A 71,820-nucleotide genomic window follows, 5' to 3' on the forward strand; every position below is an offset into this window, starting at 1 on the left:
CTTTCATTTCGTCAGCTACCCACAACGCCTTATCACCCCATGGCCAATGGACTTGTGGAGAGATTTAATGGCACTCTCAAACAAATGGTTCGCCGCATGTGTCAAGAACGGCCGCAACATTGGGACAGATACTTGGCTCCCCTGCTCTTTGCATACCGTGAAGTTCCCCAGACGAGCCTTGGATTCGCGCCGTTCGATCTCCTCTACGGCAGATTTGTACGCGGGTCAATGTCGATCCTTAAGGAACTGTGGACAGGGGCCAACATCGATCCTGAAACGAAAACAACATACGAGTATGTTATAGATCTCCGGGAGCGACTGCAAGACACCTGCAAGGTAGCGCACGAAGAACTCCTGAAGGCGAAAATGACACAGAAGAAATATTACGATAGGAAAGCAAGAGTTCGACACCTATCACCCGGCGACAAAGTATTGCTGTTGCTACCATCAGATAAGAATAAATTGGTCTTGACATGGAAGGGACCCTTCACAGTGCTTGAAAAACGCAGTGACTATGACTACGAGATAGATCTCGGAACTCGGAGAAGTCTTTTTCACATTAACCTTCTCAAGAAATACCACGAAAGGGAGCCCGAAAGTGAAGCACAACAAGCTGCCGTTTCTGTGCAGTCAGACACTGTTGACGAGCGAGAAATTCCCTTTGTTGCCCTGCACCAAAGGGAAACATATAAAAATGTGTTAGTAGCGCCTGACTTGAACAGCCCGCAGACAGACCAAATTAATGAACTCCTGAGAGAGTTCCATGATGTATTTTCTGACGTGCCAGGGAAGACGGACCTCGTCGAGTGCAAGTTACGCCTTACCACTGAAACACCGGTAAAGGTACGCCCATACCCCATACCATTCGCCATCCACGAAACTGTAGAAAAAGAACTACAGGACATGCTATCCCAAGGTATCATTGAGCCCTCGGAGTCCCCGTATCAAGCTCCCATCGTCGTGGTCAAGAAGAAAGACGGGAACACCCGACTTTGCATTGATTTCAGACAGCTGAATCGAGTCGTCGTTACAGACAACCAACCGATACCTCGAGTGGACATGATATTTGCCAAACTAGGTCAGAGCCGCTACTTTTCGAAGTTCGACTTCACCAAAGGGTACTGGCAGGTGCCGATGCACGAAGCATCGAAGGTCCTCACCGCTTTTCAGTCCTCTTCTGGCCTTTACCAATTCAGATTCATGCCGTTCGGCATCAAAACAGCGCCTGCTGTGTTCACCCGACTAATGAGACGAGTGGTAGATGGAATACCGAACATCTATCACTATTTTGACGATGTGCTCATAGCCACACAAACTTGGGACGAGCACATAACAACTCTCACCAAGTTTCTGCAACGTGTCAGGGCAGCTCATCTCACAATAAAGCCATCGAAAAGTGAGGTGGCTTTTGCCGAAGTGAAATTATTGGGACACATTCTCGGGAACAATCTTCTCCGACCCCAGATTGAGACATTGGAGAAGATTCAGGCCGCAAAGAGACCGAAGACGAAGAGAGAAGTTCGCTCCTTTCTAGGTTTAACCGGTTATTATCGGGATTTCTTGCCCAATTACTCCGCTGTAGTATCACCTCTAACGGAACTCACTAGGAAGCGAGGTCCAAATAAGGTCATCTGGGAAGAATGCCATGAACAAGCGTTTGTAACACTACAGCGTATACTATCATCTGGTCCGGTACTGCGATCACCGGACTTACAAGAGCCATTCATATTGCGCACGGATGCATCTTCATCCAGCATTGGAGCCGTTTTAATGCAGCGTCACGACGGCATGTTGCATCCAGTAGCCTACGCAAGCCGTAAACTGCTCGAACGGGAGTCACGGTACTCAACAATCGAAAGAGAGGCGCTGGCTCTTGTGTGGGCTATCCAAAAGTTTCATGTGTACCTCTTCGGAAACCGATTCGTGCTGCAAACTGACCACCAGCCTCTTGCTTACATAAATTCCGCAAAACACATCAACAGCCGAATACTCCGCTGGAGCCTATTGCTTACTGAGTATGACTTTGTGGTTGAGTACATTAAGGGCTCCGACAACGTAGGTGCCGACTACCTCAGCCGAATTTGACTTCTCCGCTGCTTAGCGTTTAGTGGTGGCACAATTTCTTTTCATGTTAATTCACCTTTTCCCTAACAGAATGAACTTCTGTAAATAATGTTTTTTTGCTATGTTTTCGCTTTTGGGTACTCCACCTCGCGCACTTGTGAAAAGTTGTTTTCCCTTAAACAACTTTCTTGGGCAGGGGGATATTTGTAAGGAAAGGACACAAAAGTGCTGTGTTTAGGTACGATTTGTGGCTAAAAGGACTTAAAAGCGCCGAGAATCGTCAAACCGAAACTGAAGAAGACGAGCGGAGGGCAGGTGGCACGAAGGCGATAACAAGAAAATGAAAAAGAAAAGGAGAAGAAGAAGGAACGTGCGAAAGCGAGCTCGAGCGTGGAGGCCACGAAGGCAGACGAAGCAGTGCGCCGCTCGAGAGGACGAGTTCCTGGGAGCGTTCCTGAGCCGGACGTGGGACCCGTACGGGTCGGCTAGGTCGAGCTCCGGCGTGTTCGCTCGGGGTCGAGTCCGCCGGCCGGTGCAAGGTGCAAGGACGGGGCCTGCTGAACGGCTCCTGCCTGGGTGCAGTGGCCGGGAGCAGGTTCGTGGGCGAGGCCTACCGGGCGTGGTCCTCGTGAGCCGGGGCCTGACCCTGAACCTCAGGAGTTGCGACCCTGACTGCTGGCCGCGACGTCTGACTAAACGGCGCTGCACACGGTAGCGCATCCGTGTGCCGTCAGCCGTTCCAGCCGCTCCAGCCATGCCACCTTTGTCCTCGCGCACGTCGACGATCGCATCATGTCGGGACGACGGGGACCCAAACTGTGAGGCAGCGTTTTCCTCTTGCGAACTGAGAACTCTACGCGCTGGATTCGGAGTAAGCGTAGCCGCGAGCTCTCCACATGCTAGAGGTCTGACTCTCGTACATGTTGCGTGACGCGTGGCGTGTAGGGTTGGACATATAGTTTTATTTTCACCTGCCACTTCGTTCTCTAGTGTATAATATAACGCTTCTTTTGTTCGCATTCATTGTTGATGTTAATCCGTTTTCGTCCGCTATCAACAAACACAGTGACGAACGTCCTTAACCATCACACCCACATATCAATCAATCAATCAACACATCTGTGTAGTGTCATTTATGCTATTTGGATGAAAATCCCTGAATTTCAACGAATTCAGTAACCTGTGGCAAAAGAGCCTTTTGAAATTTCAGTTTCGGTTTCTGCGCCGCCGACGACGAAAATTGGCCGCACGCCGCTGCCGATGAAAAAACCGGCGTGCGCCGACAACGCCGCCGCCGCCGACTGTGGACGACCGCCACGCCGTTGCCGGTCGAAATCGCCTCGGTGCACACCTCTAATCATTCCCATGGTCGCTGAACGATCGCAGCGCCAGAGTGCCCTCTAGTTAATTTTGAGAATCTCTATGGGTCTTCGTACTTGGCCTTTAAAATTAACCACAGAGGAAGGAAAAGGTTCCTCCGTGAAAATTGGGAAATCACCGTTTGTTACTAGTTTCAGAGGCTGATAAATGAGTGCAAAACGTCTATCATGTATATCGGCGTCACTTACGTAGGGTTAATTATAATGACGTTTGCGCTTTTTAAAAGCTTTTTTTACCATATTTTTGCTGCATATAAGCTTCAAAAACGTAAAAACTTAGTTGAATACACTTCTGTTTAGGTGGCGCTACTCTCATAGTTCCGACGACCACCGCTTTTTAAGTGACCGCATATAGTCCGGCAGGCAAGAGAAAACTAGGAGGCTATGTTCAAACTGACAAAAATTGTTTCACCATAACACGGAGGAAGGAAAGGAAAGAACCTTTCCTTCCTCCGTGCACCATAACGACGCTAGCAATAATTATACCATATGTTCAATCATTTACAATTCAGTTTCAATAATACCTGATGCAAATCTACAAATTACTGTGAAAAAATTGCAAACAAAACTTACGCAGTCGGGGGTTCTTTAAGGGGGTTCTCATGTACTCCGTTTATCTGTTCATATATATGTATGCTTACCCTTCAATAAACTTCAAAAGAAAGGCCACGAATGCTGTTATCATCATCAGCAGCTTCAACATAGAGAAATAAAGGTTAAGAGTGGACACTCCCGTAGACCCCAGCGGCCCAATCGACCCTAGCACACCTAGTGGTTGGTGAGAGCAAGTGGCGTGCGCTTCCGGTTTCACTGGCGCAAATTTTGAATTACTTTGCATAACCGACGTTTGGCTATGACAAAAGTTCATGATTTCAGACCACTATTCATCGCCCAAATGGATAGTTTTTGTAGGTCGTTTTGATTTAGCGATTCCCTGTTTTGTTTTGTTCAGTGGTTCGTGCGAATCGGTCGTGACGTAATTTTTATTTCGATTAAGTTATAATAAAAACAGATGCAGGTAATGATAATTCACTACGGTTTTATTCATCGCGCTTGTGTTTTTCTTTTCGAACAAGTGATCAATGTATATATCAGTCAAAGAAACAGAGCATCCGCAATGTTTTATTCAAAGGCAAGGTAGAGTATGAGAATATAAAAAGCACAATATGACAAAGGTAGACAACAAATGCATCTCGCCTTACAAATAAATTGTAACAAATACAGAGAGAACACAGACAACGCACACATCGCTAGAGTTGGCAGAAGCCGAGAAGCTGGTGAAGTATGACACACCTGGCCAGTGGGTAAGGATCTATGGCAAAAACACAGCGCACAATGCTGATGAAGAAGTGACATATACACAGCAATGAAGTCGCGAATCACGCCTGGGCTTAACCGAAATAATGCATAAAAAAAGAGCGCACAGAAACCACACGACACAATATAGCAGAAAGGCAAAGGTGTAGTGTGCTGGCTGTGCTTAAGAACAGCTAGTCCAAAATGAAAAAAAGCAGACTTGATGCCTGCTTGTCCTCAGAAAGGTAGGGCTTTGCAGCTTGCTCACTACGTGAAAGACAAACTTTATGCTACAACACTGGCAGGTCTTGTGGCTTTTGTTATGCGTCGCCTTCATCAAAAACTTAAGATCCCAAGTGATTTTTGTCTGGGTGTTGCTGTGACGCTTGCGAGCTAAAATAGATTGTAGTCATCACTTTATCCAGAATTGTGGACTTTAATTGGTGTTACGAGAGCAGTATTACAGGGCTAATAAATAGCAGAAGGAAACCACTTTGGCTCATTATTTTTCACAAAGGCTCTACATCGTACGTTATCACTCACAAGCTATATAAAAATAAAATGGCAGCGTCCGCAGCCCCATCAAACGCTACAAGTTTGGGTATTCTTTTGAAAATTTTGATGGGCGAGATGAGGAGGTTGATGAGAAGCTAAAATACGAAAAGCGTGATAACGTGAACCGTGCCCACTTCATACTGTGTTCCTTACCCGCTCGAAGACATTTCAACAAGCGGTTTTGTTATCGATATATTACTTGAGCTGGAGAGATAAAGCATACACAGTGACAGAGTGAGCCACAGTAAAGTGTAGTTTGCCCGCATTTGCTACAAAAATACAAACAGGATACCCAACATTCTTTTTAAGGTTATGCAAATCACTTCGAGCGAATGCACAGTGTCCCTACTCCTCATAGCGGGTAACCTAAACAATGTATGCAACGAAGGAGTGGCTAGTCCAGTTGAGCTGAATATAAGCATATAAGACCATAATGAAGTCTGCTGTAACGAAGTAATAACATAACAAAGCTGTTGCAGGATTCGGCTCAACTCGAATACTTTAGTGTAAACCCACCGCTAATTGCTAACCTTTGAACTTGTCAAGCTGTATGCCCGAGATTGAAGACTGGAACATAACCCTATCTAAGTTTCGGTTCACAAAACGCACATGCCAACATAAATGAACCCGGCAAAACATTTTCAGAAACTTCGCGCGACACCCAGCAGAGCAGAAATGAAAATCGCGAACACTTGACAGATGGCGATACAAAACATCGCACACTTTCAGGTGATGTGCAGTGGCCTCAATTATGGCAAGAAAGTGAGATTCAAGTTGTTGTACGTATGCAAAAGCTGCTTCTGATGGCACAGTGAGATTCCCAAAAAGTTTGCTGGGGACGTGGTATGCTTTGAGCATTGTGAAATACTGGTGGGTACCCTTAAGCGTCTCACTGTCGTCTTTCAGTAACTGTGGGCAACTGCAACTGTCACATGCATGCCGAAGGAAGTGTTTGATGAGAAGACCAGCTACATAATATGCAGCGGAGTCATCGATAATATGGGAGTGAATGTTTGCCGCAAGTTCAGAGAGATCGTCTAGAGCGGGAAAGTCGTCAGGCTGTGGCTGTGCACACTCCTCATTATCCACAAGAGATGCACTGGTGAGGGAGAATGGCAAGAGCTGCTCCTGGAGGAGGTCACATTCATCATCCTCGACATTTCCGTATTCTGACAGCTTGAAGAGTTTTCTTATGCAGATGTGCTTCAGGCCACAAATAAATTCTGCTACATTGGGGTTGGTGTTGCAACCCTGTTTTTGCCTAATGTGGCCAAATATGTTCTCCAGAGGATCCTGTTGAAGCCTGCGTGTTAACAGGTATTCAAAATTGTAATTTTTGGAGAGGTCGTCCCATAGTTGACAAATTGCCTGAATTGTAATTTGCCAACCTACGATGGTTTGTGGTTGACGTCTGCCAGCAAACTGCCATGATGCAATCCAGGGAAGCTGGCCTCGGAGGAAGTCAATCAGCTCTGAATCATTTTTCATGATTGCATGCCGCAGCTTTTGCAAAGTTCTTTTTTTACTCGAGCTGTTCAAAGCATCGAAAATCCTGTCCATACGATCACAAAATTGAGCTGTAGTGATGGCCGAGGCAGGCAGCACCTTGGCATACACCATTGCCGTGATAGCAATCGAAACTGATGCACTGAGGACCTGAGTTGCTCTGCTGACCTTCATATTAGAAAAAGGTTTCTGATGAACGTGCCATTCAGTCAACTTTGGAGCCAATCGCAACCGCAACTCATGTGAGGATTGGTAAAGGCTTACAATGTGCGACCAGTTAACGATGTCATCCCCAATGTATAACTTGTGTGCTTGGACATTATTGCGGGTTGTTTTAATTAAATGCGGAACATCAAAAATGTAATATACCCGCTCACCATTACCTTCAAAAAAAGGCTTTGCTACAGTCACTCTTAGTTGGTTAGCGAGACTTACATTTGAACTGCCCTGGTCACAAATGACTGCTTTCACTGCAATATTAATGCTCCTAAGCTCCAAAATGAGTGACACCAGCAAGTTATGCATAACAGATGATGGTGTTGATGTGTGCCCTATAGTAAAAGCAACCGGTTGAACCCACTTTCTCGAAACGCCAACAAGAAGAAAAACCAGTGCTCGATCAGCGATGGTTGAAGTGCGATGAGTGCCATCATCTGTAAAACCCTGGACAACGTCTCTTGCAGCATCATAGTACAAATTCTTTTTGAGTGCTATTTCGTCGAAAACTAAAGCGCACACTCGGTCCCGTTCATTCCAAGCTTGAGTATTTGTTGCAATGGAAGAAAGGATTCCTGGAATTATGCCTGGAGTCATCTTTACATTAGCTAGCCACCTCCTTAATGAACGCCGGGAGGGCAAAGAAAAATATGGAGCCAGAAATCGGTATGCTCGCGGACCTCGGAAGTTTAAGTGAAGAGCGAATTTCTTGAACCACACGGGAAGCCGCTTGCCCTTGCGTTTGGGCCTCAAGCGAACATGTGCAGAAAGAAGTTTAAAAACCTCCTCGGTGACGTGCGGTCGGATAACTTCAAGGGCCTTCGAAGTCGATGACGGTGCTTGGTGAGGCTGTCTCTGCAGTCTTTTGATAGTTTTCCGCTGTGCTGCTACTTTGGCTTGCAGATGTTTAATGGTTTGCTTGTACTTCATTGATGGAGACATTGTCGCTGGCACACAGGAACGCACTGCAATAAACAAAAAAATTGATGTAAAAGCGAAGAACAACTAACCCCATACGAGCACTTTCCTCGCTCTTTCAAACACAAGGTGCACAACTTTCTGTGGTACAAAGTTTTCGATTCTACTACCTAAAAACAAACCATTCACAATGTTGATAATGCACAAAAAAAATGAAAATCACTGAGAGCCCACCGTTACATTTTGTAAGTTCACACGTAGTGTCCTTTTGAGGATAGTTTCCTCAGAATGTCCTAAACATAAAATTGCACATTAAAAACTGCTGCAATAAAAGCATAGTCACCATTTTCTCTAGGGCACTCAGGCGTGGAGCTGCTGGCGGAGACGTCTTCTGGAGGGTCTTGTGAAGCTTGTTCAGTGCCTCGGACAGTGCTGTCGGAACAATCTTGCAAGCGGCCTGCGGAAGTCTCTATATCAATCCACTCTGGTGTTGAAGTGAACATACAACTTACCGGTCCCACAAGTTCCTTTTGTGACAGCTGAACGACTGGTTAAGGTTTTCTCCGGCAAGACGAAATCAGCAGAAATTCTTTCACCAGCTACAACGGAGCTGCCACCTGCAGAGGTTTGGTCAACAGTCAATTTGGGTAAAAAAAAAGAAATCGCGACACTGAACGCACCCTGTTCATCGGGGCACCTCAATGTGTGGGAGCCGGTTTTTGAAGCCTCTACCGCAGGTCTTGAAGAAATGAAATAACGACAATGTGTCAGTAAGAGGCTTAAAATAACACAAACTGAAGCTCATCCGCCCCTTGCAGTGCAGCTTCTGCAGCCATGTCACAGTCACTACTTGAAGCGACGCTCAGAGAACCTGCATATATATGTGCAGTTGGTACAAGTTACAAAGCTTGTAGCATGGGGAAACTTAAACAGCTCTTTCAAACGCATAAATTGGTCGAACGTGGAAGAAAAGAGAAGGCACGAACTAGGAAACAAGTAATTTGTGATTTTTGGAATTATCAACAGTGGCAGCTTTCACTGATGAAAGGTATACGTACATGTGCACTCAGGCTTGAAGACAACGTAAAATAGCCCTTTAAAGTCTTTCAAAACAAGTTGCACAGGTCCAGAGCATCAAAAAATGACAGAAATGTAAAGCTGCTGTTAGGAAGGTAATAGCCCACAATTCACAGAATTTAAGACTTTCCAAGTGTTACTTCTGTAGTGAGGTTTCTCCATCGGCTACAAAGATCTTCACGGTTAACTGTCGCCACTGATTCAATACAAGTGGCTGCTATGCACATATTTGAGTTTCAGTCAATCACTTACATGGTGCAGCTGGTTGCACACTGGGAACAGCCATTCTTGTAAGCCTTGTGTGCCCAGGGTCCATGAAACTTTGAGCAGTAAAATGGTCGCTACAAACCCTGTACGTTGCGTACAATAGGCTGGCCGGCTTACTCAGGAGATCATCGCGTCCAGCATACTGCATCCATGCTTTCATCCTGCATTGGCAATGAACTATCAGCTGAAAGGGGAAGTGCTTGAATAGTGATTTTTTATTGTTACCCTCACTTAGCAAGTACGAACAGTAAGCCTACAGACATGCAAACCATACAAAAGCTTTAGCCCACCTGCCGTCCCGTGGTACGCGGAAGAAACTCATCCCAGGCTTCTTGTGGGTTCTGCCATTGTTGAAGCACCACGATACACAGCAGTAGCTGCCGTAGCTTGGACCGCCGGACGGCATGGCGTCAGCGCGGTCTGAAAATGTTAGTAAGTGGATGCTTCGCTGTCAAATTACGAAAAAGATATGTGCACGTCATAAGTGTACCAACAAACCCCTTTGAATGATTAGCTAATCGATGCAAAATACAAAACCAGTGATACATCTCTGACCCATAGAACTCTGACTTACAAAGATATACGTCAAGACCACGTACAAAGATCTTCAGAAGTTTCCACGCCGCTATCCCTTGTAATGCAATGGTATCGTGGCCTGGAAACTTTAGAACACCTTCGTGCGTACGCCGTATCAGCACAGTACATTGGGAAGAAAAATCGTAGTTGAAATTTGTGCGGTAAAATTATATTGGAAACGTCAAAAAAATTTGTGGGCAGCTAGCACTAGTGGCACAAGGCTAGCGAAAAAACGAAGATAATGGCCACTTGGCTAGTCCAGATTTGCCTCCGGCACACCAAGAATTATTCGTGTTCCGAGCCTTCGGGAAACGCGTCGTGAAGCATGCGAGGTCCAGCGAACGATTCTCAATATTTTGCACCGAGCCACCGAGCCTATGACCTAGCTGCCCAGCTATGCTCAGCGCACAGACACTCGCGTCCGTGGCAGACGCAGCACGCGTCGCCTCGGCTTGACGCCGTGCCGCCTTTGCTATACTGCATACGTTGCACAATGTTCCCGTCTAGGCGCCGCATAGAGCCGCAAACTTTCTTTTAGCGAACCTCCCCGTCCTTACAAGCTTCAGAAAAAGGTTACAACTGCGTGATTGAGACGCCACGTAAGAAACAAACTCGCACACACGAAGCGCAACGTGTGTGTGTGCATCTTTCTATGTTTGTTGCATGGTGTCTTATTCGCGCAAGTGTAACCATTTTCTGAAAAAATGACCCAACAAGCCCAACAACATGTCATTCAACAAGCTTCGCTTGAAAACGTGCCTCACCTGTTATCTCACGCACGAACACGCCGACGCAGCCGACGTTCACGAAAGCGACGAAAGCGTCTCGCTGTCAGTCATGCATGGGCTTGTCCATAGCCTCCTCTATAACTATAGAGGAGGCTATGGAAAAATATAGGAATCTTCGATTTGGCTTGCACTAGTTCAGAAAAGTGCAGGTGCAGAAAAAGCGGTGCCAAGCGGTGCAGTGAGCGTGCAGCGCCGGTCGAGCAAGTGCAGGTGCAGCCTCAACCACGCCTCGGCACTAGCCGACACTAGCGCGCGACGGCTACAGCCAAAACGAAGGCGTGAGTTGACGTGAGTGCAGGCCGGAGAACACCTTGTAGTGTAAGCCTAAAATAGCCGCCTCCGCCGCCTTGTCCGATCAATACACGGCCGTGATGGCACTTCTTGTGACTGCGATGGAATTGCTGGACTCGAGCAGCGACGACGATTCCGTCAGCGGTGCCGTTTGCAGTGACTGCGACGATGAGTACGACGATGCGTGCATCTTGGTCGCGTGCGCGTTGGTGCGCGACGATGCCAACCGTGTACCCGGGTACGAAAGCATTATCGGCAGGTACCATGAGTATGAATTCAAGCGCCTCTTCAGGCTGTCCAGGGAGACTTTTGATAGTTTCAGGGCCAAGTTCAAGACTTCAGCCTTCTACCCAAGGGCAGTGCAAGGCCGCCAACAAATCAGTGCCGAAAAAACATGCCTCATAGCGCTTGTGTACCTAGGCTCACAAATATCTATGTACGCCATAGGCGACAAATTCGATGTTACCGAGTCGTCTGTTCATGTTTGTGTGACACGGGTCGTTCACTTCTTACACGCTATTAGCGATGAGATAATTTGCTGGCCTAGTAGCGCGGAAGTGACCCGCATAAAGAACGGCTTCCTCGCCAAAAGTAAAGGCAAGGGCCCAAGAAACACCATCGGCTGTATCGATGGATCACACATCGGGATACTCACTCCAAGCGAATCTACGCAGTCTTACTTCAACCGGAAAAAGTGGCCTTCGATAATCCTGCAAGGAATCTGCGACGACAGGAACAAGTTGCTGAACGTGTTTATTGGGTTTCCAGGTTCGGTTCACGACGCCCGTGTCCTGAGGGAGAGCCCCTTCTTTGCACGCGCAATTCAGGAATGTGAAGACAATTATATACTGGGTGACAGTGCATATCCACTGATGCCATGGCTCATGACCCCATTCAAGGACAATGGAAGTTCTTTTCCTACGTGGAAAAAGAGCTTCAATAAACGACACAGTCAACAACGAGTGCTTATTGAGAACACCTTCGGCCTGCTTAAACAGCGTTTTAGGAGGCTCTACCTTGTTGATGCAAAAAGTGTGCAACAGTGCTGCTATATAGTTATGGCTGCGTGTGTGCTACACAACATGTGCAACGATGAAAGGGACTTCCTTGAGGAACTTGCAACGCTTCCCCAAGAAGAAGATGTGGGCAATGATGAAAGTGAAGGAGATTTTGATTGCAGTCTGCCAGGCTACAGTCAGTCTCTGCGAGAGTTCATTGCAAAGGAACAGTGCTAGAAGTTCATCTTTGCTTCGCGATTTATTCAGTGTGCAAATGTTTTGCGAAGTGGGGTGCCGCGTCTAGAAGCAATGTTTTTTTTTAACAAATTAGATGGAGTAGACACTGCTAGTGTTATAAAAGTTTATTGCCCATATTATAACCCGTCCTTATTTGAGAGTACGTCGATCAACCGATCGAATCGCTGCATGCGCTCATCATGCCGCTTTGCCTTTGCCTCTTCCCATTTTTTTCTTTCCTCCAGTTGTTTCACTGCTGCCTCCTCTTGCTTAGCTCTCGAAGCTTGCATTTTTTCTAATGCCTCCAAGAGCGGCGTGACTTGGGACCTACTCTGGCGCTTCCTTTTTGGCGTTGTGCTGCTCCGAACTTTGGATGCTGTGTTGCACTCGACTGGGACTGCTGCATCTTGAGGTGCTTCAGTGATGCTGGTGCTGTTGAAAGTAATTGTACAGGTGCCATGTCATTTCCAGGCTACAGCACAAATTAAGTAATTTTTACTTACTCTGGACTTGCACTAGGCAGGATTGTTTTTCCAGGCTCCAAGAGCAGCCTTGGATTTACACTATGTTCTTTTTCCAAGACTTCTGCCAGCTCTCTGTAATAGACACTATGAGAATCACTGAAGATATGAAGACACAATCGTAACTTACTCTTCATATTCACAGTTCACACGGTGGTGACCTGAAGAATTGTTGTCTTTTTTTGACTTTTTATATGCTCTGTCCAGCGACTTCCATTTGTTTTCCACTTGTGTGGCAGTCACGTTGCACAAGAACTCCGTATTGATGGCCTCAGCCAACTTCTTCCACAGAAGCCTTCTTGTGCTAAACAAAAAAGCAAAGCACAGTTAGTAGGAAAGAAGGAAGCGACGTAACGTGACCCAAGTCTTGCAGTAGCACATGAACCTTTCCTTAGTACTTCATATGTGTAGCTTTCAGGGATAATTGCTAGGGATGTTCGATTATTCGAAAATTTTGGATAATGAATCAAACAGCACTGTATTCGGTTCCTAAGTCGAATCGAATTGCACATATTCTAAGTAACAAATATTCTTTTAATAATCGGCACTGGCGGGAGAACCCCAAAACAACGAAACAGCTACAAGTCATTCTTTCAATCCCTAATGTGACCTGTACGCAGCCCAAGCTTTTGCAAGACTACCTACACTATATTGATTGTCGAATGAATGCGCTTCTGAAAGCTCCATTCTTGCTCAATTTTTACTGCACTTTAGCTGTATCGCATTTATCAGCTCCTGTCTTCGTCTTGTAATAACCAAAGGTGGGAACTACGAGTGCTTGCAGCTTCACGACTAGCAACAGATACAAGTTTTGCGTTTGCGTAAATTGTTCTTGCAGATGTAAATTTCAACGCCCATTGTTATCCGCTTTTAGTGCGCAGGCCATGTTGTGATGACGGGTTGATCTGCTCCGTTACATATTTAGTTGTATCTGCAATGTTTGGTTGTAAATTGTTTTGTTTTTGTGTCCCAATTTTATTTAAAGTGAGGTGACAAAGTCTCACGTTGATAACGCTAGTCAATGCCGTAGTTGAACCTACAATTACAAAATGTTACGAATATTCTAGTTCCTGCTGCATACGAGATTACCTTAGTTTTCGTAATTGTGGTATTTTGAGTAGATTCAAACTGACTGTAATGGCCTTTGTCGAAAGTTTGTGACTATTTGTTTCAAATAAAATGTTCTGTTCTAAGGCTGTTTTGAAAATGGTCTACTTACTATTCAAACAGTATTCAATTACTATTTGTATTCTATTTGGTGCCATTACTATTTGACTCTTACTTGATTAGGTTCCGAAATTCACTATTCACACACTTCTGATAACTGCGAACGTTCTTTTTGTGCGGGAAGCATTATGTTGGAGAAGTTGAACATTGTGTAAATCACTCTTTTGGATCATAAAGCTTCACTAAGGAGACAGCCATATTCTAACCTGTCTTTGCATTGTAAAACATGCAGCTGCGCAACCTTGTTTGCTGACACGACGGCGCAGTCTAGGTTCAAAGATAGGGTAGCACGTGTCAAGAAGCATATCTCTTTTAACAATGAGCTGCACCATCTTGAAAAGTGGCAGTGCGAGAGAAATGCGGACAGACAGTGAAGACACAAGGACTGCAGGGCGAGACTTGCTAGAGATGTGCCTCAGAATAACAACACGCAATTCCCTCTAGTGCAAATTCTCAAGGCAGCACTACACTTGCAACATGGCTTGAGCTTGGAGGTGCTGCACCTTTTCGGCAAGACAGCGGTTGTGCAATGCCCAACACAAAAGCACCGTCGCTGTTTTTGAAGATCACTTGACTTAATGAAACATTACGAATGCCTTCGTTGTGTATATATGTGCGTGACTATACATACTGTTTGTGTGTATATGTAAACGTATATGTCACAGTCAGGCGCATAGCCAAAATTTTTTTTCAGTGGGGGGGGGCAGTAAAATGTAAATTGCTGGCAGTAAAATGTAGGCAACAATAACCATCGCCATTGTGAACTTCATGCGCCCTTATCTTGTTGGTGCTTGCCTAGAGTGAAACGGAATAATAAAAAGCTGCAAATAATTTTGGACATAGGATGACATACCGAAGTGCCCTGGTTTTTCCCACCAAGTCCTTCATTTCCGAGTATTTGGCGATGAAGAACCTTGTTTTTCGGGCGCTCCAAAGCTCTTCCACATCTTCAGCCGACGCGGCTGCTGCTGGAAATGCGGCTAAAGCCCCATCGCTGTCAACGTCGCCGTCGCAGGCAGGAGAAGGCGTCGGCGGTTGTGCCGGAGGGGGGTCATTTTCACGATTCCCTGCCATGAACCGCAACGTAACGCGCTTGCCGTCTGCAAGGGCGAAAACCAAGATTAAAAATACCGACATAGCATAAGCAATGCTACGAGGCTGTTTGCTGACCGACTACGACTCCTGGCCGCTAACCACGTTTTTTGGCAATGCATGCAGCCTGACTTACCTGATGCCTCATAGACGTAACCGTTGGCGTCCGTCATAAATGACCCGTCGGGATTGTGAAGTGCCTTAACTTCCTTTTGAACGCCCTGAACAACTATTTGCAACGTCGTCTGCTCTGGCCTTGGGGGGACGCCCGCCATGCTGCACTACTCTGCACCTGCTTTGGAGTGCGTGCACGCCGGTACAGAACTCGTCAGGAACTAGGCTTACACCTAGACAAAACGAGGGAGCCAGTGCAGAGGGTGCGACAGAGGGCGCGCGCTGCTCCGGCAAAACGAGGACGAAGGTGCTGCACCCTTTGAACTGGTTCAGCCGGTGCAGCCAAAACGAAGAGACCATATATGGCTTGTCGCTGGGTAGATGGTGTTTATGACAGTACGGCTGAAGAAAAATAATCGCGTAAGGTGTGTTGAATAAATCGTTTTTATGTATAAAAAACATACCAAATTTGGGCGTATAATTATTAATTTGTGAAAACAATTCTGTTGCATTGATTATAACTGTGTTTTTTTTTTGCGCTTGCGTCCTCTGACGTTTGGTGGGAGCACTAGTTCGTTACGTAGTCGTGACGCACTTCCTGAGGCCAGGTTTTGCGGAGCATGACCTACTACACTCCTGACCTGCCCAGAGAGCACCTCTTCCAGCGCCCACGTTCTAGTTCATACCTTCTGCCGCTAGGGCCGTAACTTAGGAGCACTGTGGCGCTAGTCAGCACCTGTTCGCTGACGTCAGCTTGAGTGTTCGTGGTCATATTTCGGCCAACAGAGCACTCATATTGCGTAATTATTATGCACTAATGAAAAATAATTTTGAAACAAATATTTCAAAAGTCATTCACAAATTCTTTGCAATTAAATGGACGCAACATCACATATGCTGTCCTACACTATGTAAGTCTACGGATTCTCGCATTTGTCCACCAGTGTGCAATAAATTTTTCGTCACACTGAACAGCTTACTTGACCAGTCATCTAAGTGAAAAAATAGTCACATATATGCCGGCTGTTCATCACGGAATGCAGCCGTTCTTACTCTAGCGCCGTCCAAACAGCCGTAAAGTAGCAGACGAACAGGTTATAGGTAGCGCCACCTACGGCGAGCGATTGAACGAGAGCGGGGACACGCGCTCCCATAGGAACCCCGCTATCTGAACAGGTCAGGAGTGTAGTAGGTCATGTTGCGGAGTGTCCGCTCTTGTCTTCTTCTTTCTCTATGGCTTCAAGGCGGCGCGCGCAGGATCAGTTTGACTGTGCGGGTAGTTGGGCAGCGTCTGGTAGCGTTGTGGGCGTTGTTGCTTGTGTTGCGCTGCAACGGGCTAAACGGTATCGTCGACATGAGTGGAATGTCGGGGCTCGACCTCGTCAAGTGCCACGATGCCTCCATGCTGCTGGGCGCGTTCAACATGCACTGCATGCAGGAGGTTGGCGACGAAGACGGCGAGATCCGTGACTTGTTTTTCGCACCTGGAACAAAGCGTCTGGAGCTCCTTCGCTGGGTGCTTATCGCCATCGACCCGTCGGGAAAACACGCTCGTGAACTGAACACTGGCGACGACTGCACAGAGGAGAGCTTGACAAAAGTGCTGTCGTATTTGAATCCCCGTCGTGTGAAGGAATTTGCCGCTTTCGTCAGAGGCACTGCTCCCGTCCGCGAACAGAAGGTTATCTGGGAGCTGCTCCTGGGGACGGCAGATTTCGTTCAGAATCCCCCCGAAGACGAGTCTTCGGGGTTCTCTACAGCCTCATGGTCAACGACCATGACGTTCAAGCCGACGGTCGCCTCCACGCCCATGCCCCAGGTGGGTGGTTGTTACCGTTGGCCCACTTTACCTTCCAGCGAGCCGTCCTTCCGCGTCTTCCCTCTCATCTGTCCAACCCCTTTCCTCGTGTGTGTACCGTTTGAAGTGTCATCTTCGAGACGCTGTTATTGTGCCCACCAAACCCCCTTTCTTGTTTCTCTACACGTTGGTGGGCTAGTTGGTTTGAATCCATTAAGAGTGAGTAAGCGCAAAACAGACAAGGACGTAGAAGAGACAGACACATACAGAGCGCTACTTTCAACTGATCTTTTATTTTCGCACGAACCGATAAATATATACCGAGCGAGCGGAAATAACATAAACATAAAGAACATATCGCGGAATCACATCGTAGAACCAAGCACGTGTAAATTGCACTACATAGTAAAAGTACAAGTCACTGTGTCGAATCAAGGTAATGAAGTTCTTTTTGAGAAAGCGATACTGATGGTTGGCTAACGCACATGTCAGATAATTTCGCGATTTCATATGCCTCCATAATCTCCCTTGTCATTTTGCCAGGAGCCTTAGATAGAATTTTAGTTCTATCTAAGGCTCCTTTTAGTTCTATCTAAGGTGTATCGCATAATCTCAGAAGGATCGCGGGAAAGGCAGGAGTGGATGTGATCTTTTCAGCTCCCGAACGTCTACATAGGTTGTGTCGACGCGTTAATTCACAGTGTAACAGTGCAAACACCTGCCTTATTAATCATCGAACAATTTTTGTGAACTGCATTCGCAATGTTGTTTATGCTATTCTGCTTTCTTGTGGAAGAACCTATATTGGTCAAACTGGCCGATGTATCAATCAGAGATTGAAAGAACATCATTATAATGTCACGAAAGCAATCTCGGGCCATTTGGGCATCCATTGCCGAGATTGTGGATGTATACCCCTCTTCGAAAAAACTAAAATTCTATCTAAGGCTCCTGGCAAAATGACAAGGGAGATTATGGAGGCATATGAAATCGCGAAATTATCTGACATGTGCGTTAGCCAACCATCAGTATCGCTTTCTCAAAAAGAACTTCATTACCTTGATTCGACACAGTGACTTGTACTTTTACTATGTAGTGCAATTTACACGTGCTTGGTTCTACGATGTGATTCCGCGATATGTTCTTTATGTTTATGTTATTTCCGCTCGCTCGGTATATATTTATCGGTTCGTGCGAAAATAAAAGATCAGTTGAAAGTAGCGCTCTGTATGTGTCTGTCTCTTCTACGTCCTTGTCTGTTTTGCGCTTACTCACTCTTAATGTTTCTCTACAAAATCGCCGATATTTCGTTGGGGCAGACAGCGGATGAAGGGGGGGGGGGGGGAGGGGCTCACGCCTTCACCTCTTGAGAGTTTCAAATTCTACATGCGTACAGCCGCCCATGCTTTTGTCTTGAGCGTGTGAGCGTCGACAACCGAGCCAATAAGTGCCAGTTCCCGGAACAGCCTGGAAAACGACAGCTGCCCTGGACTGTTCATCTAATATATGCGCTTATTATTGTTAATATCGCAGCCAGAAAGCACCTGGCTACGCCTCTCGAGACTACAACATGTAAACTAATAACTGCGGGGCTTCACAAGCAGTTATCATCGCTGAACGCGAGAATACTACTTCCTGCCGAGTTACTGAACAGTCGGTCAGGAATATCTAATATAGGAATGACATTTCTTCTGTATTGACATGCTCTGTATATTTATCAGAACAGAAATTTTTGTGGTTCAGCCAGCATAAAAGAGCATAAAAAATTGATTTAATGATTATGATGCTGCCCCTTACTCGCTGTACTGAGTGATGGAAAAAAATACCACGTTGGCATAGAAAGAACCTGTCGGTATGCGCTTTGTACATGTTTCGCCAAGCCATTCTGCAGAGGCTGCATTAGTGCAGTTGTCATTGGTGGGTATGTGTCGATCATACACTACAAGTAGCCTAGGGATTGGTGTACTCCCGGTAAATGGCTACTATAGCCGAGGCAGCAGGGTGACCATTGGTATGGAGCAAAACCTGCGGTCTGTGAACCGGATGGTCGACACTAGCGATTACCGACAGCAAAGTCAGAGGGTATGCTAGGAGCATGATGTACAGTGAAAAATGAGTGCCTTTCTTCACAAAGACATGAAATTGTGAAGTGGTGAGAAATTTGTGCCCACAGGGTGTCACTGGAGCCGCTGTTTTGATCAGCAGGTTTGTCTTCAAAGCTACAACCTTGAAGATGTCAAGACAGCTTGTCCAAACAGAAGCTCCTTCGACACCCCATGCTAGAAAATTTATCATTGCTACCATTGTGCCCTGGACTTGCGACACATTCGAAATGAATGTTGCGTGCATTCAGCAGAAGAAAAAGAAAAAAAATGCTGTTGGCGTAGTAGTGTGAACACTGGGCAAGTTGGTAACGATTCATAGTTGGTCGCGGGAAACAGCCTGAAAAAACGAATACAGAGTAAAGGGAGTACACAACATGACCGCTGTGTCAATGTAGTGTTTCTGAAGGATAATTCAATCATTGTTTGCGCACACCGCAAGCAGGTAGATCTGCCTCTAGTACGTTGCGTGTGGCCATCTCCCCACGACATCACACTGCAATGGAATGCAACTAAGGAACCACCTTTTGATACCGGAACCAAAAGTGTTTCTTTTGAGGTAGTGGTGTAGAAGATATCGACATTGTATTCGCAGGCACCACAGTGATTTTTTTAGAGTTTAAAACAGTGTCATTTAGAATGCATCTCAGCGCTCCTTTAACTTTATTCTTTGCAGGTTGAGCAAGCCGGAGCTTCCTCTTCTAACGTGAAGCACGAAGGAACGGCTGCCAGATGTCTCTGGCAAACCGATGACCTGTCCGAAGCCGGAGAAAAGCGAGAGGCTGAGACAGAATATTTGGACAATTTGGTATGCTACTCAGACATTCATGCCTCATTCACACCTGCCACTAGTGCCAGTCACGTGAACATTTGAGACTGGCAACCAAAGAGCAACAACAAAGGGTCCTCATATTTGCACCTGCGGGCAACGTGCGCCCTCTGTCACCCAGAATTCATGTCTACTCGCCATAGGTTGGCAAAACCTGTGGAGCTCACTCAGACTCGCTCATGAAATACATTTCGCACTTTGGACTCATTCGGCCTCACAATCATGAAATTTTTTTCAGCCAAAATCACAAGCAGTCACTCTCCAAAATATTATTCACCCGAAATCACTCAAGCTGACGTCTCAATCTAGTGAGTCAAAGCATGAGTTTGTTTGCATAGAATCACCTTTTACGACCAATGGGTCAATGGTCTTTAAAGAGCCCTTGAAACACTTTCTCAAGTAAACATTTAATTGATTCACTAGAAGACCTTATTGCATCATGAATTCGATGCCGCAAAAATTTAAGAATCCGAGTAGTACGTGCGAAGTTGCAAACATTTTTCACACGCTGCAATCTCATCCGACGTCCAGATTCTCTCATCCGACGTCCAGATGAAAGTACTGGAAGCTAAGCAGGGAAGGATGGCAGGGGCAGAAAAAAATACATCAGGCGCACCTCGTGACCTTGAGCACTTTTTTTCTTCGAGTACGCAACTTTTCCGTGTGATCGCGCGTGCATGCGTACACAAGCCACAGCCTCCTGTGGTGATATCTCTAGTGACTGAGCACGCCATGTTCAAATCAGCCAATGCCTGATAGATAGCCTTCTACAAGTGACTTTTGAGTGTTTTCCATTATTTGTTAAAAAAAAAAGAAAGCAACCTTTAGCTATATTGAATGATTTATTGTGAATTTCAGGCCGGGAGCAGTGTGCGCTTTCTAAGGAGCCTCTACTACCGATCGGCAGCATTTTCTGACCATGCTCAAAAATTGTTGCAGGGCCCCTTTAACACCGATATCTTGCGTATTTGGTGCTCTTCTTGGCGCCGTTTGATATAGTACATTCGAATAAGTCAGGAGTGCTTGCATACTATTTAGATCACTTTCTTTAAAGGAATGACAACATAAGAAATGTTCATCGAGAATGTACCCGAAAGAGTAGGCAATGGAGGGGAAACAGGACGTCTAGGCACTCTGTTGCATAAATCACACCTCTGATCAATAAATAGTGGATTGGTGTATGAATGAGATCTCTTTGGTATAGGTGTGAATAGACATGAGTATAAACTTCAATCCATGTAAGGCTGATAGCAATGCTGAAGAGGAGTCGATGGGAGGATAAGCTGGCAAAAGAAAGTGCAACCTGCTCAAGAAATATTACTGCGCATTGGACTCATTTGGACTTAGACTCACAAAACTCTTCCTGGGACAAACTCGCTTGGACTGGCACTCACAAAAACGGTCTGCAACCGGACTCACTCGGACTCTCCAAAATATTCCTGTCCCGTACTCACTCAGACTCGTGGCTTGATCTGAGTCCGAGTTAGTCATCTCATGAGTGAGTTTGCCGACTTATGCTGCTCGCATTACCACAGCCCCACAAAATGAACTGACATCCTCTTCCTGCACATCTGATGGGTTCATTTTGTTGCCTAAGACGTGCGACAGCCATTTGCGGCCATTTGCAGCTAGTTGCTTAGCAGTTAGCGTGGCCACGTGACTGGCGCTTGTTGCTGGCGTGAAGGAGCCTATAGAATTGACCTTCAAATTGTTGAACGTTTCTGGAGCCATAGAATCTTGGTTTAGTGAGGAGTTGTAGACCTTGAGCTAAAGGTGTTACAAAACGTCTTGACCCTTTGTAGCGCCGCCTTTGTTTTTGAATCGGCGATATAAAAAACAGCTGTGGTATATTGATATAAACTACGAAGATGTAGTATGAAACAAATATCGTAAAAAGTCAAACCTGTAGTTCAGTGGAAAAATGTGGGACATATATTTCCCACTGACTCATGGGCGTGTTTTGAAAAAGTGGGAAAACACTGTCCCCCTGCCTCATAAAGGCACCATGACCTGATTGCTTCAATGAAACGGATGAAACGGCTGAAGTTGTGAAGAGGAAAAGTTGTGCGGTCCTTATTTTCAAAAGAGAACACCATTTGCAGTTGTGCCTCTTGTGAGCCTCCAGAGCGCTCTGTTCCGTTCATGTAAAGCTTACTTCACTGTAAGGCCATACTATGCTTTTGTGCTTATTTTACTGTCCTCATTTTTGCTATCGAAACAGTAGTACAGCTGTTGTGCCTGAATATGTGCCTACTTTTCGAACAGTATATGCTATAAAGGAAAATATTTCCATGAACTAATGTCTGCTGTTTCGCTAAGGGATGAGCGAGGCGATTCCGCAGGGAATCGTTCGTACGCATTTATCGGTTAAGTTATTGTGCGCATTTGCAAAAATATGTGATGACTTGAAGCTGAAATGACCTCTCAGAGAAATCTAGAAAAAGAGGCAATCATCCGGCATTATGATTGGCCAGTTCTATCTCAAAAGGTTTCCTAAAATTCAGAAGCTGTCATGAAAAAAATGACAGAACTTCAGCACCATTAAAACACTACTTCCACCATTCAAAGACGTGGTAAAAAAATTTTTCTTTGAGACTATGAAGACTCAAGTAATATATGAATGACTGAGTACTGCTCTAAATGCAATGGTTAATGTAAAATAAACTTTTTTTTTCTAGGCGGAAAAGTGGGACGTATGTGTCTCAGTGTTGCGCAACAGTTGAAGGAGGTATGGTCAGGCAGATCAACGAGAAAACTGATGTTATTATTTACTTACTAGAAAATAACACACACTTTGAGGAGCAGGATCGTGCATTGGCGAGCCCATTGGAGTGCTCCAAGCCTTTTAAAATAGCGTCGGAAACTGTGCTTCCTAATCGAATCTTCAAGTACTTCTTCATTGTTCCGGTCTATAGGCATTTTCTTTTTATAACTGAGAGCAGATAGGCTGAAAATATTGATTTCTTTCCTATCATTTTTGTACTTTCTGATCACAAGATTTCTCAACAAAATGCATATTTAACATAATTGTTACTGTACATTGTGAGCCCCTTCTGAATAATGTCTGAATAATGGTTAAACAATATATAAATTGAAAGTCTCCCTCTGGGCATGCGACAAGTGGGGACAATATTTTTTTTTCTACATTAAATATAGAAGCCTGTTTTTGAAGGTTCGGATTAATACCAATGTAATGTTGAATAAGTGTGCCAAGTATCACGCTCATACTATTATTAGTTTTCTAAGTTCATGCGGGTCAAAGTCCTTGAAAACTCTTAATTTTGAAAAGTTCATTTTCAAGGCCTGAAAGTGCTGGAATATTCACAAATCCTTGAATTTGCTTCTTTTTTGAATAAACATTGTTGCACATTTCACAGTGCAATATTTGTGAGGCCGTAATTGTAGAAGGTGGCATATGTAATGCGCGCATCCCAAAAGAATTAAGAGCATTAGTAGCTTCTGCTCGGAACCAACACTGTGCCTTTCTGGAAGCTCAGAAAAAGGCAGGAGGATAACATACAGAAAAACAACTGTTGTATTCAAGAGGAGGTGGAAATGCTTGCAAAACAGGAAAAGAAACTAGAAGTTGCTGTTAAGGTATTAGCAGCTACAGCAGACTCTTATGCAGAAGGAACAGAGACAATTAGCAACCTGGCAAGCATAATCACGTCAGACATTCTTAGGAAGACTGCCATGATCAAGCAGCTGGAGGCAGCAGATATGGATTTAAAGTTTGGAAGAAGCAACAACGTGTTGCGTAATAACTGTTTCTTAGATTTTTCTATCTCGATAAAACTTTGAATCTTGTGTCATGCTGAAAGTGATTACCTATGCAACTTTGAAAAACTATTATTGAGAGTTGTCTAGAAAGGAAATGTCATTGGAGCGACGTTTTTGACATCTGCTTCAGTGTTGATTCCCTTTTTTGATGAATTCAAGTATTTCGAGCCTTTATTTTCTTCTGAAGATGTCTTAATTGGTTTTCAACCATACAGTGGTGTCCTGGAAAATTTGAACTCTTGGCCTTGAAAGTGCTTGAATCTTTCTGATGCAAACGAGCATGAACCCTGCGTTTTCGAGAAAATTTTGTGCACCTTTGGGTAGTTTGGTACTTCACTAGAAGCAAGTAAGAAAAGCTACATGATTAAAATTTTGCAGACAGAAGGCCACTAGCTCTTTCGTTAAGCATTCAAAATTTCACAACAAACTATGGTACTGTTCCCGAGTATGAAGTGGAAACCGAGATAACCTTTTCACCTTACCATATTCCATGAAAGGGGCCCTGAAACACTTTTTTGAGTAACTATGGAATTAATTCACTAGAAAAGCGTATTACCTCAGAAATTGAACGCCGCAAAAATTCAAGAATCTTTCCAGTATGAGCGGAGTTACAAAAATTCGTCACACGCTGCAATCGCCTCGTCCCGACGAAAGCGTTGGAAGCTGAGCAGGGAAGGACGGGAGGCGCAAACAAAAAACGTCACTTGTGCTTCGTGACCTGGAGAAATTTTGTTTTTCTTCAAATAAGGTTTTTTTATTTTTTTAGTGCGATCGCGGGCAGCGGCGTGGACAAGTGACGGCCTCTCGCGGCGACCTGTGTGAGAACCAAGAGCGCCATGTTCAAATCAGTCAATGGCTGATAGATGGGCTTACTGGGCTTATTTTCCGTGATTTGTCGAGAGAAGAGAAAGCTATATTTAGCTGACTTTGATAATCGATTGGAATTCCGGGCCGCCTGCTGTGCTTTAATATTTGGCTCACGTGTTGACGGGAGCTTCTTCTACCAAACAGCAGCGTTTTCTGACCATGCTCAAAAAGTGTTGCAGGGCTCCTTTGAAAGAGTACTGACACCCTTTTTTTGGAGGCGAATTCTGACATACAAATCTACTGTATACAAAGATGGCTCTGAGCCAGCTTGACACTCTGCAAATGCTGATAAGATATTTTATTCTCATACTAGAGCTAATTTTCTCGCCCCGAACCTGATGAGATATATTGTTTTCATATTATAGTTAATTTTCTCCCGACGAACTTACCGACATCAGCACTAACTTGATACCGGGCTGTAGTATTAATCCTGGTGATTTCATGCAGCAGTCTGGCTAGTTGTGATGATGTCAAGCACCAAAACACAAAAAAATGGTAGCTTGCGCATCGACATCTCGGTCGCCTGCTTGCGCTGTGCGCTCGTGCCGTCACTGTCGTCCAGCGTAGTCATGAGTTGAGCTAGGGGAGTCTTGAACAGCGTAGGTGCAAGCAAATACAAGATATACCCTTATCAGAAGGCCGAGTAATCGTTTGATGTTGAATAAGTCACCGTGGCTCCAATACATTGCCCTGATAGTCTTGCGTTTCTCAAACTGGGGACAGTAGATGTAAGTTCTGCCGATTTTGATCTGGTGCTGAGACAAGCGTGGGGCCACTTCGTGCACCGCGTCCAAGGCGGAGAATGGATGCCATTTACTCAGTGCGCTGCAGTTCACTCCAGGCGCATACATGCGCATCCTGCAGTTGCTGACGGACTTTGGATTGTTGACGATGAACGTGCGCTTTAGGTGTAATGCCATCCCAACGTTGTGCCCGCCTGCTGCAGCAGTTGCCACACGTACGGCGCACAGCAGATACAGACGAAGATACATCCCGAAAACTTGCGTGTGCACATACTATCGCCTGGCGGTGCTGTTCATACCATGTCGTGACGTCGGGGTACAGTAGGAACCGAAACTAGTGTTTAAAAGAATGCTGTAAATAATTTTTCAGGGCACACTCATGCTTCTCTACTGGAGGCGGAAATGTTGTAGGCCCGTATGCTCAGATTTGGGTGCACGTTAAAGAACCCCAGGTGGCCAAAATTTTCGGAGCCCTCCGCTACGGCGTCTCTCATAATCATATCATGGTTTTTGGGACGTTAAACCCTACATATCAATCAATCAATACGTTTCTCTACAATCTTGGGGGCTTGGTCTACCATTTGATGCAAAAAAAAAAATGAGTGAAAAATTTCATGTGAGTACACCTTAAGATGTGCATTCACAAAGCACTTTTATATCGACATGCACACCTCTTACCTCATTACGGTCCACTGGTCGGCACAGGCATTGCCAAATGGTCTGGCAACTATCAATTTTGTCACATATATGGAAGGTTCTCTTCACAACCATGTTAGAATGTTTGCAGTTTTGCAAAACTGCCGCTGCAACGTTAAGTCTGGACTTGGAGCTTATGGCGTTTCGGTAAGCGATGGAGCGAGTTTTGCATTCCCAGCTATGGCAGCCGTATTGTCGCAGATACTTGAGGCATGTCCTTGTCATTAAATTTCGATGCGTGCTGGATGAATACCTTGTTGTCAGAATTTTCTTTATAGTCTGTGCCATGTCTTATAAACCTGTCGTGGCTTTGCCATTTCTAAAGTAATTGCTGTTGCAAAGCTGATCCCGTGAACTTCATATCCGACACAATGCAAATACAGATGCTCCGTTGAAATTTTTGCATGTCTTTTACACAAGGACGTTATGACCAATCACGCCCTCTTGGAAGCTACTTTGGAGCAAAGAAAAAAATATATTTATTGCTCGTCCAACTAAAAAGTAGGTATTTTTCTACTGTCGATTCTAGTTTTTCTGGTTTTTAGTTTTACAAAAATATATAGGGGGATAGCTGCCATAGTAGGGTAGTTGGTAGAGCGTCGGACGTTTTATTGGAAAGTCGCTACTTCGGTCCCTGCCCACGGCAAGTTATCTTTTTTGTCCACTCTTCTTTCTTAACCCCTGTGGCTGGTATCTTTTTTATACTTGGCTGTGCAACACGTCATCTTCCAGGCCATCATAGCTGGTCTGCTGAGTTATCTATGAGCCCTTGATTAATCATGTTATACAATTCCCATGCCATGCATGGGGATGGTAAATGTAGTCATTAAGTCAAAATTGTGTCACATGATAACTGTACTGAGCAACTGTCAAATTAAGTCGCATGATAACTGTACTGAGCAACTCTAATGTCACCTTAAAACATACTGGAGTTCTGTATAATATGGAAGACTGCACTCTGGTGGAGCCATGGAGTGATATAAGAAGCAATAGGCGCTACAAATGTGCGTTCTGCATTTCAGGATTGACTTACTTTATGCCTTCAGCTGTGTCTCAAGGAGAGCTTTCACGTGTCAACAACGATCAGCAACTGGGGTTCTTGCGGCCGGCCCTATTCATGTGGGTCAGAAGCCCTATTCGTTAAATGGGTGAATTTGCTTTGCCAGACATGCTTTCCAGTGGTCTGGTATGGAAAATTCACGCATACACTATGGTCCATCATGCGACAGTGAAAATATTCTTGCGTGACTATATTCCCCTCCTCAGAAGAAAGAGAGGCACCTAAGAAACGATTTCGGTGTGTTGTGCACGTGCTATCTGCCGCCTTCTCTTACACTTAGTGTAAAAACACTTTGCTCTCCTGTTAACAATATGTCTGTATTCTAAAGCATAGGTAGTTGTTGGACTATTCAACTAAAAAGGCAGCAACACCCACCTGTGGCGTAGCAAGATCAGTCGAGAGATATAAGACAAAAGACATTGTGCAGAGTGGACTATTCAACTAAAAAGGCAGTAACACCCACCTGTGACGTAGCAAGATCAGTTGAGAGATATAAGACAAAATACATCGTGCAGAGTATTTCCTGCACAAATGCGCACATTAGAAAACTGTTTCAGTTCAGTAGGTGTGTCTCATGAGAGGCAACATTTTTTTTTTGTGTGTGTGAAGCCCTGTCATTGGTCCCTGTCCTAGGTTATTTCTCTCGTTAGAGGACAGGTTCGAAATAGTAGTTCGCGTATGCTTAGGCTTTATGGGTTAGTCGCTGAAGTACGGATGACAGTCTAGCTAAAGAAAACGAAGGCTTGCAAGAGTACTCGTCTTGTTTGTTCACTGGAACTCAGCTTGCTTTGCCAGTTAAATATTGTATGCCCAGTTCTGCCTCTAAAGAGGGAGGTGCCGCTGCTCACTTCGGTTGCCGATATCTGCCACAGTGGAGCACTGATTGTGGTTCCCAGCCACTGGCTTGAACATTGTACGTTTGATTCCTGCTGGGGTGGTTACATTTAGATGGAGGTGAAATGCTATAGGGTTGTACACTGTGCAGTGCCAGTGCACATTATGAAACACCCGGTGGTTGAAATTTCCAGAGCCCTTTGCCATGGAGTCTCTCAATGATAAGGTGGTTTTGGGACATAAAACCTCATATTTTATCTATTTGGTTGCTAATGATGTAGACACACTGAGCCTTCTCTGTTAATTTTTTATGTGCAGATTAAGGTGCTGGAAAAGGGGGTCCAGTTCAGCAAGGAAAGGCTTGCTGCCTTGGAAGCATCCCAGGAGCCTGAAGAGCCACCACTGAACATGGCGCTTTGTGAATACTATGGTCAAACTGTCAAACAACTTATGAAGGCTCGCAAGGCCATGCTGGAGGTATGTTGTGTCAGATATATATTTGTTGAAGTCCATATTCAATATATGAATAACTCTCCAAAGCTACTTGAACACTATCAAGAGAAAAGACTATAACAGATGCATTTTGCCGGCACTTTCCTACAGAGCAAAAAGCTGCTGGCTTACACAAGCAGTTCTACTTGAAGGGGCACTGACACAAAAACTTTGGCCGTGCGTTTTTCTGCTGCAATGTGTTGCTGGGGACCTGTTAGCGATAACATAGCACATTGTTTTATGGACTGCGTGTCATATAATTAATTACAGGCTCGTTAATGCAGGCCAGTGTCAGTTTCAGTTCCAAATACAACAAGCCACAGGGTGCAACTATCATCACCTAACTTGGACAGCCCTCTGGGCCCGCATTAAGAAGTCCTTTCGAATAGGAAAGAAGTCCTTTCGCACAGTCCACATCAAGAAGTGCTTTCAAATGGGGAACGGTACTGCAGTGTCGCCAAACACGAAACTTTCAAAGTGTGCGCCGAGGCTACGCACTGGCAACCAACTGCCGAAAGGTGCAGACTGTAAGAACAAACGCGGCAAAAAAAAATAGCAGTCATACCTCAATATATCTAACACGAATATATCGAATTATTGCCTATATCGAACAATTCCTATATCACTCGGGAAATCGCATGCATTATTGATTTTTTATTTTGAAGAAAGTTTGACATATAATGGATATATCGAAATCAGCCACCCCAAACCGCCCGCGCTCCATTGACAGGCGGCGAGCTTTCCCGCAACTCTCGAAAGTAGCGGTAGAGCGGCGGGCGTTTACGAATGTTGCACACATCGATGGCGCCGAGAGCGCCACTTTTAAGGAAGCGGCGTACGCGCACCGCAGCCTTGCAGCTTGCAGTCGTTGCAGTCTCCATGGTGTCAACGGCACTCTGCGCACTTGTTGGGAGGATTCGCTCGCAGGATTTCGAGCTGGACAGTTGTGCCCTTGCCATCTCCGACGCCAGCGTAGCTCCCACCGACTGGTTCGCCCTCCGCGGTCTCCTGACGCCGTGCAGCTCTCGCATTGTGGCGCCCCGCCCTTGGACTGCTTCGACCGGATCCCCACTTTCCTATCTCCTTCTTTTTTCCGTGGCTTGCCTGTCTATTTCTTCATCTATTTCCTTCTATTCTTTTTATCCCTCCTTCCCCCCACCCCTATAAGGCACTGCACCGTGTCGCCTGATCGCAGACAGAAATTAGGTGCCTTTTTCCTCTTCCTTACAATCACTACCACCACTACTTGTCACAAGCTCCTCCCCCGTGCGCGACAGGCCTAACTCGGAACGGCGGAGCTCACGGATGTGGAGATTGTCGCCGAAGCTACTGCTGAGCAGCCAAACGAAGACTCTGCCGAGGTGGATCTCGCAAGTGCTGATGGTGTTCCGCTCCCGACATCAGCTGAGGTCGTAGCTGCCTTGGCCCTTGTGCGCTGCCACTGCGGCGCGATTGAAGGCACCGGCCTATCACTTATGGATCGCCTGGACTATATTGAGGACGTAGTCGTCAAACACGCCATGGCCAACAAAAAGCAGTCTACTCTTTTTCAATATTTTAAACCAACACAATAAATACTATGTTTGAATATTCAAGTGAGTATTTACTGCACCACACTTGAACGGTTCATTGGTTGTTTTCAGCAAGCTGTTGACGCATCTTTTTTCGTGATTTTTTATATCGAATTCTGGATATATCGAACTATTTCACGATCGCCGCGCCGTTCGATATATCGAGGTTCGACTGTATAACTTTATTGATTGCAGCGTGGTAGCGTGAGGGATGTAGGGGCCTTCTTCCTTTGAGGGTGTCAATGGCCCGATGGAGTCGAGTGCTCATGCAAACTTCAAAATTATTTTAAAATACCTTTCAAGCTATATTCACCATTGATATTTTGCAGATGATATACAAATGTTCACGAGAATCGACCCTGCAGGCTATCTCAGCCGCGAAATTTTGTGTCAGTACCCCTTTTAGTAGAGGGTGATGCAGTGTGCCATGGAACAGAAAACCATAGAGGTAATTGTAAGGGCAATATGCTATGCTGGGATAGTTGGTGCACCGTTCCTTGAAAGAAGGTCTCTTCTTCGTTTTGGCTTTAAAGATTGCCACAGCTTTCATGTAACCCTTAAGGACCTTAAGGTCCCTAGGGTTATATGTGTAAGATTATATGTGCAAGGTTATGGGGCTAGAAGAGAGCAGAGTGAGTCATGGAACGCTTGTAAGAATATATTAGCAGAAATCAGAAAAAAAGAAATGGACATGGAAAGGGTATTAGCTTAAAGACAGGATAACTGTTGGTCATGAAAAGTAACTTCTAAGAGATGACACAACGCGTGATGGGAGACTGAAAGTTGGTCACGCATATCAGATTGAGAAGTTCGCAGGTACAACGAGCTCACACCGAGCACAGGACTGAGTTGATTAACGGAACATGTAACAGGTGCTTCCCCTGCACTGGGCGAGATCAGGCTGCTGCCGCCGCTGATGATGATGATGATGACATTTATGGATATTTATTTATTTGATTTGCATACATGGATACACAAGAGCACAGAGGAAGAAGGGAGAAAGCAAGCTGGCAACTGCCACCTGGAGGGGCACAACGCCTGCTGACTTTTTAGGGAGTAGAGAAGAAACAGATTTAAAGTCGACCCCTCTTAAACGGAACTCGAAGGGTATCGATAAAACTTTTCCATTTATCAGAAGTTTTATTCAAGCAAAGTACATTTATTTAGTGAACCAAGATCGTTATTCAAATTGCAAAAACCTCAACTTACTCATGAGGATGAGTACAAGAAAAAAAAGGAGTGAGGAGTGCTTTGTCTGGCTTGCTTGAGTTCTTTCACAAGGTATGCACCCATGCCTGACAAATTACATAGAAATTCTGGACAAGCCTCATGCTCAAAATAGTGCTGCAAAAGTTCAATAGCCTCTTTAACTGATCGGTCTGGTGGCATCACTGCACTGGCAGTATTGCCATCACATTCATCGCTCGAAGGTTGATCCTCATCTTTCACGACAGGTACGAACAATTTCGTCGATTGATTCATTGTCCTGCAGCATGAAAGGGGCAGAGGGCACGACCTGACTGAATACTGCCACGTTCCATATCCCAAGTTTTTGTTATCGTTCCGAAACACCACACGATTCTCAGCGCAAACCGCGCCTACAGTTTTCGAGAAGGTTCCGGACTGTAGTAGATCATTTCGATAAGATCACGCCCACTGTGCGAACGGTACAGATTGTTCTGGAACCTACGCCACCGCCAGCGATAACGCTAGAACATTTGACTGCAAGGGTATAGATGCGGACGCGCTTCGCCGCTTGTCAGTTGTTGATCGAAGGCCGACGCTCCGTTCGCCGCTATCAGTCCGAGACTGCTATCTGTACGAGACTGCTGCTGTAATTGGACTTTCCGTTTACTGGGCACAGGTTCGCCCAAATAAACAGTTAAATCCCAACCCGAAGTCTCCTGTCTTCGGCCACGTCACGACCCCGTGACATTTGGTGGAGGTGCTGCTTCGTTCATGTACCGGACGCCCCCGTCAAGCCGTGAACCCAGCCCACGTCGCGGAGAAGACACCGACGCCAACCAAGAGCAGCGAACAAGCCGCCGACAGCAAGGGCTACCACCGGAGTACGGGCTTCTACAAGACAAGACGCAGAAGACCAAGGCCATGACCGCGACTGCAGCGACAATGACAACCGCAGCGTCCCAGCCCACGATGGTCATGCATCAACCCAGGGAACCACCAATTTTCCATGGGTCATCGTTCGAAGACCCGGAGTCCTGGCTAGAAATATACGACCGTGTGGCCGCCCTCAACCACTGGGATCATGACGAAAAGCTGCGTCGTGTGTTCTTCTATTTGGAAGACACCGCAAGGACCTGGCTCGAAAATCGAGAGTCCACGCTCCGAACGTGGGATGTTTTCTGCGGCGCATTCCTGCAAACGTTCGCGAGCGTCGCTCGCAAAGCGAGGGCCGCTGCTCTACTAGAGACCCGGGTTCAGCTACCAAATGAAAAGGTTGGAATTTTCACAGAGGAGATGACCCGCCTATTTCGTCACGCTGACCCGGACATGCCTGAGGAGAAGAAAGTTCGTTTCCTCATGCGAGGGGTCCAACAAGAGCTCTTCGCGGGACTAATGAGGAATCCCCCGAACACCGTCCAAGAATTTGTATCCGAGGCGACCACCATCGAAAAAAACCTTGACATGCGCACCAGACAGTATAATCGTCGCCTGACTCCAGAATGCGCTGCTGCTCAAACCAGTGACCCCGAAAACCTGCGTGAAACAATCCGAGCGATCGTGCGGGAAGAGCTGCGCAAACTGTTGCCTTCGGCGCACCCTCAAGTGGATTCGATCACCGACATTGTGCGAGAAGAAGTTCGGCAATCACTTCGAATTCCCCAAACACCGCTGCCCGAGCCAGAAACTATGAGCTACGCCGCTGCATTGCGCCACATTGCTCCTCCCCGTACACGCCAAAACGCCGCCCCGTCGCACTTCCGTCGCCAAACACCACCGCCGCCGCCACCCCCACCGACGACCTACCGTTCACTAGCGAGCCAGCGCAGTGCGCCGAGGAAAACCGACGTTTGGCGCACCCATGACCACCGCCCACTGTGCTACCACTGCGGCGAGGCCGGGCACACTTAGCGCCGTTGCCAGTACCGACAGATGGGACTGCGTGGCTTCGCCGTCGATGCACCACGTCCGCAGCCAGGGGAACGGCCACGTGACATCGCCGACTACCTGACAGGAACTGAATGGACACCCCGAAGTCCTTCCCGTTCGCCGTCGCCCAGCCGCCGCATGTCACCGCACCCCCGGCAGTACTCCGGCCCAACGCGGGGCCGGTCTCCTAGCCCGTATCCGGGAAACTAAGGGCAGCAACCGGTGGAGGTGCGGTTGCTGTGCGACGAACTACCGAAGATCCTCCTCCTCCGACGACGCCGCGACGGAGCTTTCCGAACACAATGCCAACCAGGCAAAGCCCTGACGGCGAAAGCTCACTTACCGAAGGTGGCCTGACGACGCAACACGGAAGCAGCGGAACAAGTCGACGCAGCCGTGACCCGACGCCACGCCCTAACTGTAATGCGAGACGGCGAACTAGCGACCTCGACGTTCTTATCGACAGCCACAGTGTGACCGCTCTCGTCGATACTGGAGCTGACTATTCCGTCATCAGTGGGTCGTTCGCCGCGAAGCTAAAGAAAGTTAGGACAGCTTGGAAAGGCCCTGAAATCCGCACAGCCGGAGATCATCTCATAACGCCTGCAGGAAACTGCACAGCGAGAGTCACCATTAACGGCCGTATTTATCCTACAGACTTCGTAGTCCTACAGCGTTGCTCGAGAGATGTCATCCTTGGCATGGACTTCTTATGCCTCCATGGTGCTGTCATCAACTTAAAAACAAAGTCGATAACGTTATCCACAGAAGAAGCACTACCGCCGCGCACGCCGTCAGGACACCATGCCTTGAATGTGCTGGAAGAACAAGTCACCATTCCGCCTCGCTCAAGCGTCATTATTTCAGTCGGCGCTCCTAAATCACCTGACTTGGAAGGCGTCATTGAAGGCAGTCAGCATCTGCTGGTCACCCGAAATATTTGCGTCGCAAGAGGAATTACAGAGCTGCGGGGAGGCAAAGTAATGGTTATGCTCACAAATTTCAGCAATGAGTACAAACATGTGAACAAAGGAACAACGGTCGCATACATCGAAGAAATTGTCGAAGCCACCAGTGCTTTCGCCCTCGCCGATTCTGCGGAACCTGCTCAGAGGAACCAAGCCCCTCCCATAGCTTTCAACGTCAATCCCAGACTTCCGAACGATAAGCAAGAACAGCTCAAGGCCCTGCTCCTGCAATACGAAGATTGCTTTTCGTCGTCATCGAAAATTCAGCAGACCCCAATCACGAAACATCGCATCATAACCGAAGAAAATGTCAGACCACTCCATCAGAGTCCGTACAGGGTTTCGACGCGAGAACGTGAGGCCATGAAGAGACAAGTTGATGAAATGCTGCGGGATGACATTATCCAGCCGTCCAAGAGTCCATGGGCATCCCCCGTGGTGTTAGTGAAGAAAAAGGATGGGACCCTACATTTCTGCGTCGATTATCGCTGCCTGTACAAAAGCACAAGAAAGGACGTGTATCCTCTCCCACGAATAGACGACGCACTTGATCGGCTCCATAACGCCAAGTACTTTTCGTCAATGGACCTCAAGACTGGCTATTGGCAAATCGAAGTCGATGAAAGAGACCGAGAGAAGACGGCGTTAATAACACCGGACGGCCTCTTCGAGTTTAAGGTGATGCCCTTCGGCCTTTGCTCAGCACCTGCAACTTTTCAACGCGTTATGGATACAGTACTGGCAGGATTGAAGTGGCAGACTTGCCTTGTGTACTTGGACGACGTAGTTGTGTTTTCCTCGAGTTTCGACGAGCATCTTCGGCGCCTTGAAGCTGTACTTCAAGCCATCAAGACTTCCGGACTCACACTGAAGCCAGAAAAGTGCAGATTTGCGTATGAGGAGCTCTTGTTTCTGGGGCACGTTATCAGCAAGTCTGGAGTTCGTCCCGATCCACGGAAAACAGCCGCCATCGCCGAATTCCCACCGCCCACTGACAAGAAAGCCGTGCGCCGATTTCTGGGCCTGTGTGCCTATTATAGGCGGTTTGTGAAAAACTTCACCCGCATCGCCGATCCTCTCACTAACCTTACCAAGGCCGACGTGGAGTTTAAGTGGGAAACGCCGCAGGAACACGCTTTCCAGGAGCTTAAACATCGCCTCCAGACGCCTCCGTTACTTGCCCATTTCGACGAATTCGCCGAGACAGAAATACATACTGACGCAAGCAGCGTAGGTCTTGGCGCCGTTCTTGTGCAGAGGGCTGACGGGCTTGAAAGGGTTATTAGTTACGCCAGCCGATCGCTATCCAAAGCAGAAGCAAATTATTCCACAACAGAAAAGGAGTGCCTCGCCATCATCTGGGCTACGTCGAAATTTCGCCCCTACCTCTACGGCAGGCCCTTCAAAGTTGTGAGCGACCACCACGCATTGTGTTGGCTAGCCACCTTGAAGGACCCTTCAGGTCGCCTCGCACGGTGGAGCCTGAGACTTCAAGAATATGACATTACTGTAATTTACAAGTCCGGCAAAAAACACTCCGACGCCGACTGTCTCTCTCGTGCGCCTGTCGACCAACCGCTACCCGACGACCCGGATGACGACTTTTTCTTAGGAACGATAACTACCGACGACTTCGCTGAACGACAGAGGGCCGACCCGGAACTTAAGGCCCTAATAGAATACCTCGAAGGCCGGACCGCCGAAGTCCCGAAGGTATTCAAGCGCGCACTTGCGTCGTTCTTTCTACGAAACGGTCTTCTACAAAAGAAAAACTTTTCACCGCTTCGAGCTAAGTACCTCCTTGTGGTGCCTTCAGCTCTGCGACCAGAACTCCTGCAGGCCCTGCACGACGATCCGACGGCAGGGCACCTCGGTGTGTCTCGCACGCTCGCGAGGATACAAGAAAGGTACTACTGGCCACGTCTTACCACCGACGTCACTCGTTATGTGAAAACATGCCGGGACTGTCAGCGACGCAAGACACCGCCGACAAGGCCAGCGGGACTCCTGCAGCCAATTGATCCACCTTGCCGACCTTTCCAGCAGATTGGTATGGACCTACTCGGGCCGTTCCCGACGTCGGCTTTCAGAAACAAGTGGATCGTGGTAGCTACCGACTACCTCACCCGCTACGCCGAGACCAAAGCCCTGACAAAAGGCAGTGCATCCGAGGTAGCTAAGTTCTTCGTCTAAAATATCGTCCTACGTCACAGCGCCCCGGAGGTCCTTATCACCGACAGAGGAACGGCATTCACTGCCGACTTAACTCAAGCGATCTTGGCATACAGCCAAACAAACCACCGCCGGACGACAGCGTACCACCCACAGACCAACGGCCTCACCGAGCGGCTTAACAAGACGATCGCCGACATGCTGTCAATGTACGTGGATGTCGAACACAAGACGTGGGACGCCATTCTTCTGTATGTGACCTTCGCATACAACACGGCGGTGCAGGAGACGACGCAGATATCTCCATACAAATTGGTCTACGGAAGGAGCCCGGCAACGACGCTCGATGCCATGTTACCCAACGTCACCGACGAAGAAAACCTTGATGTGAGCGAGTACCTTCAACGCGCCGAAGAAGCCCAACAACTTGCGCTTCTCCGTATCAAGAATCAACAGACGACCGACAGCCACCGTTACAACCTTCGACGACGCTTCGTGGAATACCAGCCCAGTGAACGTATTTGGGTGTGGACGCCGATACGCCGACGTGGACTAAGTGAAAAGCTTCTGCGACGGTACTTCGGACCGTACAAAGTGGTTCGACGTCTCGGCCCACTTGATTACGAGGTTGTCCCCGACGGCATCACGAACTCTCAACGACGCCGATCGCGACCTGAAGTCGTACATGTCGCGCACCTCAAGCCGTTTCATGCGCGTTAACAAACCGAAACAGTGTTTTTTGTATTATTGTTGTATCGTAATTTATTCACTGTACTTTCTTGCATTATTATTGTACGTTCATCTTTAGTTAAAGCATCGGGACGATGCCTTTTTTTAGAGGGGGGCAATGCCACGTTCCATTTTCCAAGTTTTTGTTATCATCCCAAAACACCACACGATTCTCAGCGCAAACCGCGCCTACAGTTTTCGAGAAAGTTCCGGACTGTAGTAGATCATTTCGATAAGATCACGCCCACTGTGCGAACGGTACAGATTGTTCTGGAACCTACGCCACCGCCAGCGATAACGCTAGAACATTCGACTGCAAGGGTATAAATGCCGACGCGCTTCGCCGCTTGTCAGTTGTTGATCGAAGGCCGACGCTCCGTTCGCCGCTATCAGTCCGAGACTGCTATCTGTACGAGACTGCTGCTGTAATTGGACTTTCCGTTTACCGGGCACAGGTTCGCCCAAATAAACAGTTAAATCCCAACCCGAAGTCTCCTGTCTTCGGCCATGTCACGACCCCGTGACAATACTGTCTCAATGTCGGCATCAGCAAGGCTTTCTTCTTCATCAGGTACTGCTTTCTTGCGCTTGAAAGCCAGCATGGTGAAAGCATCTGCGTATTGTTGTTGCCTTCACTTGCTCCCAGGCACAAACCAAAATGTGGATGGCTGCCAATAAATCTATGCTGTAGCATTTCCCGCTGCCTGCTCTAAGTATCATTTGATGGAGCAATTGTCTGTGGTAATGAACTTTAATGTTCTGAATAACCCCTTGATCCATCGGCTGGATCACTGCTGTTGCATTGGCTGGCGAAAACTCCAGAGTGATGGCTTGGAGTACTTGAACCTGACCGTGGGCTGGGCAATTATCCACGGTGAAGATAACCTTCCTGCCTTGCCTCGTAAAACTAGCGTCTTCCTCCCGAAGCCAGTTTTTGAAAATGGCCATGGTCACCCATGCTCTTCTGTTTCCATAGTACGCAACGGGCAGGTGTCGAATGCCTTTGAAACGTGGGTACCTTGATTTTTCTATTACCAATAGTTTCAATTTCTCATCTCCTGCCATGTTTGCACCTACCAGCACAGTGATGCAATCTTTACTGCGTTTTCTTCTACTACAGGCTTTGCCTTTGAAGATGAGAGTTTTTGATGGAAGTGCCTTATAAAAAAGACCCATTTCATCGACGGTGAAGATGTCTCGTGGTTCAAAGCTCATCAAAATTTCCATTGCCAGTCGGTGCAAGTGTACCACTCTCACCTGAGATTGCTTTGAAGACTAGGCCATAGAGTGTTTTGAAGCGGCTGAGCCATCCGTCGCTTAGGACAAAGTTCTTAACACCCATTTGCATGGCAATCTTTCGAGCTTTCTGCTCGAGGATCGGTCCGCTTATGGGCAAATTGGAACACCGTGCATGCTTGAACCACCGAAAAAACTTTTTCTGGTTGTTCATTAGGCATCGTCCACGTCCGTTGAGATGTAAAGATCCCGTTCTTAACAGTGCCTTCAACCTTTTCTCTGTCTTTCCAAATCCGCGACAGCGCAGATTTCGGGATGTATTTTTTGCCACCTCCGTCTTGGGCAGGCCGCTTCGATCAAGCTTCTGAAAAATTTGCGGCTTTTTTTCAAGCGAGAGTGCATGGTGCGGCCGCTTCCTTTCCATCGGCCTGAAATAGCACCGTGATCCACCGCACTTAGCCACACAAATAGGCCTAATGCACAATTGACTCGCCGACTCAGCTCCCTCAGCTACAAGCGAGAATTGCTTTTGGATTGGCTTGTCTAGATCTTGAGGTGTTGCCATGGTGTTGAGACTACCTTTGGCATGAGCGAGTCTATACTGTGTTTAGAGTTTGTGCTAATTAACCGCAGGTGACCAATAAGCCCTGTTTCGATCAACCGATGAATTTTACTGCACAACACATTGAAATCCAGCCATATGAGCCCATTTAGTTCCGTTAATGAGGCATCTTCATTTAATTGAGTTTTGTTTATTGAGAGTCCACTGTATAAGGATAGTACCGGATGAGAAAAAAACACAGCGGGTCTCCGTAGAGTGTACAGCATAGTCTCAACCTTAAGCAGGAAAAACGACCTTCATAGAAGTTTAAGTTGAAATTTATTTGCATCATCACAATGCGGGAATGCACAAGCTCAAAGTGAAAATTGATTTGCTGCACTGAAGCCCCCATGTACAGGGCACCCAAAAAGGGCTCCAATATACACGAAAAAGGAATTAGAACCGTTTAACATTGCAGTGCAATCTCTAATGCTATACATGATACAAGCAGCTTGACGGTAATTAAAATACACAAAAACACTAACATCATGAAAAAAAAACACATCGTGGAACTAAACACGCTGTATATCATGGATGCCGCATTTTTCCGTGTCAAGGCCTCGGAGAGTCAGTTTGTTCAGCAGAACTGCAATTCCTGTGGCAACATTTGCTGCCTGTGCAGAGTACAACAAAGTGGAACTACTCTCTTTGCTATGAAATGCACTATATACAGCAGTACTAATTTTCAGCAATCATATGCTAAGTAATACGTGCTCACAGTTATGTAAAGTTTTTTCGTAACGCATGCATAAAAAAAAAAAAAACTTGACGTTTGAGCATCGGCTGTCCCCTTTCAAAAGGATCTGTAAAGGTGTCCTTTCCCAGCAGCCCATGCTGCAGTATTTTGCGTATAGATCGGATGCTTTGCAGCTAGCATTTCATGTCATTAAGTAAACCCTTATTTGAATTCTTATTCGTGAAGTAGGAATAGTTTGCATTTAGGTATAGAGCCTATGTAATAATTAGCAATTTTTTATCTAACCAGTCTCGTCATGTGTGTTTTTTCAGAATGCTTTGGGCTTTCTCTCGCCTTTCTAAGCCCAACCTTACCATAGCACTTAGTGAGATTTGAAGGGGGTAACAAGTCCAAGGGTCTGTGATTTTATGTTAAGATGACTTGATGGCACATGCCATTGTATGTGCGCTAGTTTAACTCCCGTACCACTATTTTAACATCATTTTAAGTTGCTCAATCATCTGGTTATCTCTTGATTATTGTCAGTCTGTTACCTTAGGAGGCTGCCTGATTGCTCTCAATTATTTTTTAACCACTGTTAATTCCTGCTTCATTTTGTAGTGGTGTGACAACCGTGTGGCAACCTTATTCACTTTGATGGACAATAGGCATCTTGTGGGATGCATAGAGCTACAATGTGCACCTGTTGCTTTTTTGCTTTAGCTTTTCCTGACATCGTGTTAAGAACAGGCTAATGATTGCTTTTCCCTTTAGGCAAGTCATGTAAGGCTTTAGAAACATGTAAGCTAGCAACAGTGATGATGATATGAGACAATTTGTGGTGTTGCAGATGCCTCCACCCAGCGTGCCTCCTGTGGTGCTTGACGAGGAGGGTGAGAAGCTCATTGCAAAAGCTAAGGAATACCTCGAGGACTTCAGGACCCAAGTGTGCTGCACAACCATGCTGAAAGCCTTGGCGGGCAGTGCTGAGGCGCACAAGCCACGTGGCACGACGCGAGAAGTGAGTTGTTGGGTTAGAGCAACGCAAGCGAACCGTAATGCTCGCAATGTTCCTTACAAAGCCTACCTAAGTACTATACCACGACACCCTCAGAGAAGTGCATAGGCTTGTGTGAATATTCGAGTGCTTCAAATATTCCAACAAATGTTACAACGCTTGAATTCACTTCGACGTGGATTCAGATTGTTCGGAATGGTGAATAATTTGAAATGAACGAAATTGGCGTACGCTAGAGGACCCTTGACACCAAAATTTGGGAACCCGAGATCTTTGTGTTGTTTGATAGTCCTGCATGTAGGGCACCTCTGACTGATTATTAGACTGCGATGTGGAAGTGCGCGTTAAAAAAATGCGCGACCACATCAGCCTAAACTAAAGAGGATGAAGAAGATGACGCGCGGTTGCAGCACGTGTGGGCGTGAACATTTGAGACCAATAGGTGCCTCCTCTGAGATTTACAATGGCAGCCACAGAGGAACAGCGAATCGAGGCAGACATGGCTTGTCTGTTCGAGCGAAGGTTCCCAGGGCACGAGAGTGACGGCTGGCAGAATTCCTGCATCATGGTCGCTGCGGGTTCTCACCTGAACATGAAGCTCCTTCTCGTTGTCTGGCGTTGGCCAGACTAGCCCTACGTCTCCAGCGTCATGCCCGAGCGGCAGCTGCCGAAGGTCGCTGAACTTCACCGGCCCGACGCTTCCCTTCTTTAAGCCAACAATGCGACTGTCGTGATCGCATCTCCAGACATCCTCGGCTGCACGAATGCATCCACGTCTGGATTCTGTCGCCTCCTCTGCAATCGCTGCGTCTACTGAACAGTGATACAGCTCTTTCCTCCAAAATGGGCCTTCTCTGAACTGCTCGCATTCTTTGACTCTTTCGGGTTTTTGTTAACCTCTTTCTCTTTGCATGCTCTGTTCTTTTGTTAGTTATTTGTTATTGTTCTGGGTTTCTTGAATTAATGATGGGATTTCTTGGGCACAAATGGTCTCATCTCTGATTTCTTAATGACTTTTACGTCATAGTGCATGAACCTACATGAGAGCTTGCTCCATAAAAAGCCTTGTGACAAAGACGAGCATCACCTATAAGATATTTTAATTTGGTTAATTTGGTGAGTGCATGCTCATCCCAGTATTCAGGTGCAATCAACATTTTCTGTGAATTAACGTAGACAGGAGTGCCCCTCGTGACGTTGCAGAGGTCTCGCAAGTACCGTTGGTGTCAGAACATGCGGGGTGCGCCCAATAGCCCGATTGGCATATAGTGTGGACTATTGTTTTGATCGCCCCTATTTCTCGGTTGTTGGCTGCTTACGCGAGCAATGCTTTTATTTTTTCTGAAAGGACGCGCTCAAAGCACCCACATCGTTTTATTCTTCATCGCCTGTGGGTCCCCCTACTTGAAAATGGCGCGTTCAGCGTCACCAAAGCTTCAGTGCATGTAGTCTCAGGCGCTGCCCTGCTGTTGGGTGATAGTTTCTCGTGGTATTTAGGTGGGCATTTCGAACTGATGCAAAATCATTTTGAATTAACAATGCTTGCAATAATTATACGATGCAAAAGAGCAACTACAATTCAATAACGGCATTACCAGATGCAATGCTACAAATTACTGTAAAAACTGTAAAAAAGTGGCATTCAGAGCCTTCGCTGTGAGGGGTCCCTATAAAAAAAAAAAAACGCTTGAAATCTTTTGTAAAGCTGAGCTGGTTTCACTGCAGTGGAGGAATGCTGTGCCGTGGAAACACTTGTGCAAAAGAAATCTGGTGTGTCGTTAAGCTATACTTCAAAACTAAATGTACATACAATCCTAAATTTACAAGCCTATTATATGGACTTACATGCTCCAAGTATAGTAAATTTCAAAAGCTTAGCACTTTTGATCGTTTATATCACTTGAATCCCACTGAAATTTAAATCCTGCTTCTGTGCCAAGTTGCTTTTATTTTGCTTCAAACTAAAAAGGTGACGTTCACAAATGGCTTGTTCTGATTTTAAAATTATTGTGCTTGTTGTTTGAGTCATGACAGACACGCTCATTTTTCTTTACGATATGTGATGTATGCTGTCCAAACTGTTCGATTAGAAATCACTATACCAAATCACTATATGCGTGACCAAATCACTATATAACCAAATCACAATATGCGTGAAACATATTTACTATATATGCACATGCTTAGAAATGAATCATTCGGTGATGATGGGGAAAGATAGTATTTAGTACATAAGACTTTGAGAAGGCTACCTCATGCTAAATCATATAGGGGTAGGAAGTTTAGTAAAGCTCATTTGGGCCAGTTGGCAACAGTTTGTTCTTAGGCGTGAAGCAGCCCACGAAGACGAGACATAAAAGGAAGAAACGTCTTGACGGAACATCCTGTCCAGTCGAAACGTTTCTGAATCCTTTGGTGTCTTGTGTCAGTGTGCTTCTTCACGGGTTAAAAGGAACATACGGATACGCATGGGCGACCGCATATTAATTTGCTGGCATTTAAGTGTTTGTACGATTCCTCCTTCTCCTTCTATTTGCTGCTCTTGAAGGGGCCTTCGGACACAAAAACACAGATGTCTTTTTTGTCGTTTCTCGTGAAACTTCAAAATGCTCAGGCACTGATGTGCAGGTGGTGATGCTCAGCTGAACAGTGTTGTTACAATTTATTGTCATTGGGTGACCACTTTGGTTTCAAACTAGAGCGAAGCTCAATAGCTATTTTCGCGATCGAAAATTGTTACTTCGTGTGGCATCGACAACAATGGCTGGGCGTATTGATTGGCTTGACACTGCATTTTGCGTGCTTAGGTCAGCAAACTCGCTCACGAGTCGACTCACTCGAACTCTGATTGAGCTGAGAGTCCGGATGCGTAATATTTTGGCCAGTTTCAGTCGGAGTGAGTTTGGTTCACAAAAGTTTTAGTGAGTCTGATTAAGGAACGTTTTGGTGAGTGCGTGTTCAAGTGAACCCAAAGCCCGAAAGGTTTTTGTGAGAGTCGGAATGAGCTGTACACTTCTTTGCCATTTATGGCTCTATTTGCTCAACCTGAGCATTACTGATTTGGGTGCATGTTAAAGAACCCCTGGTGGTCAAAATTTCCGGAGCCCTCCACAACAGCGTCTCTCATAATTATATGGTGATTTGGGGCGTTAAACCCTATATATCAATCAATCAATCAACCTCAGCATTACTTTCAGCCTTACGTAAGCGCACGCTTATTCTTATGCTGAATCACGCCTACTTCAAAGCACCAGCATTTATACTTCCGCTCAACATTTATCGATCATTGGCAAGCGTTACAAAGGAAAGGGGTGTGCGATCCTGACACCAACTCCTGAAAACTCTTTTCCTGAAATTTTAAAAGTATCCCCTATTTAAATAAAAATTTGCGCTTACTGGATTGCAACCGCCGATATCTCACATTTGAAGGAACAAAATCGGAAGTCGCGGAGTGGAGTTCCGATTATGGGAGATTATGCTCTGACACTACCTTTTAATAATTCAGTCGTACGCTAAATTGCGAGTTGGCTCACTCGAGTCTAGCCACAAGTCTGAAGGAGTTGTGCAAGTAAAAATTGTATTGAAGTCAGAGTGAGTCTAGTTGAGGAAAGATTTAGTTTTTGAATTAGAGTAATAGTGAGTTCTAAAGGTAAAATATATTTAACAAATGAGTATGAGTGAGCTATGCGTGTTTTACCGACCTGTGGTTGTGTGTAATATTTGTGTTCTCAGCCAGGTCATGCTAGTGAGCTATAAAATAAAACATTTTTACACTTCCTCAGATACTAGAAATTTCGAAAACTGCTGCAAGACTACGATAGGTTCGCTATATAATGGCCACTATGATACCAGTATTCTTCAATAAGAGACACTCAGTGATTGGAACCAGCCTATGACGTCAGTGGCAGTGTAAATAGTGTGTTTGATCTCATCTGTTGGTGTGTTGGAATTTGGAACTTCACTTACAGTGCACTAAATTTAATCTTTTTTTTGTGTGTGTTATTCTCTGTGCTTAACACCACACTCCAGTGCAAGAGAATGTAGAAGAAAAACAAATTGTAACGGGGCCCCCTGGGTACAACAGCCATGTCCAATGACTGTTTGTCTTGGCCCGTGCTGATAGTCTCTTGATGTGCTCCAGGAACAATTTTTTATTCCTTACAATTTAAATTTTACAGAGACTAGTGGAAAGAACATTCAGGGCAGAAGGCATGGGCAAGCTTTCAAGAAGGCCAAACAAGGAGTAAAGACACTTGAAGGAAGAATACTGACATGGACTCGACGCACCTAAGGCCTAGGTCGCAGAGGAGACAAGTTCATTATTTATTGATTTTTTAGTAGTTCAGTTATATAAATAAAATTATTGGAAAATGCCCGCATAGATTGTTTTGTTAGGACTTGGTTGGAATTGTGCCTAGTCTGTAGATGCACATTGAGGATGCACGGCGCAGAAGCTGGAAATAGGATTGCAAGACTCGTGTCAGTAAACATAGGGAGGTTAAAGGGACACTAAAAGGAAATATCAAATACATTTGGGCCGAGAAATTATGCAATCAAAGCTTCACTGTCACTAGTTTATTCATTTTATTATTAGAAGGAAAGTAGGGGCCCAATTTTTACTCTTAAATTTTGGACCAAATATCCACAGTGACGTCATAAATTTCAAACCGCATTCTTTGTTTTTTAATAGAGGGGTGCAACAGCTGTGCCTGTCGGGCCAATTTGATACAAATCTTCATTTCTATGCCGAGCTGCATCAAAACTATGAAATTTGCTGAAATTGAGCCACGCTGTGCCAAAATGCCCGACCATCCTCAATTTTCTTAGATGCGCAAATTTCAGCGAAAAATAGAGGCCACATTGGTCACCTGCAGTTTCCGTCATTAATCAATCCAGGCGCACAGACCTTAACCCTAAACCACGGTGTCGGATATTCCCTTAGGTCAGGGCACTCGCGAGATGCTGTCGACCAGCTAAAGTAACAAAGCTGCATTCCCATCGGTCTGCTGACTTCAGCGGATACCTACCAACGGTACGACGCAACTTCTAGGCGAAAATGTGTTGCCATAGCCACCAACGCTTCGTTGGAAATATGAACTTCCTAGTCAGCAAACGTGGCTAAGGCATGTTTGCAGTTAGAGCTGGAAGCGCATACTGCGTTTTTCATGCACGAGCAGAGTCGACGTGCTGCGAACGCTGGTGTAGCTGACAACCACATTGGTCATCATAGCTGAGGAAGTCAGTCAAGAACTTTAATAAATTGTGCTGAGAAGTTTAAGTTGCCAGGGTGTCCACTGGGGACATCCTAGCAGCCGCTCTTAGCTGAGGCTCGTAACACATTTTTGTCTTAAAGTTCCGTTAGTTGCATCGTCTTGACGATAGACGTCTGGTCTGTCGCTGGATCGACGGGCGCGTGCCATGTTACTTTATCTAGTAGGACGCATCTTTCAAGTGAGCTGAAAAGTTGCAACCTTCACCTAACTCCATCACGGAAAAAAAAAAAAAAAAAGAGGAGGGGAGAGGGGGCGGAGCGGTGTTCGAAAATTTTATGATCTTGCTCTAACCTGTGCAGAATGCTTAAGTCACCTTCGCCACACTGTGCCAGTGTCCTGTAGAAAAGCGTATGATTCAGAAGGGGCTCTTAGCACTAGTCGCGAGATGCAGCACATTTTCTTCATTTACTCATGCGTGTATATACCACATACCTGTAAGTACTAGTATTATTGCTGACTTCTGAAAATGTTACAGGCATGAATTTGGAGCAGTGTATGACATTGCTGGCACCTTTAAATAAAAATGTGCGCTTTTTTTCCCCACTCCTATTCCCCGATTTTCAAGGTTGCAAGCTTGACAGGTGCACATTTGAATTCACTGAGTCTGTCAAAGTATTTGAAAGATGCGCAGAATGCTAATGTGGACTTTACAGTGGGGTGGCTGAAAATACTACTTGTATTAAAGTAGCAGCACTCTTGTTTACTCTGGTGATGTTGAATGGCTTGTACATACTCGTTTCTTTTTTCTAAATGTAAGCCTTCTGTTTTTATATTGCTCCAAGTTTGGTCTTTTATGATATAAAACATTTTTTTTCCGTAACCTGCTCCAAGTTTGCATTTTAGTGCTCCAGAAGGAAACTTTCGCTGTTCCACAAATTTCTCCAAATTCTATTTGTTGAACCCCTGTTGCTGACATGGGTTTGTTGACATGCCCTAAAACTTCACATGCAACCTCTCTGGGCCCCAACAGATAATAATGAGCTACACTGTGACCGACTAGGAACGCCGTTAAATCTACGGTGTCTTGCCATTGGTGCAACAACTTCAAGAAGACGTCGCCCACGCATTTTCTTTTGCAGAGCGTCTTCTTCTGCCAGGTGTGGCAACCTTGGGGTTGTGAAAGAGCAGTTTACAAATACGATAAAAACATGTTTTTCTCTTAAGGATCCTTTTAAAGTATTTACAAGCTTACACAGGCAATGTTAGCAGGCTAGTCAGATCGAGCCCCTATCTGCGTGCAAACAGAATCGTGTATGTACAAGATTATTGAAATGCTATGCAAAACCCTAGCACCGTTAAAATCTATGCAATGCATTCCGCAAAACCCTGCAAGGTGTACCCAAGTGCTTGTAAGGTGAGAGAGAGAGAGAGAAAACATTTATTGAAAAAAGCTTGTGAGTGAAGGTGGGAGGGTCCCTTATTCCAGGAACTCTCTGGCTTGGACAGCCCGCCGAGCTCGAGCGAAGAGTTGACGCTGCTCGACCAGGTCCGGCTGGGAGATCGCAGCCTCTCACACTTCACTGAGGAGGTCTTGGTCCGCATCTGGTGCTGCTGCTCGTAGTCTTGGGACGCTTACTTTGCACTGCAGTAGGAGGTGCGCCAGGGTGTCTGCCACATTGCAGTGAGGGCAGATGTAGCTGTGCAACGTTGGCCTCATATGGTGCAATAGTACGCCGTGTGTGAACGTGTTGCTTTGAAGACGCCTATAGTCAGTCCCTTCGTCTCTTGTGAGTTTTGGATGTGGCGGGGGGTATAACCTGCGTTCGAGCCGATAATGTTGCAGTAATGCATGGTACGATAGTGGTATGGCTTCTCTTGTCTCTGATTCTGTTGAGTGGGAGGTGCCTCGGATCTTGTATGGGAATGCCCGGTTGACGCATTCGCGGGCTGCGGTGTGTGCCGCCTCATTTCCCTCGAGACCTTCATGACCCGGAATCGACACGATGCATGTGTAGGGAGGAGGATTGTCCATGCGCTTTAGTAGCCTAATCGCCACTGTGGAGACCCTGCCTTTCAGGTAGTTCCGTGCAGCTGTTTGTGAGTCGGTAAAGACCACGATGGGATCCTCACTCGTCTGGGTGGCGAGTGCTATAGCAGCCTCTTCAGCTGTTTCCGCACGTTTGGCGAGGATAGTCGCCGATGCCAGTACCGCGCCCTTGTAATCTGCGACGGTAATCGCGAAGGCATTACGTCTCGGATATTTGGCTGCGTCCACGTATCGTGCCTGCGGGTCATTGCCATGTTTTTTCCGGATCATGTTAACCCTGGCGAGGCGCCTTTCTCGGTGATGTTGAGGATGCATGTTCCGAGGGATCTGCTGAATTTCAAGGCTTTCTCGCAGCTGTGACGGTATTTTGCCTTTGCGTTCTTCGTTGGGTTCTAGAGTGGTCTGGTATCCTGTGCGTCGAAGCACGGCTTGCCCTGTGAGTGACAGCTTGAGTCTCTCGACCTGGTTGATGAGGTGTGCTTCGGTGAGTTCTTCCCACGTATTATGAACTCCCATGCGAAGCAGTCGGTCAGTGGAGGCGGCTGGCGGCAGTCCTAGGGCAAGCTTTGTAGCCTTTCGTATCAGCAGATTAAGTTTTTGTTTCTCCGCTGTCTTCAGGTTGAGGTAAAGAGTTCCGTACGTTATGCGGCTATAAAGGAGAGCTTGTACCATTTTTAGGGTGTCGTGCTCTTTGAAGCCACTGCAGCGATTAGCCACCCTTCGGATTAGGTGGGTGGGATGTGTCACAGTGTTCTGCAGCCGGGGTAGGGCAGCAAAGCCAGACCCATCTTTATGTATGTGTAGTTCAAGGACTCGAAGCGTGTCAACTTGTGGTATTTGGACTCCCTGTAGAAAGACTTGTGGGTCAGGAGTGTCGTAGCTTGGTGGTCTACCCCGGGTGCATACCGCAAGTACTAACAGTTCAGACTTTTCCGGAGCACATTGGAGGCCGCAGGTCTTGAGATATCCTTCAGTGATGTTAATCGCCTCTTGAAGTCGGTCCTCCTGTTCACCCGTGCTTGATCCTCTTGTCCACATAGTGATATCATTGGCGTATAACGCGTGATGTATCCCAGGGACAGCGTCCAAGAGACGAGGGAGCTTAAGGAGGGCCAAGTTGAAAAGCACTGGTGATATCACTGAGCCCTGCGGCGTGCCTTTGTTAGGGAGTTGAAAAAGCTCGCTCCTGATATTGGCAATCCCTACAGTGGCAGTGCGGTTGGTGAGGAAAGCCAGCATATAGGCGCATGTCTTGGCACCGCAGCCGACATCTTCCAGGCTACGCAGAATGGCTTCGTGGCTCACATTGTCAAATGCGCCCTTTACGTCCAAAGCTAGAACAGATGACTTACTGTGCTTGCTCAAGCAGAGAAGAATATCTTCCTTTATCTGCAAGAGGGCGTCTTGTGTGCTGAGCATTTGGCGAAAGCCAAACATGGTGTTCGGATAGTGACCATAGTCTTCGAGATGTGTGGTGAGCCGCTCGTTTACCATGTGCTCAAAGAGTTTCCCAGCGCAAGATGTAAGGGAAATGGGACGAAGATTCGCAATCGAGATTGGCTTGTTTGCCTTGGGTACCATGGTCACCTCTGACTGCTTCCAGGCTTGCGGTGGCTCGCCCTTCCTCCAGCAGTCGTTATAGTGCCGAAGGAGCGCCGTCAACGCCCGGGGCGGTAGCTGTCGTAGGTGCTTATTGGTCACTCCGTCTTTTCCCGGGCTTGTGTTGCGCGTAAGCTTAGCAAGGGCCGCGTGTAGCTCTGCCAGCGTGAAAGGCTGGTCTAGTGCTTCGTTCGGTGCTCCTCGGTACTCCCTGGGCGTCGAATTGTTGATGGAGATAGCTTGCTGGTTAACCGAGCCACAAAGTTTTGCTTGAAGTTCTTGGAGTAACTGGTGCTCTGTGCCCTCATGAGCCGCTTAATTGTATTTCTTTGGTTAGTTTTGGTGTGGGTGTCGTCAATCAGGGCTCGAAGAATGCGCCAAGTCTTCTTTGTGCTCAATGTCCCTTGAAGTTTGTCGCAGAAGGACCGCCAGTTCTGGCTCGCAAGGTTTTCGGCGTACTCCTGTGCCTGTCTAGTGAGTACGGCGATGCGGCGCTTCAGCTTGCGGTTGAGCTTTTGCCGTTGCCATCGTTTAATAAGCGATCTTCGAGCTTCCCATAGGTGAAGTAGATGATTATCGACTGCCGGATTGTCCTCGTTCAAGTGTATCGTTTTGGTATGTCCGTCAGCAACACTTACAATACTGTTTAACCAGGCTTCAATGTCTTCGATAGTCAAATTATCATCAAGCTCATTCCTGTAGGCGGTCCAGTCCGTGAGCCGAGCTTTTCCTGTCTTGAGCGAGCGGTGAGCCTGTTCGACCTCTATTTGAATTATGTGATGGTCACTCCCTAGAGTGTCTGGTAGCCTTGTCCATGTTGCGTTGTGCACGTCTCTAGTGAACGTGAGATCAGGATTAGTATCCCTCGAGACGCTGTTGCCAACTCGGGATGGATGGAGCAAGTCATTCCACAACGTCAGACCGTGTTGCTGCGCAGCGTCGTGAACACGCGCCCCCTTCTTGGTGGTGCTGTGATAGCCCCAGGCCGCGTGTGGAGCATTGATGTCCCCAACCATGACGAGTCGGTTGCCGTTAACCATTTGACGGAGCTCGTGGACGAAGTGGTCGTATTGGTGTAACTGCTCCCGCGGAGGACTGTAAATGTTGGCCAGGTATAAGCTTTGTTGAGTCTTCCGAGTGGGGATTATCTCCACGATGGTGTGTTCGATGCCAATGTCTTCAATTTCATGAGCCTGTGCGGTTAGTCTTCTTGACTAGAATTGCGGTGCGGGGTGTGCATGTGAGAGTGCTGTAGCCAGGGAGCTTGATTTTTTCTCTGTGGGTTTCCTGCAACGCGATCATATCTGGATTATTTGTTTTAACATATTCTTGCAAGTTTGCAGAACGAGGTCTGTAGGATCTGCAATTCCAGTGCCAAATTCGAAGAGTGGGGAGTGGCTCAGACTGTCTATGTGTGGGAGCTGCCATTCTGGCAGTTGATTCCCGCCTGGTGCTGGTCGTTTGGTGCTGTAGATCAAATTTCTGCTGCAGTTTCATCCCCTAAAGTTTTTCGCTCTTTTCGCTTGGTTCCTGATTGCTCTACCAGCTGCTCATGGGTAACGAAATTTTTGTATGCATATGTTATGAAGTTATGATGTTGTGCCATAAAGCCATCAAGCTTGGCGTCGAGCGTGCTTACAGTACGGGTCAGTGGGTCTACCTTTTCCATAATTTTAGTAACCACTTTCTCTATGGTTGTGTCTATGGATGCGAGGAGTTTCGCAGTGAGGGCTTTCTCGAAAGCTTCAAGGCGTCGTTCGACGAGGTCGAGCATCTTCGCTTCATGTGCTTGCAGCCTTTCTTCTACCCGCTTCATTATTCTGGCTTCCGTCTGTTTTAGTATGCTGTCGTCAAGTTCTGGTGTGCTACACTCGGCTGGTGGGCGTTGTTGTATCCTCCGTTGTAGATCTTGGACTTTATTTTCTAGAGCCCGGATGGTCGCTGTCTGAGCAGGCGAGATGGTCGAGGCACTTGTAGTATTTAGAGAAGTGGGCCCGTCACTACCGGTTACCGCGGTGGCGTAACTGATTCCCCTAACGGAGCGAGACCGTGATGGCGTGCGGGATCCAGAGCGACCTTTTTTCTTAGAGCGAGAGCGACTTTGGTCAAATTTTGGGGGAAAAGAAGGGGCCCGTGAAATTTCTGGTGTGATAACTGACCCGGGTAAATCATTGGTGCAAGCACTCCAGTGACTCTCACGGGCGCGGGCGTTATCGAGCTGGTGGCGTCTTACTTGATAAGGAGGGGGGTTGCTGCGGAGTTTCTTCTTGCATTCCCTTCCAGCAGTCTCATGGTCTTCTCCGCAGATCTTGCACATCGGTTGGCAGTCATGTGGTTCTGTGTCCTTGTCGTGGCCGCATTTGTAGCAGAAGTTCGCTTTCGGCTGAGGGCAGATGTCTTGTCGGTGACCTAGGGCGCCACAGGTTCGGCAATATTGGATGGACTTCCGGTATGGCTTGCATCGGTAGTCTCCACTGAGGTACGTCACGTAAAAAGAAACGTGCTGCCCATTGAAAGTGATAACTGCAGCTGTGGAAGATCCCAGCATGCGCGCGCCGAGGACGTGGTATCTTGGGTCTACGCGAAGTCCTGCAACAATCTCTGTGGGGCTTGTTCCTGGTTCGAGGCCGTAGATCACTCCGCAGCACACATCATCGGGGTGTCGAATGTGCGGATTCACTTGATATATTACTCCACCGAGCTGTATAGCATTTATACTTTGCAGTTTGGAAGCTCGTTCAGTACTTGCTGTGCTTGCGATGATCACATTCTCTACTTTTTGCACCTGCACTCGCACATGGTCATAGAAGTCCTGCTGGGCCAAGCCACTGGATCTTCCGATGGCATGTGTAACCTCGATGAGTGTTCGTTTTGAAAGATCTAGTCCTGGTTGCGGGCGGAATACGATTTTGAAGTCATCAGTCGGGAATGGCCGCATCCTAGTGCTGCGTTGACGTTGCAGTTGAGATTCGGCGTCTGGCTTCACAGGTTGCGTAGCTCGTTCTTCGGCTGACTTTTCTTCTTTGGCTGACCTGCCTTTACGGCCAGCTTGAAGCCACTCAATGTGGGCTTTGCCTGTCGTTTTGCCACTATTTTCATCAAACGTCCATTGTGATGCCGTTCTTGAGTTACCCTCCGTGTTGTCTACTTGCATCGTTCTCGGGTTTTCTAGACGTGGGTTAGACGTCTGCGTTTCCATGAGAGCTCTTTACCTCAGACGCTGTGTCTCTGTGTTGCGCGAGCAGCGTGCTCGTGCACCTACGAGACGCTGGCGTCCAGCTCGTTTCGCAGGCCCGTTGCCACAGCGCCGTTCGCGTGCAGCGCGTCCTCTGAATTCCTTGGCGCGTCCCAGCGATCAGGCACAATATGTTTAGAGTTCAATATCTAGTAAAAAAGTACACTCACTGCGATGAGTCTGGTGTCAAACGATGCCTTGCAACGTGAGGAATCCCAGGTCACTAAACGCGAGCAGTGTCCAGGCAAGGTTGCACAGAAAATAGGAAAAAGAGCAGGAGCCCATGTGAGGTGCGACTACACACCTCAGCCCCCTGGCGGCCTTTTCACTTGTAAGGTAACAAATTTTATTTGATATCTATGGCAGCTTTAATTATACTAGAGCATAGTGCAGTAATTATACAAAAATGAAAATAAAAGCAGGTGCTAAGATAGCCCATCAGTTGTGCACAGTGAATGCACACCTGTTGTGCAATATTCTAGACAGCTTGCCAGTTGTGCCATTACAGCATCTGCTGTCTGTCTAGTACTTCTAACAACGAATCTATTTAAGTTAGCCATAATGCGTCCAATCTATCTTGAAATAACCTCGAGGCACTGGTGCCTAGAAACCACTCTCCTCACGCAGCTGGTGTGAACGTCATCTAAAGCCATGTGTGCGCCAATGAGTTGCGCAGCCACAGCACCCAAGCTAAGCAAAAAAAAAATCTCATGTCAAGACAGTTGCTGTCATGAAACGCGTACTGTGGAGGGGGAGGCCACAATTCGCGAAGCGAGACTCGCTGCTACACGGGAGACACCATGGCAATGACCAGCTGATCCCAAATACATAGCCAAAGTTCCCAAGATCAAGAGTCGCCAGCAAAGCGATGATCCCGAATATGCCAGCCGTGTATGAGAACTGTATACTGTGTATAAATAGATGTGGCACCAGGACTCTATCGTCTGGGAAGGCGAGTACGAGTGATGCAAGCCCGCGACATAACTTGTTTGAAGCAGCCTAGTTCAACCATTATTTACTATAAGGAAATCATGAGATCGTCTGGCTTCGCAGTGCTTTGACCTTGTGCGACTTAGCAAGAACTGCATAATTTTATTTTTTGTAACTTGTTGAAATCGCATGCGACATGTTATCATGGAATGTTTATATTGTGTATGTAGACTTATGTTAATATACTTGTGAATTGGTATGGAAGTGTACATACGCACAATCTACGTTTATTCGTGCATTTATAAATATGCATCCATACATACTTGTTTTTTTTCTAAGTTGTATTTTTAAGTTTGTTGTGGTTTTTCTTCATATTTGTGCTATGTGAAAGAGGGGCAGGACCCATGTCAAGGTTCATCAGCTTCTAGTCCTGTGTGCTCTTTCTGAGTGTGAAAAGAAAGTAAAAGTGTTGGATTGATCGACTATGCATAATCCTGGGAGTGTAGGCTGAAACCACTTGTGGCCATAGTGGCTATTTTGAAGCCTTCTTGTTTCACGGTGGCATTATGTAGTGGTGCTGTCTGGTTGTGTTGTGAGTTCATGATGGCATAATGGGAACTAAAACTGAATGGCAGGTTGTGCCTCCCTTACCAAGGGCAGTGTCTTCCCTCTTATTCATCAGCATTTTTTTTGTGCCTTTCTTTCTTCAGAAAATAAATGAGAACGGAAATCAAGGCCTGCATTTTCGTTGATTAATCTATGTTCTGGTGGTGCTTTTGACGTCATGAAAATTTGAAGTCAAAAGCCGGGAGACTGACAAATGCTCTTGTCGGACATCAAACTTGAGAAAGTTGACACCAACTGTGAAATAAATGTCAACTTCATAGGGGAGAGACTAGGTGGTGTCGACCCGCGTGGACGTGTTTCTTCGGCTCCGTGAGTTTTCGGGTGTAAATTCCATTTGCTTCTTGCTATCCTAGTGAATGTTTTTGCACGAGATGTGCGAAGACTTCCTCTACGTTTCAAAACTTTTTGTGAAAGAATCTGTTGACTAGAACGCCTTTTACTGTGACTTTTGTGGCTAATCGCCTACGAGAGCTTCGCCGCTCTCTGACGTCGTTGGCGTTCCGCACCTCAAGTGGACGTTAGGAGCCAGGTTGATGCAGAAGATGGGGAGGACCTTTCCCCGGAGGAGATGCCTAAGTGGCAGCAAATGCACATATACAATGCCGCATATCAAGATGCACTTCGTAAGGATGCCATTGCTGCCATTGCGAAGGCTGCTGTATGTCAACAAGTAATCTCCAAGAAAAACAAGGTGAGACCTTCCAAGCTACCCGAAGGTTCATACAAAGCCATATTTCGCATTCGCCGAGGTTTCAACGCGTCCCGCTTCAGTCACTTCCAACTTTCAAAGCTGCTCTCTACGGCGGCCGGTCTTCCAGTGATCATGGAGCTGCGTCAAGACGTCGTTACGATCAACTCCTTCACCAACACAGTCACCCTGAATACGGAGAGCTATGACCGCTTAACGAAATATCTCATGTCACTCATGGTCAATGGCCAGGAGCACGAAGTCACCTCATACAGAGTTACTCTCATACTCTGAGACGTGCAAAGGCATTATCTACATTGACAGAGTATGCTTGGGAGAAGTTATCTACGAAAAAGATATTCTACCTATGCTTCATGAGTGCAACCCAGAAATGTATTTTCTGGAATTCAGACTAATGGGTAAAACTTTTGACGCAGTTATTGTGACTTTTTTGGGAACGAAGGTTCTTTTCTCTGTCAAATATGAAGTGGCTATGTTCCGGTGCAAACCTTTCCGCCAAAGAATGAAAGCGTGCACTCGCTGTTGGAATGTTGGACCTCGACTGGATGTGTGCCCTACGAATAAAGAGGAGACTTGTCACAAATGTGGAACTATAAATGCTCCTCCAGACCATGTGTGCATTCTGAAGTGCGTGTTGTGCAGTGGGCGTCATGAAACTGGATCCGTGCAGTGCGCACTACGATACAAGCCCAAAACACCTCTCCCTAAGGTCGACAACAACACTCTTCCTTCGCCCAAGCCCAAACCACCTCTTCCGACCAAGAAGCAGGGGCCTCCCCAAAGAAGCAAGAAGACTGGCCCTCCTTGTCAGCTGCTTCCTCTAGCAACAAGTCAAGCCCTCCTCAGGTAGGCTGGCTCTTGGTAGCTTTCCACAGCTCACTTAATGCTAAAGCTCCCGATGCTCCCATCCATGCCCTTTTGCAACAGATTCAGGAAAAAAATCGTGCTCTGCGTAAACAGATTCATGACCTCAAAACCCCTTTTCTCTCGGTAAACATTCCTTTTTGCACAACCGTTCCTGCTTGTCAACGTGCTACTGATACCTCTGACACTCTCTCGTATCCTGCAAATGATGATCAGACCACAACCATGGACACAACCCCCCCTCCCACTTCAAGCACTTCAACAAAGGGCAAATCTAGCGATGATGCAAGAGACGCTTGGTAAGAACACGATAAGCTAAGTCGTAAAATGGCAGCACACATTCGCAGCTTGAACAATCACTTAGTCTCTCTTGAAAAGCGCATGGATTCCGTTGAAGCTAAGCTTGAGTTCCTTACCACTATCATTCATGAACTCAGTACCAATATAAGCGCCGAATTTCGCCAGTTGTACGAAAAACTGAACATTGTTGATGATCGATTCAGTCAAATTATCGAAATACTTGACCAATTGCATGGCCGCGTCGCCTAAGTGCTCCAAAATAGTTGTGTGGCAGTCGAACTCCAGGGGCTTTTCAAAAAAGAAAGCTAATCTGCAACAATACATAGGCAATTTCACACAAGCCCCTGCAGTCATTGCTTTACAAGAAATGCATGGTCACATTAAACTACCTGGTTACAATACATTCCAGTTCACAAGATTCGAACGCCCTAATACCGCAACTTTTGCCAAAAAGCACTTATCCGTTATTGCTCATATTTTGACAGTATCAACATAGACCACGACTTCGTAAAAAAACTTCCTAAAAAGACGAGGTCACCGCCTCTTTACGTCCTTAATATTTACAGCAGTCCCAGCTGAAGACACCACCGATTTACCACCATTCTTGCTCGTCCTAAAGAGGAAGCTCGGAGAAACCCACCCCTCATTGTTGGCGACTTCAATTCTCCAAATCAGCTATGGGGTCGCACAACATCCACGTGCAAAGGACGGGCCTTATGGACCCACATACAGGATCATGAACTCGCCCTGCAAAATGACTTCGACATGCCTACCCGCTTAGGAAACAGCGTCGCAAAAGACACATCACCAAATCTCACCATAGCCTCTCTGGTTAACTCAGCTAAATGGGAAAACATTCAAATAAATTTTGGTAGCGACCACTACATCATTCAGACCTCTCTTAGTTTATCTCATAAAATGTTTAACATCAAACCTCCCAAACTAACGGATTGGGACCAATTTCGGCAAACTCGTGCGAATAATTCTCCTTCTTCCATAGAAGATATACAAAAATGGATCTGCCAACTCTAAGCGGACGATGACAAACACACTAGATCTATGCCTTCAGATACTCCATTTCACACAGTTGATACGAAGCTACTCCACATGTGGGAAGCAAAGAAATCGCTAATAAAGCTATGGAAAAAACATTGCCACAACCTCGGGCTTCGCATCCATGTAGCTAGGCTCGATCACGACATACATGCATATGCAACCCAGCTAATCAGTCAACAATGGGGTCAAATATGCGAGAGAATGCATGGCAATCTCAGTAGTAAGAAGACTTGGCAATTGCTGAGGCATTTGCTCGACCCATTGACATCGTGTGCGCATCACAGTCATTAAATAGCTCGGCTATTGCACAAACACAATGGTAATATCCTGCATCTTTTTCAGGAGCTTGCGCAATTGCACCTCCCTCTCATTTCGGCCCATGCGCATTCAGATTATGGCAGCGAGGTCAATGAACTTCTGGACGCCCGAATAAAGAAAACGGAAGTTCAACATGGTTTATTTTCTCTTAAAACCACATCTGCCCCGGGTATCGATAAGGTAACTAATAAATTGCTTGACGATCAATCAATCACCGCCCTCACAGACTACTACAATCACTGTTTCAATACTGGCTCCCTTCCTAACTCATGGAAAACCGCTAGGGTTATCTTTATTCCTAAATCTAATAAGTCCTCAGACATAGCTAACCTTAGATCTATTTCTTTAACGTCATGTTTGGGCAAAACTCTCGAACATGTCATTCTTAATTGCTTAAACAAGTATGCAGAAGATAATCGGTTGTTTCCAGCAGAGATGATTGGCCAATCGCTCTTTTGCCAGGATGCCATGCTGAGGCTCAAGCATGATATCCTTACTCCCAGTGGCAGTGAAGACACCCAAGCCATTCTAGGTCTCGATTTGCACGGTGCGTTTAACAACATAGCACATGCCTCCATCTTACACGAATGGGATAACCTTAACATGGGCAAGAAAATGTATGACTATATCCGGGAATTCCTCAGCAACCGCATGGCTATCAGTAGTCTCAATGACCAAAATTCTCCCCCAATCACCCTAGGTAGCTTTGGCACACCTCAGGGATCAGTCCTCTCGTCGTTCCTTTTTAATTTAGCTATGAGGTCTATTTCTGAGACACTAGCTAAAATACCGGATCTCCTATATTCCTTATATGCCGACGACATTACCATATGAATGAAGGGTGGATCCAGTGGTTACATTCAAGATACCTTACAAGAGGCCGCAGATGCAGTTACTACGACAGCTAAGCTTATGGACCTCGAGTGCTCGCCAGCTAAATCTGAGCTTTTACTGATCTCTGGTATTAAATGCGACAAACCCAGCATTCAGATAAACCTGAATGGGAAGCAAGTTCCTGTCGTAAACAAAATAGGTGTACTAGGCATGCACATTCAGTCTAACAAACTCAATACTTACACGCTTCAAAGGGTTGCTATCAGCATAGACCACACAACCAGTCTTATAGAAAGAGTGTCCAATAAGCGCGGAGGTCTTCGTGAGGCTGATTTATTAAGACTCGTACAAGCATTTGCCACGAGTAAAATTATCTCCCTCCCATATCCTCGCCTAACAAGGCTTGAGGAAAATAAGGTAAATTCACTGATACGCAAGCTCTACAAGTTTGCTCTTGGAGTGCCAAGTAGAGCTTCCACAGAAAAACTTTTGGCTACAGGTTCCTTCAATGCCTTTAGCGAGCTCGCAGAAGTCTACCTCACAGCTTAATACCGACGCTTATCGAACACCCACACTGTTAGGCATATTTTAAACTCCCTAAATATTACTCCAGCACCGATGACTAAGGAGAAATTTGATATTCCCCACCAGCTACATGAGAACCTTCATATCCCTCCTATCTCAAAAAATATGCATCCTGTTCATCACGAGCATAAAAACAAAAATAAATCTCTTCACAAAAAATTCTTGGAACTGCAATGATGCCGCAGAGTATCCTTGTGGGCAGAAATTTGCGTTCACAGTTATGAACTCAGACGGCAGTATTGAAACGGCAGCATCCATTAGAGCCTCGTCTTCGGAAAAGGCAGAGGATGCAGCGGTTGCACTTGACGCTACGATTGCTCATTCTTCTGTCATAATGAGTGATTCGAAAATTGCCTTATACAACTTCGGAGTGGGTAGGGTTTGCAGGACGGCCCTAGCCATTCTCTCCTGTTCTCCGCCATTCGAACTCATTGCATTAATCTGGACACCTGCTCACTAAGGCTTAATTGGTAATGAGGCGGCCCATGCAAGCGCTCAAGCTTTCACGATCTGAGTGCAAGCTCGCCTAGGGGACGCTTCAGAAATGAACGATTTACCTATTGCATGTACATAAAAAGAAAGATTACTTACAAGGACATTTGTGGGCACTACCGCCTCGGTCGCCGAACCCTACCACCTTTACAGCGTCAGTTCTCTCGCAGGCGTGAGGTCCTCTGACGTAAACTACAAACCCAAACTTTTCTCTCCGCTACCTTACGCCACAAAATTTATCCCGAAATTTACCCTAATTCAGGCTGTAAGTTTTGTACGGTAAAGAAAGCAGACCTTAGCTACATTATGTGGCAATGCCGAAGTCACTCCCCTCTCCCGAGCCTTCGTAAACAAATAAGTAGTCAGGTGGGAAGCTGCCATGCACAGCTACAACCCCGACCTTCAGGAGGCCACCCTGACGTGGGCTGAGGTGGTAGAAGAGGCCTGCCATGAGTAGTATCCCTTGCCTTCTCCCAGCCCCTTCCCCAAAGATCGGATAAATAAAGTTGTTTCTCTCTCTCTCTCTCAACTTGATAGTTGTGAATATTAGAGAGACTGACAACCGACCAGAACATATCACAAGGCACGTGTAGAAGTGTAAGCTCTGAAGTGTAGCGACAGAACCAAGCACTCATTTTGTGATTTGATTGAGATTTGTGTTTTTAATTCGTTCAAAAGTCTCAAAAACTGGCACATTGCATCACCCAGTGAATAACTTAATAGTATTAGTATAGTAGAGGGAAATCTGGGACAAGTGCCTATGGGTGCCACAATGCATGCCTCTTCAGGCTGCATGGTAATGACTGACAGCACTCAGATTTTTTTCTTAAGATTCATTTTTTCCGTTGGCTCCATGTGGCTTGCAACCGCTTTGTCACGAGGCAAAGTTCAGCGAACGTTCATTAGTTCCACTTCACACTGGCCCCTTTGCTTCACAAGAAGTCTGTCTTAAACAAACGACACAAGATGAGAGCTTTTATTAAGATAGGCAAAACATTTATTACGCCATTCCTTGCTGCATTTCCTGAATTTTCATATCGGTGCTCGCTATCTCCTGCTGTTTGGTGTTGGCCGTCTTCCTAAGGCTGCGACTTGGTGATGCCTGTCATTTTGCTGGCTGCCTCTTCTGCATAAGAGTGCGCTGTAGCTTCCTAAACAGCCACTGCTACTTTTTTTTTGTAAGCGATTCAACCTTATCTTAAAGGCAACATTCATTTTTCTCATCCTCCTACCTTCATAAAGGTCCCAAAAGTGCACAGTGTTGTCCACCACTGTGGGACAGCCTGTTATGGTACTCAATGGCAGACCTGATTGTTTCGGCTTCAATTCCAGCCCAGCGGTCGCATTTCGTTAGAGACGAAATGGTAGAACCCCGTGCAGTGTGCGATGTCAATGCATGTTAAGGGGGCAGACTGATCTTAGCCATCTTTTTGTTTATTTCTTTAGTGATATTGATAAAGCTGCACAGGATTATGCAGCTGTTTCTGCCGATTTCAAAGATAGATTGAAAGTATGCAAGACCTTTTGTTTTTAGGTCTTTCTTGGTTATCTTACAGCAAAATCAACTATTCATCTTCAAAAGCAGTTGGAATTGTGTTACAATTTTGATGAGTAATTAATTAAAAAGCCTTGTGCTCGAAATTCTGCTCCCATACTTGCATTATACGCACATCCAGGTTTCGATTGCAAAAAGAATTATTGTTGTGCCTGCCCTAGCTACAGAGATACTGAGGCCTCAAAATTGAACAGTCATAAATTTACTTTTTTGAGAAAAATGGAAAAAACTGAAAACACACAGCTTCTTCAAAGAGCAACAATCGTGGGGCACATGTTTTGCAATCCTCATAAAAGTGCTCATAATTTCGTAGCAGAGGTTATAACACAGGTGGTGGCAAATTTTAAAGAAGCCTCGAAGTCTATTCCCCATTTTTTTGCAGGTTCTGCATGTTAAGAGCACCAAGAATCTGGACAGTTAAAATGACATTACAAAAAAATTACCACTTCCTGGTGTGTGAAAATTTGCATAGAGATAGAAAAATACTTGCGAAAACCCAATATGTCAATTTTTAAAAATGAATTTTTTGTCACGTTTTGGTCCTAAAGACCAGTCTGCCCTTTTAATGAACACCAGATTATAAAAATTTCCTGAGCCTTCCAAATTCAATTGAGGAATATAGTCATGAGATTTTTTACCAAAATGATCACTGACGAGTACACTTATCAACAGAAGTTTTTTGCAGATGGAGCAAATAATGTCTATACTTGTCACAGTAGTTTCTCGACGCTGCATGGTCATTCTAGTCGATGTTTTGCTGCTTGTGCCTAAACGTTCATTGCAATGCCATGTTTCACTGTATTGCCATGATATGAAGCTACCTGTGAGCTATCTTTTTAACACAAATAGTGAAATAAAATGATAAAAAAAATGCACTTGGGTGAAAGTGGGGCTGTTTCATTCTGAAATGAAAAAAGCTCTACAAACTGAGCAAACAAATGTTTTCGATCCATTTTCTCAATTTTGTTTTTTTCTCACGGTTGGAAAAGGTTTAAAGCTCAACTTCCCGTTTTGCTATAAGTCGACTCTTGTTAATTAAAGCTGGAAGGGAAGTCTGGATTTTGTTTGAATTATCAAGAAGTTTGAATTATCAGAATTTCTCAGATTTATGACTCTGGGTGAGTTGATGCCCCACATTATATTTAGGCATTGATATTGTCACATCAGAAATTTTTTAAGTGTTTAAACTCTAACAGCACGCAATGAACAGAAAGCATATGTATAAGGTTTACGAGTTTATTGGCCATTTACTGCTGATGAGGCCTTTTAAAGAAATTATCAATTGCCAACTGCTTCTTTGCTATGAGTGCTTTCAACACAAAGCTCTCTGTACCAGTTAAGAAGCATCATGGTTTATCATGTAAGTGCTTCGTTTCAAACATTTCTTTACTAGCAAAGCCTTTTTTCTTGAAAGTCTTTTTCCTGAGGTGCTTATTTTTCATTTTTAGACTGTTAGGATTATATGCAAATTTTTAAACAGTAGTGGGAAACCAGCAGATATTTTCTGGTGTGGAACTGCGAAAAAGCATGAATTAACAAAATAGTGGAGGTTGAATTAAAAGGTCTTTAAATGCATTGAAAAAATAAAGAGCCAATAAAAATTTAATTTTGTTTGAATTTACGGAAAGTATCGGAGTTTGAACTATCGCAAGTCTACTGCATTTGGTGTCCCTTTAAAAGACCAGGGCTGTGAGAAACCTTGTTCGTTACAGCCAAGTGTGAGAAACGCTTGTTACAAAAAATTGGCATTTTAGTTCACACTTACCAGTAATTTTTATCAGAAGCTGTTGCACAAGGAATGTGGATGAAGCCAACATTCAAAAGTGCATACTTTGGCTCTGGTGATATTCCTTGAAAGCTTTTTTCTTTTACATTTTCCTCAACTGCTGTGTCCTTGTCATTATGTTATTCTCATCCTACAGACATGAGTTTACCTGCCAGTGAAGAAGCAAGGCTGGCTTTCTCAAATTCTTATCCCCTTGCCCAGTATCACAGTGGAACTTTTTACGTTTAGACCTTGTGAATGAGGACATTTTTTAACTGCGATACTGTTCCAACATGGTCGAGGTTTTCTAGTTCCGAACTTGGATCAGTTATGGACAGTCCAACGGGGCTGGGACGCAGCAGAGAACCTCTGTTTTTCTGTTTTGGTGTGGGAGCGGCCCGGAACGAGCTCAAGTGCATTCTGAAGGGCCCATTAAAGTATCCATTCATCAGTGTAACATGGCTCACAGCTCTTAGCAAGCTCCTAGCGACCCAAAATTCAGCCAGGAGTGTCTATATAACTGCTATCGCAATAAAATAAATCATTAAGATCCAGAAGATTTCACAAGAGCAGGAGGTCCAGAGCTTTGAGTGGGAGAGCCTGAGGTTAAAAGCTTGATTGGACCACCCTCTCGACCCGAGTTAAAACAAGACAAGGTGAATTGACAAAGAACGCTTCTTCACTGTTTGATTAGATTTGCAACATTAAGTCACTGACGCTGGGCTATATTTATAACCATACATCGTCATCTCTGTCGCAATACTAGCATTTATACTAGAAATTCACATTTACCTTTTATGATCCCCAGCTCACTTTTTCCAGTCCACATTGGGACGAGATGCATTTAATCGGCAGTGATTGGTCGACACCAGTTGTGCTACAATGCAGATGAAGCACGGATTGCAGGCCATCAGGGAGCCTCCAGTACCCAAGCTCAATAAAGTACTCTTGTCAATGCTTATGTAGAAGTAGGAGTACCGCGACCCATCTGGTACTTCGTGGCCACTTTGAGACGCTACAATTGCCAACGTGGCGGTGACACACCTTCTCTGGAATTTGCCAGTTCTGCATTTAGGCAGTCTTTGCCACTCCCATGCAAGACATCTCGGATCTGTTCGGACACACAAACTTGATCTCTGGATTCACTGACCAGGTCACTGTAAAACATTAAACTTTTTGTATGAAGATAATTGTATTTGTGTATCTGTGACAACATGTTGTACTATGCATTAAAGGCAAACTTTAAAAAAAAAAAAAAAACTTGTAACAGCTCTAGTACTGTGAAACGAGAGAAAACCGCCAGACCTGCATTGAAAACGCAGCACTTTCGCTGCAGAAGCTAGAAGAGTGACCTTTAAGAGCCTTTTTTTAACACTCTTTGTGTGGCTGCTACTACGTCATTAATCATTGTGTAGTTGGCAGGCATTGATTATGCCACCCTTCATCATTCTTTGGAGTAGAGTGGTACCTGCTGGACACCTGCAATGAATTTTGTGCAATGTGTGTGTGTGCTGTGGCTGACGACGAAGAATTATGCCAGAAGCTCTTTGAGTTACCAGGATCCCCCACAATGGGTATGTGCCACAGTTTATAGGTGAACAAGATCAAGCTCTCGTAAAGAGTTGGGCCATTCGACGAACCACCCGTTGTGCAATTCGCATTATACCACACTGGGTTGTTTCTTTGCTATTCTATAGCCGAGTTTTCAAGAAAGGAAGCGCACGCTAGCCGAATGATGATTATGGTTGTGCGACAAAAAGACACACTTTTTACTCAATATTTTTTAGAGTGTTGTTAGTAAGATTTACAAGCTTGGTGCCTGACATGTGCACCATGTTTTTGTGCACTTGATCAAAGACTTTCTGCTCATTATGGCAGATGAAATACGCGTGGTGTGCAGGCAGTCCAGTCCATTTACTTCATCAAACGATAGCCCCCTATACCATTCTTGCTTTTTTGTCGGCCATTTCTAATTAATGTCGTGTCCTTCAGGTGTAGTCGCATAGTGATGTGTGCAAGCGCCGACACAGAAGCGACATAGGACGAGGGGCATGCGCTCGCTCGACTAGAGTTACTGTATATGTGCTACCTTTGGGTACCAGGGTCGCGCCATCCACCTATGCCGGCCGCTACATTTGGCAGATGGTTTAATCAAACTTGAAATGAGAGGGCAGGATGGGAGCTACTTTCGTGCAACTTTATTTGAGGCATCGCCTACAAATATTATCCAGAAAAGCACACATACGCACCCAGTCAACTGCTTAGTCAAACAAGTTTTCACTTACAGAAGCTTATCGAGACATCTAGCTTCCGCCATCTAAAACTTCACACACTCGCATGTCCCCTTGCTTCCCGATAAAATACACTTCTAGCAACTCCTTTGAAATATTATCCTTATCTCTATCTAGAAAGCTGAATATCTCGATAACATTTTGTAATTAACTGAAAACGTGTTTGACTAAGCAGTTGACTGTGAGCACGTGTAATGTTCTGGTCACTGTTTGCGGGCAATGCCTCAAATACTGTTAGTAGCCCTGTCCTCTCGTCTTGTGAATGTGCTTGTTAAGCTCAAAATTCCTGTCTACATTTTCCTGCTAAACGTGGACGCCTTGGCGACAGGAGTGGGAGTGGGGGTGAGCAAGATAGCAGACTTACATGCTACTCTGCTCCAACAGAAAGCATATACAGTAACTCTATGCTCGGCTCTTACATCCTCTCAGAGCCCATTAAGTGATTTTAAGTTAAAGGGGTCTTGCAACCCTTTTTAAACATGATCGGAAAATGCTGCCGTTTGGTAGTAGGGGCTCCCGAGAACACGTGAGCCGACTGTTATAACACAGAACGCTGCCTGTAATTCATAATAAGTTCACAATAAATAAAGCGCTGTGTTGTCTTGAATGTGCCTTCTTTTGTCCATGTCCTTCATCTGCTCTACCATACCAACAAGCTCAAATCGGTACCCTCGTCTCAATAATTTCTCAATGTCTTTCTTTCCTCTTGATAAATGATGCTACCTACTCATAAGATCAGTTCGTCACAGGACCAAGTATCAGATTTGAGCATGGCGCATTTGGGAGTTGCCCCGTCGCGGTGGTCTAGTGGCTAAGGCAATCGGCTGCTGACCCGCATGTCGCGGGATGGAATCTCGGCTGCGGCAGCTGCTGCATTACCGATGCCCCGCCGCGGTGGTCTAGTGGCTAAGGTACTCGGCTGCTGACCCGCAGGTCGCGGGTTCGAATCCCGGCTGTGGCGGCTGCATTTCCGATGGAGGCGGAAATGTTGTAGGCCCGTGTGCTCAGATTTGGGTGCATGTTAAAGAACCCCAGGTGGTCGAAATTTCCGGAGCCCTCCACTACGGCGTCTCTCATAATCATATGGTGGTTTTGGGACGTTAAACCCCACATATCAATCAATCAATGCTGCATTACCGATGGAGGCAAAAATTTTGTAGGCCTGTGTGCTCAGATTTGGGCACATGTTAAAGAACCCCAGGTGCTCAAAATTTCTGGCATCTCTCACGTAATCTCTCATAGTAATCGTACGGCATCTCTCATAGTAATCATATGGTGGTTTTGGGACGTCAAACCCCGCATAGCAATCAATCAGCATTTGGGAGTTACTGAGAATGCCGCGGAGGCCACTTCTTGTCTGTGTGTGATCGCACCGACAAAGTGGCGTGTTTGAAAAAAAAAAAATAGCGAGTGCTCAAGGTCACAAGGCACACCTGACATAGTACCTTTCTCCCCCGTACCATCCCTCCCTGCTTAGGTTCCAACGGTTTTGTCGGGACAAGAGAAGGAAGAATGCAAATGCAGCGTGCAAGAAATCTTCGTAACTTCGCTTGTTAGGCTTGTGCAAATATTTAAATGTTTTGAATATTGGAACGAATAATGCAGTATTCGAATTATCAGAGATGAACGAATAGATGCATCTTAATCAACATGTACACTTTGTAAAGGTGGTTTCACTGCAGTGAAGGAGTGCTAAGCCATGAAAGCACCTGTCCAGGTGTATTTTAGTTTGCATTTAACTTTGTAAATATGGTTCTGGTGCTGAGCCATGAAAACACCTATCCAAGGGAAATTCGCAGTACCACAAGGCTCCTTTTCAAGAGCTCCTTTCAAGGTTAAATGAACTTGTTACCCTCAATTAGTTTAAAAGCTTGTTATACTACTCCCTTTACTCCAAGTATAAAAAATTTTAAAATATAACATATTTTACAGGCTACCACTTGCATTTGCTGGAAAGTCAAATCCTGCTAATATTCGAAGTTGCTTCCACTTCCTTTGATGTCAAAAAATGGCATTTGCACAGGCCTTGTTGTGCAGGTTAGTTTGGTCATGGCCAATACGCCCCTGTTTCAGAAGGACCAGAGAGACCGCAGAACAGATACGTCTTCGGTTTATTGTTGACAGAACAGGAATAAAAAAAATATACAGAGTGTGCTCCTGGCCACCTCTTCTTCTTCGCCCCCGAGCTCCATCTTCAATCTGGTTTCTACATCTTCCCGCTGGCCAGATTCAACAGAAGCAACCTTCGAGCGAATACAACAGTTGAATCGGCCTCTTGACTAATTTGCCTTCAGGTGTACGAAGCAAGCATGTTCTCACTAGTCCATCCTTGCCTGGGAAAATCTTTTCGACCTTGCAGAGTTTCTACTGTGTTTTTTTTTCGTGCTTCTCCAAGCAGAAGTACATCTCTTTCTTGTATAATATTTGTGTGACCCTCTATTTTTCTGCTGGCACACTTTAAATCCCTGAGGTACTCTTTTTTCCATCTGGTCCACCATGTTATCATTGCCTGTTTTCTTGCACTCCAATAATTCAGGAAACCGTATTCTCAGAGTCTGTTTTCTCTCTTCTTGTTTATAGTTTGCCTGCCTCCTATAACGTCCGCCGGTGTGATGGGTTGTGACTCGTTAGGATCGTCATACACATAAGTAATAGGCCGGTTGTTAAGTACTCCCTCTGCTTCAACAACCACAGTCCGTAGTTCTTCTTCATCCAAAAGTCGAGCACCTATAGTTTTTGCCATGGATGTCTTAAAGCTTCTGATCAGTCTTTCATAAAATCCTCCCCACCATGGAGCTAACTTTGTAAACTTCCATTTTATTTTCAGGTTACTGGTATACTGTTGCACCCTTTCATCTTCCATCTTTAATATCTTGTTCATCTCTTTCTCAGATTTATTGAACGCTCTTGCATTGTCACTGTAAATAGTTGTACACAATCCTCTTCTAGCTATGAATCTTCGGAATGCTCGTATAAACGCTTCTGATGACATCCTCTTGACCAACTCCAGTTGTATGGCTCTTGTTACTGCACACGTAAATATCACAATGTAAAATTTTGTAATTTTTTCGCCTTTCTCCTCTCGAGCATTTAGCGGTTCAGCAAAGTCTATAACAACTGTGTCGAATGGCCTTGTCTGTGTTATTCTGTCAGCTGGTAGTGGTGAAATTTCTCGTTCCATTAGTCTAGATTTAAATGTCCTACATGTGATGTGTTTCTTTATCACATATTTCACCATCTGTCGAGCAGGCACAATCCAAAACTTCATTCTTAGCTGTGTCAATGTTGCCGCAACGCCACCGTGCATTGTCACTTGAAGCACGTTCAGAACTAGGAGTTCTGAAAAGTGACTTTCTCTTAGTAAAATAATAGGGTGCTTCTCATCCAAGCTCAAATCACTCCACTGAAGCCTCCCTTTTACTCTTAGGACACCTTGATCATCTTCGAAGATGTTCGCGCTGTACAGATTCATATTGTCATTTATTCGTGTCACTGCATTTTGTAGTGTTTTCTGCTCCTGCTTTATCACCACAAACTCTGCCTTGTCCAATTCTTCTCCTGTGAGCAAACCTGTTTTCCTTTTTTTTCGTCAGTTTCTTATATAACGCATCACCCATGCGGTAACTCGTAACGCTTTCTTGTATGATCCAAACCTGTTCACATCAATTATCTTTTCTTGACTCGTGGTGGTAGTTAAGCTTGCCACAGTCTTTACGTCGTCTTTGTTGTAATCACTGTCCTATTCTTGTGTGATGTCATAATCAGGCCTTTGTTTTTCTTTCTTGATCCATGGGGGGCCTCCACAATAATTCACTGTTCAGGAAACGTTTCATCTTTATCCCCCTTGTCATCAAATCCGCAGGATTTTCATCACTTTTAAAATAACCCCATTGACTCTAGTTGAACTTGCTCTTAATTTCCCCTGCGCGGTGGCGAACAAACAGATCTTTCGTCTTGTTAGACTTTATCCAGCATTATACAATTTGAGAGTCAGTCCAGAATTTCACACTCCTTAGTTTCCTGATGAAATTCTCAGTTATGTGACTGGTCGACCTGACTGATATTGTGCAGCCAACAACTCCATTCTTGCTAGTGTAATCTTTTTGATTGGAGTGACTCTACCTTTTGCAATGATTAAATTGGCTGCATTGCTGCCATCGGAGTATTCTGTTACAATGTATGCTGCTGCTCCATACGCCATTGGACTTGCATCGGAGAACACATGTGGAGTCGATACTTTCACTTCAGCTTGCCTGTTGTCATGGCATCTGTTAACGTTGAAGTCATCTAAGTGCTGAAGCTCCTCCGACCAGTCCTTCCAAGCTGATCAATGCTGGCTTGGTAACGGGTCGTCCCATTTCAGTTTATCCTTCCATGGTAGCCCCACATGGTATCTTCCTGCCTTGAACTCCATCGTTTGTCGTACGTACTCTAGCACATGTTCATCGCTCATCTTTTTTGCTGTTTTCTCCTTGATGCCCATGTTTTCCAAGTCCCAGAATCGCTGCAGTTCGTCCACAGTCGTGTCTGACTTGGCACTGACCTTGAGTACCATAACTGTCTATGATTTCATTGGCACACAATGAAGTCCTACAGGACCTTGGACCGTCCATCCCAACATCGTTTCTATTGCCATTACTTTTGGATGAATCTCGCGAATGCGACCAGTAACTACGGTCCAGTAATATTCTGCTCCAATTAATATCGAAGTTTCTATATATTTTCTTACTTTGTCCATCTTCTCACTGTTGTCAGCCAAAGGAATTCCCATTGATCTTGCTCTTTTGTGTATTGTCAACGGTGGCGATGGTAGCACGTCACAGGATATAACTTCTATCTCCAGTGCCTCAATCGTGACTGTCTCCGATGTGGGATCCTTCCTCACGCTGACCTCGACGACTTTCATGTCTAGTTCCATCTCCCCTCCTCCAAACGATCCTACGGTAATCCTTTCGGATCTTTTTACCTTGCACGCTAGTTTTCTTGACAATCTTTCGAGGATGAATGTCCTCTAGCTCCCGTTGTCCAGCAGAATCTGTGCGTAGCACCCGCTGTCTTCTCCCTTCGTCCAGGAAAAGGCTGTCTGCAGTAGTATGCACTTGTGTTCATCAGACTGCTGTGCGTGCATGTTGCAGGACTTGCTGGTGTCTAACCGGTCAGGTTGCGCGCTTTTATGCACTTGCTCAACATCACCGCTTTGCTGCTGTGCTGACTTTCCTGCAGGCGTACGTGGTCGACACATGGATGTCGCGTACCTTCCCTTGCATGTTTTGCAGCGTACGTTAGCTCGGCATATCTTCGCTGTGTGGTGAGGTCTGGTGCATCTGAAGCACCTTCGCTCCGGTTGTAAGGCTTCTTTCTTCTGTTGCATAGTAATGTTTCTTCTGCAATCTTCCGTGTAGTGTCCAGTCATCTCTCAGAAGATGCATTTCTTAACGGAGGTGCTTTGAAACGTAGCTGTTCTAGTCCGCCTCATACTGTGCGGTAACTGGGTCATGTATTTTTCCTCTCGTGTTTCTTCTCTGCTGTGTATGTATATCTTTAAAAACTCCATAATTTATTTCTTTCAAACCGCTCGTGCTGTCTTTTGATGCTGAGTCCGATTCTGTAGTTACTGGTCTGTTGTCACCTTTCTCTATCTCCTTCATCTTCATCTCAATCCTCATATCCACCAGTAGAGCAGATTTTACAACAGGAGCTATCACTGTGGCATAACCATTTCCACTCCTAAATGACTGCAGTGCTCGTGTGTTAACTTGAAACTTTTGGAAGTTTCTTCAACCCATATACATCTTTAGGACTCTTCACTGCTTCCAAGTTTGCAAGCTCTTTTATGTAGGTCTCTCTTAAATTATCTTCTCGTCCGAAGGTTTCTTTCATAAGAGCGACTGCATGCTCGTAATTCTGATCAGAAAACTGCAAACCTTCTATAAGGGACGCAGCCTCCCCGCTCAGAGACGCCAGAAGATAATTAAATTTTTTATTTTTTGGCATGTTCACTCTGTTATGCAACGAAGTCTCGAACTGATGCCAAAACCTTGGCCATGCTGTTTTTTCCCATCAAACTTGATCATTTCAAGACGTGGCAACTTAACAAGCTCATGCGTCTTCGAGATTTGGTTAATATCTTGCACTGAGCTTGCCTGTTCTGTGACTATTCTCGTAGTCAGTTGCGTCGCTTGTTCAAACTCTCGTAATTTCTCCTCTATTTTTGTCGTTGCAGCGATTATCTTCATCTCATAATACAAAACTCTTTCAAATTCTGCCTCTGCGTCGTCTTCTTCAAAGAACAGTTTAATCTGTTGTTAACTTGTCTTAGCGTCTGTGACACGCTCTTTATCTGGTTTAGAAGCGTCATAAGTTGCACTCGATCAGCGACTTCTTCTATCTACTTATCAATTTCGCTCGTAAGCGTCGTCACATTTGCTCAAAGCGTCTTCCGCTTCTTCGATAGGGCCTCTTTATTCATGCTTAAAACGTGTTGAAAGAGTTCTTGCCTGTTTATGTGCGTGGCCAACAGTCTTCGGTCGTGGTCCTTCTCTCAACGGTTCGTCCTTGAGTCAGACGCCGCTGCTTTGTTCTTCAACCCGTTGTTGCGAATGGGGTTGAAGTCTTTGCGTATGTCCTCAGATATCCTGGTCACGGCACCGTGTTTCAGAAGGACCAGAGAAACCGCAGAACCGATACTTCTTCGGTTTATTGTTGACAGAACAGGAATAAAAAAAATATACAGAGCGTGCTCCTGGCCACCTCTTCTTCTTCACCCCCGAGCTCCATCTTCAATCTGGTTTCTACAGCCCCTTTATATTTATATGTCATATATATATATATATATATATATATATATATATATATATATATATATATAATTCGAATTGGATTCAAAATTATTCGACCAAAATCTCTATTCGCACAAGCCTACCGCTCGTACTAGATGGATTCTAAAATTTTTTGTGGTGGTCCATTCGTGAGGCGATAAATTCCTTTTTTAA

General features: G+C 45.7%; 2 protein-coding genes and 1 long non-coding RNA gene across 3 annotated transcripts; 1 reads left to right on the top strand and 2 right to left on the bottom strand.

The window, feature by feature from the left end:
* Positions 1–4,545: 4,545 nt before the first annotated feature.
* Positions 4,546–8,636, bottom strand: LOC142765328 (uncharacterized). The gene is made up of 2 exons (XR_012884188.1): positions 8,278–8,636; positions 4,546–7,981 (listed from the first exon to the last, which is right to left on the bottom strand). It is a non-coding gene; the product is annotated as an uncharacterized LOC142765328 (long non-coding RNA).
* A 3,642-nt stretch (positions 8,637–12,278) lies between these two features.
* On the bottom strand, positions 12,279–15,465 carry LOC142765330 (uncharacterized). Its single transcript, XM_075866106.1, has 2 exons — positions 15,145–15,465; positions 12,279–15,016 (listed from the first exon to the last, which is right to left on the bottom strand). The coding sequence occupies exons 1-2, from the start codon at positions 15,281–15,283 to the stop codon at positions 14,712–14,714; spliced, it is 444 nt and encodes a 147-aa protein (XP_075722221.1). The 5' UTR covers positions 15,284–15,465; the 3' UTR covers positions 12,279–14,711.
* An 886-nt stretch (positions 15,466–16,351) lies between these two features.
* Positions 16,352–44,783, top strand: LOC119167572 (uncharacterized). Its single transcript, XM_037419078.2, has 5 exons — positions 16,352–16,941; positions 19,699–19,830; positions 28,150–28,308; positions 40,241–40,411; positions 44,587–44,783. The coding sequence occupies exons 1-5, from the start codon at positions 16,477–16,479 to the stop codon at positions 44,653–44,655; spliced, it is 996 nt and encodes a 331-aa protein (XP_037274975.1). The 5' UTR covers positions 16,352–16,476; the 3' UTR covers positions 44,656–44,783.
* The last annotated feature ends 27,037 nt before the right edge of the window (positions 44,784–71,820 follow it).

The sequence above is a fragment of the Rhipicephalus microplus genome, chromosome 6, assembly GCF_043290135.1.
Source record: "Rhipicephalus microplus isolate Deutch F79 chromosome 6, USDA_Rmic, whole genome shotgun sequence".
NCBI lineage: Eukaryota > Metazoa > Arthropoda > Arachnida > Ixodida > Ixodidae > Rhipicephalus > Rhipicephalus microplus.

What these genes read in the sequence shown, in the direction of transcription:
- LOC142765330 (XM_075866106.1), bottom strand. Translation starts at nt 15,283, where the DNA reads ATGGCGGGCGTCCCCCCAAGGCCAGAGCAGACGACGTTGCAAATAGTT. An exon ending in TTACGTCTATGAGGCATCAG is followed by an intron (nt 15,017 to 15,144) that starts GTAAGTCAGGCT and finishes TCGCCCTTGCAG; the next exon opens with ACGGCAAGCGCGTTACGTTG.
- LOC119167572 (XM_037419078.2), top strand. Translation starts at nt 16,477, where the DNA reads ATGAGTGGAATGTCGGGGCTCGACCTCGTCAAGTGCCACGATGCCTCC. An exon ending in CAGAATATTTGGACAATTTG is followed by an intron (nt 19,831 to 28,149) that starts GTATGCTACTCA and finishes TTTTATGTGCAG; the next exon opens with ATTAAGGTGCTGGAAAAGGG. An exon ending in CTCGCAAGGCCATGCTGGAG is followed by an intron (nt 28,309 to 40,240) that starts GTATGTTGTGTC and finishes GTGGTGTTGCAG; the next exon opens with ATGCCTCCACCCAGCGTGCC.